Consider the following 70,649-nt stretch of genomic DNA (forward strand, 5'->3'; position numbering starts at 1 on the left):
AGACACCCTGTGAGGTAGGTGGGGCTGAGAGCTCTTTCGAGAACTGCCCTTGAGAGAACAGCTCTGAGAGCACTTGTGACTGACCCAAGGTCACACCAGCAGCTGCATGTGGAGGAGTGGGGAACCAAACTCGCTTTTCTGGATTGGAGTCCGCTGCTCTTAACCACTACACCAAACTGGGTTGTTTTATAACTACTCATCACACAGAGGATAAAATCCAAGATTTCTCCCCTGAACTCTTCAAAAAGAATCAAACCTAATGTCATGGAGTTGGCTGACAGCCATTCGGCACAAGCATTTTGCAGATCCCAGTATTGTGTGCATATGGTATTGTGTAGTGGTCAGAGCATTTGACTAGGGTGTGGAAGACCCAGGTTCTAATCCCCGCCCTGCCATGGAACCTCGCTGGGTGACCTTGGGCTAGTCACAGACTCTCTCAGTCTAACCCACCTCACAGGGTTGTTGTGAGGATAAAACGGAAAAGAGGAAAACAATGTCAGCTCCTTTGGGTCCCCACTGGGGAGAAAGACAAAGTACAAATGAAGTAAATATATATCATGAAAATAAAAATACCTATACAATTAAAACTGCCTTGTCTGGAATAGTGTTTTTATAGCCTAATTTTTTAAAATGTGACAAGGGGGGGTATTCGATGATAATGTTGCATACTTTAGTGGGAAGCTGTAGATGAAAAGTTAAAGAACCCTGATTCAAGTCAGTTTTAAAGGTGTTATTCAATTTCAGTTGTATGGACGTTTACACAATGAATACACCAGCAACAGAGAATTATCCTTCTAACCCTGCCTGTTTAGAACTTCACCTGTATCCCCCCCCCCCAATCAATGCTCCCTCTAAGCTGTGGAATCTTGTGAGCAAAAATTCTACTTTGTGAGCTGCTGGCATGAAAGTTGTGAGCCAGCGATTTGGCTGCTGCATAAATTAGTTTGCTCTGGACCCATCCTTCCTGAGCTAAGACAAAAATGTGTGAGCTGGAGGCTAAAAAACTGTGAGCCACAGAATGAAGTCCAGTTGTGCAGTTGGATCTGGAGATAACTGCATAACTGTGGCATGCACCGTTTCTGTTGAGATCTGGATTATTCTGTTGAGATCTGGATTATTCTTTACTTCTGGACTACTTTACCCCTTTAGCCACGGGGCATTTGCACGACAGCTGTTTGAGCTCTGTACAAGGAAAGATACTTTCCCCTCTCTCCTCTTCTTAGGTTCTGTATTTCCGAAAACGGGACGAAATTACTTTCTGCAGCTTAACAGCAGGAGAGAGGTAAAGGCGAGGCTTCCAGCTACAGGAATTTTGTGTCTTGTTTAAAGGGGGGGGGTGTTAAGACGGGGAGCGAATGGTAGAAAGTGCCATCAAATCTCCGCCAAATTATGGCAAACCCATCATGGGGTTTGCAAGGCAAGAGGCGTTCAGAGGTGGTTGGCCATCGCCTGCTTCTGTAGAAGGACCCTGGACTGGCCTTGGTGGTCTCCCGTCCAAATACAAACCAAGGCCAACACTGCTTAGCTCCTGAGATGTGACAAGATCGGGGTAGCCTGGGCCTTCCGGGGCAGGCCCTGTGCCTTTAAAAGTGACAACTCCGGCAGCCATTCAACAGGAGCAGTGGGGGCAAAACAGCAGACACGCAAAACCTTCATTGCCTTTCTAAAGGGGTATGTGACTCCCTCCTAGCTTTTGAGCTGTAAAGTGACTTTTCCTCCTTCCCATTTTAAAAAAAGAGAAGGGCACCTCCTGTTTGAACACAAGTCATCTCTTACGTTTAAAAAAAGTAGCAAAAACACATCCTTCCTCTTGGGAACTCAGGGTAAATCAACCTTCACGTTGTTCTCACAACGACCCTGCAAGGTAGGTCAGGAGGTGTGGCTAGCTCAAGATAACAAGGCGTCTGGAGAAGTGTGCCTGCACACAAAAGCTTGTAACCAGAATAAAACTTTGCGGGTCTTAAAGGTGCCCACTGGACTAAAACTCTGTTCTTCAAGATAACCAAGTGAACTTCATGCCATGTGGCCCAGAGGAAATCTGAATCCGGTTCTCTCCCGTCACAAACACTAAATAATCCACTTTCAAGCCACTTCCAGTGCCCTTCCCACCTGGATTTTGCCAGCTCACAACACCCAAACCCAGTTGGAAAACGCACTGAAAGCAAATTATGCTGCCCTCCTCCTAGCCAAGAAGAGCCACGGGGCGACTCCTCCAGCCCCCGGGGCGCGCCCGACACGCATTCCCAGGACCGCCTTCCCCGGCGCTCACCCGATCACGTAGGCCAGGATGGCCAGCTGGACCAGCCGGTTCATGAGCCCCACTTTGCGGCTCTTGATGAGCACGATCCGCGGCGTGTCGTACTCGAAGAGGAAACTGTACAGGGCCGCGCAGCAGCCCCCGGCCGCGGCCATGGTTGCCCCCGACGGCGGCGGTGGTGCTGGCGGTGCCCCGAAGGCTCCCTCCTCCTCCTCGCCCGACGGGAAGACGAGGCTGGAGTCAGCGCCAGCCAGCGAGACACATCCTCCGCTTCCTGCTCCCGTCCCACATGGCCCGCGAGGGGAGCTTTATTAGAGGGGGCGGGTCCGGAGCCTGCAGCGCCGCTTCCCCGCAAGCGCCTCCTGCCCTCCAGGAAGCCGCTGCGCCCGGGGATGGGAGAGAGCGAGAGAGGCACGCCTCCCGGCCAGTTTCTCCGGCTTTCCCTTTCTCTGGCTGCCGTCATTGCAATGGCGAAGAGTTTTAAGGAGAGAGCTTTGAGTTCGAGTCCCGGGGCACCACAGAGTTTCATTCGGGGTATCAGCTTCCGACGCCCACGATAAAACTTATTTTACTTTAAAGCAAGAGGATCGATGGCCACCTGTCAGCGCTGCTGATTCTGTGCACTTAGACAGGCAAGGCCGCTGCCGGCGGAGCGGGGAGGAGGCGCGGGAACTTGGGGTTGGCGGCGGTGGGAGAGCGCCGGGCGCCACCGGGCATTTCTCTTTAATTGTAGTCTCCCGGGCCCCGGCCACTGGGAGACGAGGCTCCAGGAGCATCTTTGGCCCTCAAGAACTTAGGGACAGCCGGCGGAGGGACATGTGATGAGCCAAGGATGTTATGTGGTTTTGCAAAAGAACACAAATGCTTCAGGCTTCATGGTCAATGTCTGCAATAATCTTGCATGCGAATGCTAAAAGAAATGACCAAGGAAAAATGATCCCCCCCCCCTACTCTGTGGAAAACTATATGTCGGCTCAAACCTGCATTCCGAGTACATGCCCTGTTTTGAAAGTGCCCAGAGAGGTGCATTTGGCTGTACCGCAGGCTTAATAAACAACTGTTGATTCTCCTTGCTGACTCCCTGGTGGTCTGTCTCTCAGACCTCCCGCTACACCTGCTCTGCCTTTACAGGGTTGTTGTCAGCAGGGGTCATTTCTTGCAGGAGCGCACAGGAGTAAAGATCTCAGGGGGCGGGCACATGCAACAAACCCCACCCCCTGCTCCCAACAGCCCTGTCAGAGCAAGAAGCAGCCAGGTAAGTTGCAGAGGCCCCCCACCCACCCCCCCACCCACCCCTGGTCCAAAACAGTCTAGTGGCACCTTTAAGACCGAGTTTTATTCAGGTACCAGCTCTCCCTCCTCTGCTAAGACAGATCTGCACACACACACACACACCAATAGCTAACAATCCAAAACAGTCCAGTGGAGCCTGAGCGGTGGGTGTTGCCTTCTGACACACTTCCGGTGATGTCAGTTATGCAAATAAGTTATGCCGGTGATATGCAAATAAGTTATGCTGATGAGCTCCTGCAACTCTTTTTCTACAAAATGACCCCTGGTTGTCAGGATAGGATAACTCTGAGTTCACCAAAGGGAGCTCACCTGGAAGAAGGAATACAGCCCCGTCTTCTTCTTTTGCAGCCTCAAAGGTCTTGTGGGACCTTTCCAATGTCATGACCAGTTCAGATCGGTCCATACCCGCAGATGCAATTATTTCCTCTTTTCACTGGCCCTTTGTAATCATATGTTAGGATCTGGCCAGAGCCAGTGGTGTAGTGGATAGAATAGCGGATCAGGACCCTTGGATGACCCGAATTCGAATCCCCACTTCTACCATGGAAGCTCACTGGGTAATCTTGGGCCTGGTGCAGCCTGGCCTACCTCCCAGGGCTGTTGTGGGGAAATGGAGGCGAAGAGATCAATGTGCGAAAAGCCGCTTAGTAACCAAACTGGGGAGAAAAGGATGCAAATACATCTGGGAGACCCAGGTTTGAATCCCCACTCTGTCATGGAAGCTCATTGGTTGGTGACCTTGGGCCAGTCACTCTCTCTCTCTCTCAGACTAACCTACCTCACAGGATTGTGGTGAGGATAAAATGGAGAGGAGAACAATATAAGCTAGTCTGGGGCTCTCTTGGGGAGAAAGGCAAAATATAAACAAAGTTTGGTGTAGTGGTGAAGTGCGAAGACTCTCATCTGGGAGATTCCCCACTTCTCCACTCGCACCTGCTGGATGACCTTGGGCAAGCCATAGTTCTGATAAGAGCTGTCCTTGAAAAAGAGCAGTTTCTGTCAGAGCTCTCTCAGCCCCACCTCCCTCACAGGGTGTCTGTTGTGGGGAGGGGAAGGGAAAGGAGTTTGTAAGACGCTCTGAGACTCTTTTGGGTAGTGAAGGGTGGGGTATAAATCCAATCTCCTTCTTCTTTTACCTCACAGGGTATCTGTTGTTGGGAGGTGGAGGGAAAGGAGTTTGTAAGCTGCTCTGAGACTCCCTTGGGTAGTGAAGGGCGGGGTATAAATCCAATCTCCTCCTCCTCTTCTTCTCAGAGAAGAAGTTTTTTGCTTGAGGCTGGAATTCCTTCACATGCAGCAGTTTTTGACAACCCAACAGACTGGGAAAAATAAGTCACAAACAAGCAGTTTGCAAGCACAGGATTTGCATGTCGTTACTATGCAGCCAACAACCATGTGCATCCAACACAACTCACTGAGGCGGTAAACCTGAGCAGGAAGTCCACTGACATAACAGTTACATCCTCTGCATTCCTGTTCACACTCGCTTGGGAGCAATCCTCATTCCGCTGGATAATAATTACTTCTGACTCTGAGAGCCAGTCTGGTGTAGAGGTTAAGAGCGGCGGACTCTAATCTGGAGAACCAGGTTCGATTCCCTACTCCTCCACATGAAGCCAGCTGGGTAACCTTCAGCCAGTCACAGTTCTCTCAACCCAAAAAATAAACCTAGGTCGCCATAAAAAGAGCTAGAGTTTCAGGCTGCCAGACAACCTTCAGATCTCCTGGTTGTACACCCACTGCCATACAATAATTATAATCTCTCTTTATATATAATTGTGAAGTGACCCAGCAGCCGGCCAATGGCACACGAGTACTCTTGAGTAGCAGCTGATGGGCCAATGGCTGAGGGCAGGGCTATTTTGGGGCAGGAACGCACAGGAACGGAGTTCCGGCTGGCTCCCGAGTTGGCCACACCCAGCAGGAACTCATTAGCATAATAGGCCACACCCAACAGCAGGAACTCATTAGGATTGGCTATGTTAGGGGTGTGTGGCCTAACATGCAAAGGAGTTCCTGCTACAAAAAAAGGCCCTGGGTTTTGACAACAAACAAGGTAAACAGAATAAGAAGCAAAAGGTGGGTGTGGCTGGATGACCACACTTCTGGTAACATGGGGGTGCGGCCTAATGTGCTAATGAGCTGTGCTGTCGGGGTGTGGCCTAATATGCTAATTAGTTTCTGCTGTTGGGTGTGGCCTATTCTGCTAATGAGTTCCTGCTGGGCTTTTTCTACAAAAAGAGCCCTGGGAGGGAATGCATTGCACAGCCAGTGGGAGAGCTGGAAAGTGCCACCCCACTTCACAATTACATATAAGGAGAGATTAGGTAAAGGTAAAGGTTCCCTTGCTCGAAAGCCAGTCGAATCCGACTCTAGGGTTGCGGTGCTCATCTCCGTTTCAAAGCCGAAGAGCCAGCGCTGTCCGAAGACGTTTCCGTGGTCATGTGGCCGGCATGACTAAACACCAAGGCGCACGGAACACTGTTACCTTCCCACCGAAGTGGTACCTATTTATCTACTTGCAATTTCTTGCTTTCAAACTGCTAGGTTGGCAGGAGCTGGAACTAGAGACGGGAGCTCACTCCGTCTTGCGGCACCCGGGTCTCGAACTGCTGAACTACTGACCTTCCACAGCCTGCAGTTCAGCATCTTAACCAGTTGAGCCACCGCAGGAGAGATTACTTCTAAGCAAATGTTATAGAATTAGACTGTGTGTGTATTGAGGATGAATTTAATGAATTAAATTAAGCAAACTCCGGAGTATGACAGAAGACAGGAGGGCCTGGCTTGATGTAGTTCATGGGGTCGCGAAGAGTCGGACTCGACTGTGCAACTGAACAACAACAAAGTATTGAGGATGGGGGTTTGAGGCTTTATCGGGGCCTGTCTTGCATGGAGAGAAGGTTTAGACTGGGAGTCTTTACAAAGCAGGACACTGTACAGATACAAGGAAAGCACTGCAGCTAACTTGTGGCAACCCTGCAGGGTTTTCAAGACAAGAGATGAGCAGGGGTGGTTGGCCATTGCCTGCCTCTGCCTGGTGACCCTGGACTTCCTGGGTGGTCTCTCGCCTAAGTACTAACGAGGGCTGAGCCGGCTTAGTTTCCGAGATCTGATGAGACCAGGCTAGCCTCGACCATCTAGGATACATCAGCAGATTTTTAAAAAGCAGAAATGCAAAATACATGGATTAATCACGCACACAGTGTGTTCTACAAAACCTTTATTTTCATATGAACCCACAGAGGCAGTAAATTAACAAAAAATGTATATAAAAACTGAAAATTAAAATGCAACAGTGGGAGGGCCTCTAATGTCCTGGCCCCACTGGTGGACCTCCTGATGGCACCTGGTATTTTTGGCCACTGTGACACAAAGTGTTGGACTGGATGGGCCTTTGGCCTGACCCAACATTGGCTTCTCTTGTGTTCTTATAAGAGGGAATTGGATGAACATATGGAGCAGAGGTCCATTGGTGGCTCTTAGCCAGAAGGTATAGATAGGAACTCTCAGGCTGGCACCAGATGCTCTGTATTTTTGGTGCTTGGGGGGGGGGGCAACAGTGGGAGGGCTTCTAGTGTCCTGGCCCTGCTGTTGGACCTCCTGATGGCCCCTGGTATTTTTGGCCACTGTGTGACACAGTGTTGGACTGGATGGGCCATTGGCCTGATCCAACATTGGCGTCCCTTGTGTTCTTAACATGCCCCAGTGGTTCCCCAAATGACTAAGCATTGTTCACATCAGTGCAGAAACCTTAGCTCGGGAATGTAATAAGCCACCCGGCTACTAGTTTATGTTCTGCGACCAGGCAAAGATCCGTGAAATGGAAGATAGTTCCCCCCCCCATACAATCAATGGACCACAGTGATTAACACAGACACGTGCAAGCAGGCCATCTAGCCAGTAAAACTCACTGAGGACTAGTACCTTTTGAAGCTTTGACAGTAATGCAATAAAATAAGGTCTTAGTGGGGCTAGTGGACATGTTACAGTGACTGTCACACCAACTGTCACACGGAGTCCATTTCAAATCGTTCCATGTGGCAGCGACGCACAGGAAGCTATGTGCAGAGTAATCAGGCTGCCAGATCCAGGTTGAGAAACCGCTGGAGATTTGGGGGTGGAGCCGGGGGAGGACAGGGACATCAGTGGGGCACAGTGCCATAGAGTCCACCCCTCCAAAGCAGCCATTTTCTCCAGGGGAACTCATCTCTGTTCTGCAGAGGTGAGCTATAATTCCAGGGGATCCCCGGGTCCCACCTGGAAACAGGGCAGCGGCATCCTACCATGCAGAATGGGTAACCCACTGCAAGCGTTCTAACAATAAGTATAAGGTAAAGGTAAAGGTCTCCCTTGCTTGAAAGCCAGTTGAATCCGACTCTAGGGATGCGGTGCTCATCTCCGTTTCCAAGAAGAGCCAGCGCTGTTCGAAGACGTTTCTGTGGTCATGTGGCCGGTGTGACTAGACACCGAGGTGCACGGAACGCTGTTCCCTTCCCACCGAACCAGTACCTCTTTATCTACTTGCAATTTCTTGCTTTCGAACTGCTAGGTTGGGCAGGAGCTGGGGCCAGAGACGGGAGCTCACTCCGTCATGCGGCACTCGGGTCACGAACTGCTGAACTACTGACCTTCCGGTCTGCAGCTCAGTGTCTTAACCTCAGAGCCACCACGGCCCCTAACAGTAAGTGACCTACTATGAAATGCAAAACTACCTAACCGAGGTCTAAAACAGAGGACCAGACCAATGGCTGTCTAGTCCAGCATCCTGTTTGACACAGTGATCACTAGATGACCTCAGACGTGGTGCGAGCAAAGAGGCCAAAACTTCTCCATTATTGCCCTACCGGCACTGGTATTCCTAAGGTTACTGCCTCTGAACATGAAGGTTCTACTTGGCGATTGTGGTCAACAGCCTCTGATTGACCCCTCCTCCCTGAATTTGCCAAATCCTCATTTAAAGTCAACTAAAACTCATTGCCATCGCTACATCATGTGGCAGTGAGTTCCATAAGCTCTGTGACGTATTTCCTTCTCTCTGTCCTTGTCTGTGCTGAAGGCTGCCATCATTATGCCTCATGTCATGTGGCAGTGAGTTCCATGCGCTCGCTTTGAGTGAAGTGATCGCCTTTTCTCTGTCCTTGTCTATGCTGAGGACTGCCGTCGTGATAACAAAGGGATCGGCAACTGTCAGGGCCTTAGCTCAATGCCCAGAGACGCCAAAGGCTGTATTGAGCCTTTGGGTGCCAGCCATTTAGAGGAAGGGGATTTAGACCCTTCCTGCTCTGCCCACCCCATCAAAGTGGCCTTGTAGTGAAACTAGCTGCCGAGAAGGGATATGTGGACTCCGTGGTCTGTGTAACCTTCCGTTTAGTCCATACCAAATAAAGCTGCACAAACATAAGTCAGTTAAAAATGCATTACAGAACAGTCGCTGGAAGCGCGATAGATGAGCCTGCCGCGAAGAACCGATGCCAGAAATGAAGCGGCAATCAACCTGGTGCCTGCAGCTGACATCGTCTTTTCTTTCCCCCCTCCCAGAGAAACAAAAACAGCAGAGCCATTGGGCCAGAACAACCCAAACCGCTTAAAACAAGACACAAAAAGATGGATGGCTCCCCGGAGGAACCAGACAGCCAGGATGCCTGCGATTAGCAAGACTTTCTCCTAAGCGTTGTTCCCTTTTTGAATAGACTTTTTAAAAAAAGAGCCCTATGCAGGATCTAACTATTTTGTTGCTTTAACAGATAAACCAAGGTGGTGTTTCTCCCAGTTCCTTTCTGTCATTTGCTGGAAGCCTCAGAGGTGAGCCTGCCCATCACTGACTGGCACTGCCGTTTATGACTCAGGAGTGAAGCTGACCCAAGAAGAAGAAGAAGAGATTGGATTTATACCCCGCCCTTCACTTGGAGTCTCAGAGCGGCTTACAAACTCCTTTCCCTTCCCCTCCCCACAACAGACACCCTGTGAGGTGGGCGGGGCTGAGAGATCTCGGACAGAAACTGCTCTTTTTCAAGGACAGCTGTGCCAGAGCTTGTGACTGACCCAAGGTCACATCAGCAGGTGCAAGTGGAGGAGTGGGGAATCAAACCCGGTTCTCCCAGATTAGAGTCCGCACCCTTAATCACGACACCAAACTGGAAGAGGAGACTGGATTTATACCCCGCCCTTCACTACCCAAAGGTGTCTCAGAGCGGCTGACAAACTCCTTTCCCTCCCCCTCCCCACCACAGACACCCTGGGAGGCAGGTGGGGCTGAGAGAGTTCTGACAGAAACTGCTCTTTTTTCAAGAACAGCTCTTATCAGAACTTCGGCTTGCCCAAGGTCATCCAGCCAGGTGCAAGTGGAGGAGTGGGGAATCAAACCCGGTTCTCCCAGATTACAGTTTGCGCACTTCACCACTACACCAAACTGGCTCAAATTTTTGCTCACAAGACTCCACAGCTTAGCGGGAGCATTGGAGGGGACCCCCAAATCTACTGAGAAGATTTTGTGAACGAGCCAAAAGAAAACTTTGAAAAGACAGCCCGAGTATGCTCCAGGAGTCCGGGAGGCATGGAATGTTGAGAGCAAGGCGAAGGGAAGGGAGGGAGGGAGCACAGGGTTGCCAAGTCTGGGTTAGGGAATTCCTGGAGATTTGGGGGACAGACCCTGGGGAAGGTGCGGTTTGGGGAGGCAAGAGAGTTCGTCAGGGATGATGCTCCCTCTAAGCTGCGGAGTCCTGTGAGCAAAAATTCTACTTTGTGAGCTACTGGCATTAAAATTGTGAGCCAGCGATTTGGCTGCTGCATGAATTAGCTTGCTCTGGAGCCATCCCTTCCCGAGCTAAGGCAAAAAAGTGTGGACTGGAGGCTAGAAAACTGTGAGCTAGCTTGCACTGACTCAGCTTAGAGGGAACACTGGGCTGTGATACTAGAAGTAAAGGTAAAGGTCTCCCTTGCTCGAAAACCAGTCGAATCCGACTCTAGGGTTGCGGTGCTCATCTCCGTTTCCAAGCCGAAGAGCCAGCGCTGTCCAAAGACGTTTCCGTGGTCATGTGGCCGGCATGACTAAACACCAAGGCGCACGGAACGCTGTTACCTTCCCACCGAAGTGGTACCTATTTATCTATCTGCAATTTCTTGCTTTCAAACTGCTAGGTTGCCGCATGACGGAGTGAGCTCCCGTCTCTAGTTCCAGCTCCTGCTAACCTAGCAGTGATACTAGAGAGACCACCCTAAAAAGCAGCCATGTTCTCTGCAGTCTGGAGAGAAGCTGTAATTCCGGGGGATCCCCAGATCCTACCTGGAGCCTGGCATCCCTACGTGCTGAGTATGCTGCAGGAGGTGTGGAACTGTGTTCCCTCAAAGCTGAGCTAGCTCACGGTTTTTCAGCCACCGGCTCACACATTAGCTTGCTCTCAGCTCAGGAAGGACGGCTCCAGAGCAAACAAATTTATGCGGGAGCCAAATCGCTCGCTCACAACTTTAATGCCAGGAGCTCACAAAATTGATTTTTTCGCTCACAAGACTCCACAGCTTAGAGGGGGCATTGGTGTGGGATGCTAAGAGCGAGGCAAAGGGGTGGGGGGGAGAGGATAGGGTGTTGCCACCAGTGTATTTCACAAAGTATTCACAATGCAAGAACTCGTGGGCACTACATGAAATTGCTGAGCGGTCGGGTTAGAACGGATAAAAGGAAGTACTTCTTCACCCAAAGAGTGATTAACACTTGGAATTCACTGCCACAGGAAGTGGTGGGGGCTACAAGCATGGACGGCTTCAAAAGGGAATTAGATAAGCATATGGAGCAGAGGTCCATCAGTGGCTATTAGCCACAAGGTATAGATAGGGACTCTGGGGCAGGTGATGCTCTGTCATCTTGGTGCTTGGCGGGGTCAACAGTGGGAGGGCTTCTAATGTCCTGGCCCCACTGGTGGACCTCCTGGTGGCACCTGGTATTTCTGGCCACTGTGTGATACAGAGTGTTGGACTGGATGGGCCTTTGGCCTGATCCAACATTGGCGTCTCTTATGTTCTTATGTGTTCCCTCTAAGCTGAGTCAGTGTGAGCTAGCTCACAGGTTTTTAGCCTCCAGCTCACAGATTATTTAGTGTCTCAGCTCCGGAAGGAGGGCTCAGGAGCAAACTGATTTAGGCAGTAGCCTAATCGCTGGCTCACAACTATAATGCCAGTTGCTCACAAAGGAGAATTTGTGCTCACAAGACTCCACAGCTTAGAGGGAACAATGGTTGCTACTTCTGGGTTGGGGAATTCCTGGATATTTGGGGGGAGTGGAGCCTGGAGAGGGTGCAGTTTGGGGTGGGGAAGGCACTCAGCAGGATTGTGATGCTACAGAGTCCACCCTCCAAAGCAGCCATTTTCTCCAGGGGAATTGATCTCTGTAGTCTGGGGTTCAGTTGTAATTCCGGGAGATCTCCTGGCTCCGCCTGGAGGCTGGCATCCCTACACAGTGTTTACAGACTCCTGGCAGTGAGAGATGTTGGCGGTGGGTGGGGATTTCTAAATTTCCCCCCCCCCCACGTTTCCTCGCAGGTCCCCGATGCACCGATTTCATCCCGGCGTGCGCCAAGGCCATGCTACGAAGGCTCTCCGCACGCAGAGTTATTTCTTCTTCCTGAAGCCAGTGTACTGGCCGTCCTCGCTGGGAAAGGCCTCTCTGATGCTCCACCGGCAGCAGTTCGGGAGGACGGCCCGTTTGCCTAGGTTGCCGTCGTCTCCGAAGCGCCAGCGGATGTACTGCTTGTACGCAGCGTGCCGGAGCTGCTTGTTAAGCGTCTCTGCCTTGAGGTCCAACAAGGGGTCTTCGTAGAGGAGGATGAACTCCAATGCCGGTCTGGACAGGACGAGCTGCTGAAACAGGGCCGAGGTGGTGACGCAGGCCCCGTCTTTCCTCCGGCAGCAGAGCTGCTCCCAGTAGGGCTCCGCTGGGCGGCATTTGTTGCAGCAGCACCAGGAAGGACGCTGGTGGTGGGGAGCGGCACCCTCTTTCTTTTGAAGGGGCTGCAGCTCTGGGGCTTTTCCAAGAGCTTCGGCTTCGTCCGGATGTCGCGGTGGGAGTTTGGCAAAACGCGTGAAATCGCCCAAGCGTCTCTGCAGTTGAAAGACATATGGTGTATACGTTCAGAAATGGCTAGGCCAGGGCTCCCCAACCTTTTTGAGCCTGTGTACGCCTTCGGAATTCTAACAGCAACCAAAGAGGAACACACGGAGGAATTTCACATTACTCTTTTTAACCCGTTTTGAAGCTATTTTTGATCCATCATGAGTAAACCAGTATAGGGCTGCCATTTCACACATGGCTTTCCCCTTCCGGTAAAGAGCTGGATCTGAAGCGGTTTGCCATTTCAGACTGCACCGCTTTTTCCCCACTGTTTTTCGCCCACGCCGGTGATCTCCGGCTTATTTTTTTTTAACGTTCGCTTTATAGCGCTATAGCACTATAAAAACACTCCAGGCATTCCAATGGCATTGATATATTGCTGTTCCATTATAGCGTTATACCGCTATAAAGCAAACTTAAAAAAAAAACTGGAGATCGCCCGCTCAGGCGAAAAACGGCGGGAAAAGGCGCATTGGAACCGGGAGAGGAAACTGAAGACTACTTGGAAGCGGTTAACAGGTAAAACGCTTCAGCCCCGTTTCCTAAATGGGACAGAAGCGTTTGTATGTGAACGTACAAATATATTCCGGTAGGGAACCGGTTCTAAAACGGTTCTGTCTGAAATGACAGACCAGAAACTGTTTGGGAACCGTTCCGGATTATATCGTCTGTCTGAAATTCCTCACAGTGTAGGTACACAAGGGAATAGTAATCTCTGTGAAAAAGATGCTAACACGGGTTCAATAAAGGCCAAAGCACTGATACAATTACAATCATATAAGCAGAATCAAGTCCAATCTTAACGTAGAAAAGTTTCCTCTTGAGATGAAGACGTATGAAGAATGATGAACGAAGAATCCAGATATTAAGAACTCCGTTTCGAAGAACTTCCTCAGTGACTGAAACAATATATCTTCAAATAGGTTATATGCACTCTTGTGAGTTACAGCAACACTTCTCATAAATGGGCAGTTACTGACAGCACATCTCAGAAAAAGGTCAAGCTCTCAAGGCAGTGATTATGGAAGGAAGTGTGATGTAAAGCCTTGAGCTTTTTCTGAGATGTGCTGTCAATATCTGCCCATTTATGAGAAGTGTTGCTGTGTGAAATGACAAAAACTCCCTTGCAGACAATCTCTTTGGTGTGAAACTCTTTGGTGTGAAATGACAAAAACTCCCTTGCAGACAATCATGAAAGCACATTGCATGTCGATTGAAAGTGCATTATTCAGCGTGTGTGGAAGTGCCCAATATGTTATTTTAATCTGAATAGTCAATCAGTTCTTCAATGGTAAATCAGAAGCCCGACTGGCCGAGAGCGCCACCCGGCCCCACCCACTTTGGAGGAAGGAGGAGGAGGAGGAGATTGGATTTATACCCTGCCCTTCACTCGGAGTCTCAGAGCAGTTTACAATCTCCTTCCCCTTCCCCTCCCCACAACAGACACCCTGTGAGGCAGGTGGGGCTGAGAGAACTCTGACACAAACGGCTCTTTTTCAAGGACAGCTCTTGTCAGAACTATGGCTTGCCCAAGGTCATCCAGCAGCTGCAAGTGGAGGACTGGGGAATGAAACCCAGTTCTCCCGGATTAGAGTCTACACACTTAACCACTGCACCAGACTGGGTGCACTACACTTGGCGGGTGCTAAGAAAGGCGTTGTAAACATCAACCACAGCACTGATCAGAGTGGGATTTAAACCTGTGGCTAAGGGAGGCAGCAACTGTGCTCCAAAGCCAAACTTCAAGAGCAGCAGCAAGGAAAGGGTAGAAGAAGTAAAGGAGGCAACGGGGCAGAGTCCCCTCAGAGATGAGCCAGTGAGAGACATCATCCCCTGAAGCACGTCGGTCCCAGCAATGGGGTGAGCCCCACTGCTCCAAAGAAATAAGCAGGGTGGGGTGCTCGGAAGGGTAATGCTTGGAGGGGGGGCAAGGCTGTTCCTTCTGAGGTGACCCTTCACCCATTGCTGCACACATTCAGTTTTTCTGTCCCTTCGCACCCTCTGGTCAGTCATATATACCACACACCAGTGGTCCTCAACCTTCCTGAGCCTGTGGGCACCTTTGTCATTCTCAAAATGGCTGCCACAGGACGCGGAGTCAGGCACAAAATGGCTGCCCACCTTACCTTCAGTAACACCGTGAAGCTCCTTGTGCTGTGGGGGCAGCAGCTGCTGCCAAAGCAACATTTTGAAAAATCCGCACAGGCACAGCCAATCAAATCTCCAAAGGCCAATCAGAAGTGCTGCTGGGCAAAAGCTCCACATGGCCACTCCTGCTTTCTAAGAACACTAGGCGTTGGTGGGTGTTATGGGACCCCTGGGCACCACGCTGAGGACCTCTGCCGTAAACTATTATTAAAACTAGAGCCTTATGGTGTAGTGGTTAAGTGTGCGGACTCTAATCTGGGAGAACCGGGTTTGATTCCCCACTCCTCCACTTGCACCTGCTGGTGTGACCTTGGGTCAGTCACAAGCTCTGGCACAGCTGTCCTTGAAAAAGAGCCGTTTGTGTCAGAGCTCTCTCAGCCCCACCCACCTCACAGGGTGTCTGTTGTGGGGAGGGGAAGGGAGAGGAGTTTGTAAGCCGCTCTGAGACTCCAAGTGAAGGGCGGGGTATAGATCCAATCTCCTCCTCTCCTCTAAGAACTAACAAACTTTACTCCAGCATTTTGTCAGAAAGAGCTCAGCACATCCACCTGCATGTACAAGAAAGATCCCAACTCACGTGGATAATTTCGCCTTTAATTTTCTGTAAGCTTGTCTGCAGCACTTTGTCAATCATAGTAACATGCGGCTCATCGACGTACGCCACGTACAATAGGGTCTGTCCAGCAAAAGAGACAAAGAAACGTGCAGCCTGAGCATCCAGGAATGTACATAGTATATCATATATAAATAGTAGTAGAAGATATAGCATCAAGACTCCCAGTACCTTAAATGTTGTTGCTATGAATGTTTAGGACCTTTCAGAACAATAATTTAATTGAGCAATAAGTTACCAAGTTATTGTCAGGATTCAAAACCTTTTCTCCAACTGCATTTTGCGCCCACTGTAACTTTGAAACACTCTTCCTTATATTAGCTTTATATTACATATAACACTCTTCTTTATATTAGCTTTTAATTTTCTGGAATGCATTATCTGTAATATATACAGATAATATATATCTGTAAGTATATCTGGTCTAAGGACTGTAATAAAACCTAAACTAAGAAACACTCTTCAAAGGCAGCCCCACTTAAAACACACTGCGGTAGTCTAGCCCAAATATGATCAGGGAATGGATATCTTTGGTACTTACCCATCTGGGCCCTGGCACTGACTCACACTTCTTCCTGTAATAATATTCCTTCACCGGGTTTGATTTGAAGCAAGGAAATGTGTACGAAGTGATGAGGAAATCAACAAATAATTGAGCCTGGGAATAAACACCAGAAGAGGTTGGCAATGCAGCTCTTTGGAATGAGTTTTCTCTCCAGAAATCATCCCTTCCCACCTTGAGAGCCACATCATAAAAAACTCTCTCTTACCAGGCCAAAATAGGAGAGGGCTGAACCTATGTAGACCAGCAGCTCAAAGAAGTTAAATTGTCCTCCCTTTGGGAAATGCAAAAGAGAAATTAACTTTAAAGCGAGAGTAAGAGAAGAGAAAGATACCGTCATTTCTGTTTCATGAATGGAGCCCTGCCAAGTGCCAGAAATATGGTGGTGAGGAAATGCACATATTACCATCTACACAGGTCGGGTCTCAGGTCGGTTCCCAATTCTGGTCTTCATTTAGATGTGAATTGCAGGTTCTCAGTAATTCTCACACATGCTGTGCCCAGTGCCCCCTCTAAGCTGTGGAGTCTTGTGAGCAAAAATTCTACTTTGTGAGCTCCTGGCATTAAAGTTGTGAGCGAGCGATTTGGCTACTGCATAAATTAGTTTGCTCTGGAGCCATCCTTCCTGAGCAAAGACAATAAATAATCTGTGAGCTGGAGGCTAAAAAAGTGTGAGCTAGCGCACATTAACTCAGCTTAGAGGCAGGGGTCATTTCCTGCAGGAGCGCACAGAAGCAGAGCTCCAGAAGTAAAGAGTCCAGGGAGCGGGCACATGCAACAAGCCCCACCCCCTGCTCCCAACAGCCCTGGGGCCACGAGGAGCAAGAAGCAGATAGGTAAGTTGCAGTGGGTGTGGCCTTCTGACACACTTCCGGTGATGTCATGGGGTGTGGCATGTGCAAATAAGTTATGCTAATGAGTTTGCACCTCTTTTTCTACGGAATGACCCATGCTTAGAGGGAACACTGGCTGTGTCCAATTCAGACTGCAACCGTGATGAGAAGGAGTCACAATCTCCCCTCCCCTCACAGGCTATTTTCCAGACCCACAACTCACATCTGGCAAAGTCACAGCAGGGAATCCAGACACAACCTGTGTGGATCATAATGTGTGAATGGCCTTCAGGAGGGGTGGTGAGTGACTGCAAACGGGCAGAAATCATATTCAATATAAAGTTTAATCAGAAATTAAGCAAGTACCAGATGCTTGACCGCCACCACATTGCCTCTCTGTGCATTAGCCACAGAACACTGGAAAGAGGAACAATCGGGCAGGATACAAGCTGTGTGTGTGTTTTCTCATATCTCTGTTAGGAAACAGGCACATACAGTTTGGACTGAAGATTGGGGAGAGGGGGTGGAACATCTGAGACCTCCTGCAGCGCTACAGCCCTGGATGGAGCTATATAAACTTGGGGTGGGGTGGGATATTACATGGTGCTTGGGGGGGGGGGTCCAAGAGTTATAGCCCCACTGGTGGACCCCCTGACGGCACTTGGGTTTTGGCCACTGGGTGACACAGAGTGTTGGACTGGGTGGGCCACAGGCCTGATCCAACATGGCTTCTCTTATGTTCTTATGTCTGGGCCAGTGATGCTCTGTATTCTTGGTGCTTGGGGGGGGGCAACAGGGGGAGGGCTTCTGGAGTTCTGACCCTGCTGGTGGACCTCCTGACGGCACTTGGGTTTTGGCCACTGGGTGACACAGAGTGTTGGACTGGGTGAGCCCAACATGGCTTCTTTTATGTTCTTATGACTGGGGCAAGTGATGGTCTGTATTCTTGGTGCTTGGGGGGGGCAACAGGGGGAGGGCTTCTGGAGTTCAGACCCTGCTGGTGGACTTCCTGACGGCACTTGGGTTTTGGCCAATGGGTGACACGGACTGGGTGGGCCGTTGGCCTGATACAGCATGGCTTCTCTTATGTTCTTATGTCTGGGCAGTGATGCTCTGTGTTCTTGGTGCTTGGGGGGGCAATAGGGGGATGGGCCATTGGCCTGATCCAACATGGTTTCTCTTATGTTCTTATAGCCAAGATGCTCAGAAAAATAACAGAAATTTGATTCATGCCACAATTGCTAGGAAGTCCAATCATTCCTTCCAACTTTCATTTTCCTCTGGTGGCTACTGTTTTTATACTCCAGTTTCTCAGTCTGAAATTTCTGGCCATGAAGGAAAACGAGGCTGCCATTACCATGCCGAAGACCAGGATGTCAAAGCGGATGCCATAAGCTTTGATCAGAGTCCTCTCCTCCTTTCCGTTGGCCTGCTTGTAGTATTTGGCAAATCTGTAATGACCAAAAAAACTCCTGGGGCTTAACGAGGGAACACAACATTCAGTGTCTTCATGACTTAGGGTTGCCAGATCCAGGCTGAGAAATACCTGGATATTTTGGGGGTGGAGTCTGAGGAGGGCGGGGTTTGGGGAGGGGAGGGACTTCTGTGCGCTATAATGCCACTGAGTCCACCTTCCAAAGTGGCCATTTCCTCCAGGTGAACTGATCTCTGTCGCCTGGAGATCAATTGTAATCCCAGGAGATCTCCAGCCACCACCTGGAGGTTGACAACCCTAGATTCCTGCTAGATGGATGCTCTCGTCCTTTCTCACAATCCATGTACACAAAGCGTGCGGTGCCTGTTAGGCCTGGGTTAGACATGTGGGACAACAAGCCACCAAAACCCTGAGCTTGAACTGTACCACTTGAGACTTCAGGAGGGGCGGGGAGTAGAATTCCAGCTTTAAATATTTCTCCATATATTTTTTTAAAGAATTCCATGCAGGTAGAGAACTAGCAGAGCAGACCTCTTCTCTTTGCTTGGTAGGTTCAGAAGGAAATACAACAAACAAGCAAACACTGTGATATGAATGACTAGGACATTTAGTAAAGATCATATTATTATCTCTCTATATTATAAAGCTAATTTGGGGGGCCCACGCTCAATGCGCCCCCTCAGCCATAGGCTGAGGCGGCCGCCACTCACGTCGGGGACGCTGGCCACTGGCCGCGGTCTCTGCCCCTGCCCACAGAGGCGGCGCCGGAGTGAACGTGCCCTGCGATTCGAAGAGAGAGCTGCTTTGGCGTGGCCATGCTCGATGCGCTCCCTCAGCCGTAGCCTGAGCCAGCGACCACTCATGCCAGGGACGCTGGCCACTGGCCGCGGTCTCTGACACCCGTCCACAGATGCGGCGCCAGGGCAAACGCGCCACACAATTCGAAGACACCGTGGTGGAGTCTCGCCCCGCTAGGGCTACCAAATCGGGCCGGGGGGCGGGGAAAACCCCGCTTTGGAGGGGGGGCAACAGGGGGAGGGCTTCTGGAGTTCAGACCCTGCTGGTGGACTTCCTGACGGCACTTGGGTTTTGGCCAATGGGTGACACGGACTGGGTGGGCCGTTGGCCTGATACAGCATGGCTTCTCTTATGTTCTTATGTCTGGGCAGTGATGCTCTGTGTTCTTGGTGCTTGGGGGGGCAATAGGGGGATGGGCCATTGGCCTGATCCAACATGGTTTCTCTTATGTTCTTATAGCCAAGATGCTCAGAAAAATAACAGAAATTTGATTCATGCCACAATTGCTAGGAAGTCCAATCATTCCTTCCAACTTTCATTTTCCTCTGGTGGCTACTGTTTTTATACTCCAGTTTCTCAGTCTGAAATTTCTGGCCATGAAGGAAAACGAGGCTGCCATTACCATGCCGAAGACCAGGATGTCAAAGCGGATGCCATAAGCTTTGATCAGAGTCCTCTCCTCCTTTCCGTTGGCCTGCTTGTAGTATTTGGCAAATCTGTAATGACCAAAAAAACTCCTGGGGCTTAACGAGGGAACACAACATTCAGTGTCTTCATGACTTAGGGTTGCCAGATCCAGGCTGAGAAATACCTGGATATTTTGGGGGTGGAGTCTGAGGAGGGCGGGGTTTGGGGAGGGGAGGGACTTCTGTGCGCTATAATGCCACTGAGTCCACCTTCCAAAGTGGCCATTTCCTCCAGGTGAACTGATCTCTGTCGCCTGGAGATCAATTGTAATCCCAGGAGATCTCCAGCCACCACCTGGAGGTTGACAACCCTAGATTCCTGCTAGATGGATGCTCTCGTCCTTTCTCACAATCCATGTACACAAAGCGTGCGGTGCCTGTTAGGCCTGGGTTAGACATGTGGGACAACAAGCCACCAAAACCCTGAGCTTGAACTGTACCACTTGAGACTTCAGGAGGGGCGGGGAGTAGAATTCCAGCTTTAAATATTTCTCCATATATTTTTTTAAAGAATTCCATGCAGGTAGAGAACTAGCAGAGCAGACCTCTTCTCTTTGCTTGGTAGGTTCAGAAGGAAATACAACAAACAAGCAAACACTGTGACAGGGGGGCCGTGGCCCAAGCCTGCCGCGGCCACCCAGCCTCCGTGCGATCTGACGACGGGCGGCCCAGCCGCTCCAGCGGGGGGGAGGGCTGTGGGTTTGCCCCGATCCTGCTGCCGCCACCCGAGCCTGGCTACAGGCTCCCGGCTGCCCTGCGCCTGAATGACGGCAACACCACCCACTCCAGCGCGTGGGGGCTGCCTCTGGCCACGCCCGATCCTGCTGCCGCCACTGACTACATGCAGCTGGCTAGCCTCTCACTGGGTGGGGGTGGTGCGCCGCCGGCCCGAGGTTGCTGGAGGTCACCCAGCCACTCCTTTGCCCCCCCCCCGACTCCGGGGGATCGCACAGGGGGAGAAATCAGGAGACTGGGGGTGCCTCCATCACGCCATGCTAGGGCTCATTGTATTCCTCCACAACGATCTTTGCTCCTAGTATTATATATAAAACTTTACAATGTTACAAGGAAAAGTCCATCATTCTCAATTTCATCCCAATCTTCCTCAGGAGTAATCCTCTCGATACAGCTCAGTGTTATGTTAGGAGGAAACCAATGCTTAACTTCTTTTTTATTTTCTTCAAAGTATCTTCTGGTTCCATTTCAAGTGTTTGTATTAGGAGCAAGCCAGTCTTGTTTAACTTTTTTAACTAGGTGCAAAAGCCTTCTGTATTATGCTGGCTTAAATGCTCTCCATGAACACTGTATTAATAGTTATAGCAGTAGCAACAGTCCTCTTTTCTACCCGGCTGGAAGCCTTCATTTTTAAATCTGGCTGGCAAAATGCTTTCTACAACAAGATGGAACCCAGACTCTATAAAGAAAACTATTCTAATTAATTTGGGGGGAGGGTATGAGCTTTTTTTGGGGGGGTCAAAGCTCCCTTCGTCAGTTGCCAACTCTTGGCTGAGAAATTCCTGGAGACTTTGGTGGTGGAGCCCTGGAGCAGGTGGAGGATTGGGGAAGGGAGGGACCCTCTGCAAGGTATAATGCCATAAACTTCCCCCCTCAAAGCAAACTCTTTTCTCCAGGGGAACTGATCTCTGTAGTCTGAGGAATCAGCTGTAATTTCAGGAGATCTCCAGGCCCCACGTGAAGCGGGGCAACCCCATTGTCACCTCATTTCCCTGCATGCATAAGCTGGGCTTTTATCCTAAACGTGGGACTCTTTTTGTATTTTTTTATATGTGCGTGCGTGTGCGCACACCTGGAAGTCATGGCGACCTCTGGTGACTGACCTCTACTGGGGGCCTGGAGGATATTCAGAGAGGTGGCTTGCTATTGCCTGCTTCTGCGCCCCGGCCCTGGTATTCTTTGGAGGTCTCCCATCCAAATACTTGCCAGAGTCGACCCTGCTTAGCTTCTGAGGTCTGACGAGGTTGGACTTGCCTGGGCTATCCAGGTCAGGACAACGGAAGACATTTTTGACTATTCTAAAAGGTAAAGGTTCCCTTGCTCGAAAGCCAGTCAAATCCAACTCTAGGGTTGTGGTGCTCATCTCCATTTCAAAGCCGAAGAGCCAGCGCTGTCTGAAGACGTTTCCGTGGTCATGTGGCCGGCATGACTAAACACCAAGGCGCACGGAACGCTGTTACCTTCCCACCTAAGTGGTACCTATTTATCTACTTGCAATTTCTTGCTTTCGAACTGCTAGGTTGGCAGGAGCTGGAACCATAGATGGGAGCTCACTCCATCATGCGGCACCCAGGTCTCGAACTGCTGAACTACCGACCTTCCACAGCCTGCAGTTCAGCGTCTTAAGCACTTGAGCCACCACAGCTCCTTTGACTATTCTAGTGGAAATTAAACAAAGCCAAAAAGCAGCCATAACAAAATTAAGTGATGGTCTAAAACCAAGACAAAATTTTAAAATATTTTACAGGGCCGTAGCCAGGATCTTGTAATTCAGGGAGGCCCTTAAATAAGTCGAGGGGGCACTGACGTCACAAAATTAAAAAATAAAATAAAAAACAAAATTAGTTGTGGTTAGTTGAAGACGACGACGGCGGCGAGCATTGACTCGGTGTGGACGGCGTGGCAGCGTGGCATTGCGGCAGCAGGCGGGTGCAATTGGAGGAGCGTGGTCGAGCGATCCCTGGTGGCCGAGGGAGAATACATCGAGTGCTGCCGTTAAGAAAAAAAGGTGGCGTGCGACGACGCTGAGCACCGGCTCAAGCGGAGCCGAAAAGGACGTTGCTGGGCCGGAAGCAGGCGGAGCCGCGCGCCTTAGAATGAAGACCTCCACTACCGAAACGCTGGGAAAAGAAGAACGCCCGCCAGTCCAGAGACCTGACCCGAGCCGAGCTGACGAAAAAGCAACAACTACAACAACTACCACCATAGGGGTGCAGGTAGGGTGTCCCATCCCCATATATATACTGTGGCCCTAGTTAGGGAAGAATGGTGATTAGCACCAAAAATCTGTAAGCCGCTCAGAGACCCCTAGACAAGGGGTTCGAGCGGGATATCAAGTTGAATGTATAAATAAAAATAAATAAATAAGGATGAAAACATTAAATGATATTCCCTGTCTAATTCATGTAAAGAATTCCATCTATATTAAAGTCCATATAAATGCATGTATTCCATTCAGTCATCTATAGTATCAAAAATTCCAAATAACATTCCAAGGAACACTTTACAATTCGTGAATTACGTTCAAATCCAGGTTATAAAACCAAGAAAGTGCATAGTGCCATGAAGAAAGAACAGCAATGCTTGTTAAGCCTTATTACAGAGAACAGCTCTGAAATAACTTGTAACTGACCCAAAGCCACACCAGCAGCTGCACGTGGAGGGGTGGGGAATCAAACCCGGTTCTCCCAGATTAGAGTCCGCACTCCTAACCACTACACCAAGGCGTATATTTGCACTGAGTGACAGCTACCTGGAGCCTGTCCTGCCTAATTGTGGAAGCCTGATGACCGCTTTTGCCATACAGTTAGATTAGAAGAGATCAGCCAAAAGCATTGCCACAGCCGGTTGGGACCAGTGTTCCCTCTAAGCTGAGTCAGTGTGAGCTAGCTCACAGTGTTTTAGCCTCTGGCTCGCACATTTTCGTCTTCGCTCAGGAAGGAGGGCTCCAGAGCAAACTATTTTATGCAGCAGCCAAATCGCTTGCACACAGCTTTAACGCCAGTAGCTCGCAAAGTAGAATCTTTGCTCCCAAGACTCCACAGCTTAGAGGGAGCATTGGTTGGGAGTGACTGAGGATGTCTTCAACTGCTACAGCATCATGGTCCTCGATGACAGAAATCGGCAAATGCTTCTAGTTTCACTGTTTTTCAAGATTACCAAAATGATGCAGTTTTCTGAGCATATCCAAGCTGTAATGATCAAAAGCCCATAAAACTCTGTGGCCGATTGGTGACCTGAACTAATTATGCAAATAGGGCAAATGTGCATGTATTTCAGATCGATGCTAGACTTGTATTTATTGCAGGATGAACTCTGGGGAGGGGCCACGTGCCCTTGCTGGAAAAGACCGCAATTCAGTGTAGCCCAGTATTCAGTGGCCAGCCAAATGCCAAAAGTTCACGAGCACAATACAATGGCAAGAGTTATCCTGCTCAGTTTGACCCAGCTTCTGGAACACAGCGGTACATTGTCTCCATACACAGAAGTTCTGTTTATTTATGTATTTATTAAATCACGTATTCCCTGCCTTTCCTTGTGGTTCAAGGCAACTTACAAGGCAGCTTACAGTAATATTTCACAGTCAAACTGTTCATGGGTCTATATGGTTCATGCACTTTGTGTAAAACATCACCCGTAGCTACAGTGGGGCATTTCGGGGCCTGGCCCCCTGACTTCCTGCCAAGGCCCCCTGACTTCTGTGCAGTGCCAAGGTCCCCCAATTCTCTGGGCCACCTGGAGGACTCTCCACCACCACCCCTTCCCCAAGCGCAGCTTGCTTCCCTGCATAGACAAGCAGACCGTGACCGCTGCAAAAGTGAGTTTTAAAAATTTTGTTTTTTATTTTATTTTTTTATTTTGTGACGTCACTGCCCCCCCCCCAACTTATTTAAGGGCCTCCCTGAATTACAAGATCCTGGCTATGGCCCTGTAAAATATTTTAAAATTTTGTCTTGGTTTTAGACCATCACTGTTCCTTTTGGCAGCGAGCCCCATAATTATGAATTGTGTCAAGTAGTACTTTTTTTTCTACGATGGAACAGACTGAGGGGGGATTTTGTGCAAGGGGGTAGACTTTCCAATTTTCGGGGGGGGGGGGCTGGGGCTGGGCTCCCTTTCACTTCCCCCTGCTTCTAAACGGGGTGTGGGGAAAACAAGGAAAGCCCTGCAAGGGTTTCCCACCTTTTAAAGCCAGCAGCTGGCAGGTCCATCCTTTTCAGAGTGCCTTTTCACCCGGGGGAGGCTGAGTCCTCCCTGGGAAAATTTTTGGAAGGGCCAGACCCCGACACCCCCCCCCCCCCGCCGCACCCCCATCAGTCTCGGGCGATTTACAGAAGTAAACTATAAGCAGCCATAGCTAAAGCACCTCATACTGTGAGCTTTCCCCCCCCCCCAGACTTTCCCCAGTGATTTATAACAGGAAGTACTGATTCACACAATTGACTTGTGGAACTCACCACTACAAGATGTGCTGATGGCCACTGGCTTGGATGTATTCAAAAGCGGTTGGACAAATGTATGGAAGTCTATCACTGACTATTAGCCATGATGGTCGAATGAGACGTCCAGGGTCAGGGATGGAATGCCTCTGACTGGCAGATATTAGGAGCAAATAGGTAACTATGGGCTTCCCTGGGGTATATGACTGACCACAGTTGGAAACAAGACGCTGGACTAGATGGGCATTGGTTTGATCCAACATGGCTGCTGTTATGTTCTTATGCTACATGTTATCATTAAATCCAGAACAGTAGAAAAGAGCAAGAGTCCAGTAGCACCTTAAAGACAAACTAAATTTGTGGCAGGGTGTGAGCTTTTGTGAGTCACCGCTCACTTCTTCGGATACAGCTAGAATGTGAGTCCATCTGTCCTTCTATCTTGGAGAGTGCAGTGATTTCAGACAGACTCACTTTCTAGCTGTACCTGAAGAAGTGAGTAGTGACTCACGGAAGCTCGTCCCCTGCCACAAAGGTTGTTAGTCTTGAAGGCGCTCCTGGACTCTTGCTCTTTTCTACTGCTACCAAAAAAATTAACACGGCAACCAGGGCTATTTTTGGGCGGGGACACACAGGAACAGAGTTCCGGCTGGCTCCCGAGTTGGCCACGCCCAGCAGGAACTCATTAGCATAACAGGCCACACTCAACAGCAGAAACTCATTAGGATTGGCTTCATTAGGGGTGTGTGGCCTAACATGCAAAGGAGTTCTTGCTACAAAAAAGCCCTGTGTTTTGACAACAAACAAGGTAAACAGAAGAAGCAGCAAAAGGTGGGTGTGGCTGGATGACCACACTTCTGGTAACATAGGGGTGCGGCCTAATGTGCTAATGAGCTGTGCTGTTAGGGGTGTGGTCTAATATGCTGATGAGTTCTGCTGTTGGGTGTGGCCTATTATGCTAATGAGTTCCTGCTGGGCTTTTTCTACAAAAAGAGCCTTGCGGCAACCCATCTTGATCTAATTCAGAACAGACTGTGTTGCATTGCCATAGTCTCCTGAGCAGACTTTTCCAAACTCTGTTGCACACTGGAGGGAAAAATTAATAAAGCTACACACAGCGGGTGCATCCATTTCCTCCTGTCCCGGATTTGTAATTGTGGTGTGTCTGCCATATGGGTAAGTAGACGTTCCCGGTGGCAGGAGGTTCAATGACATCCCTACCTGAAGTTGTAGCCAGGGTATAAGGCCTCACTGGCTTTTTTGTCATCCAGACGCCGGAAGCCATACTTGGGGCTACAGCGATGGAGCCATCGGTCCAGGTTGCAATCCCAGTTGATCTCGATACCCACAATGCCTCCCTTGAATGAGACAGCAAGAGGTACAATTGCTTAAAAAAAGGGGGGAGTGGGGTTTCACCAACAAGATGTGAGAGCTGGCACACTGACATTGATACCAATTGGTCCGTTCTGTATGAATTTCCCAGTAGAAGAATGATGAGATGAGATTAGATTTATACCCCGCCCCTCACTCGGAGTCTCAGAGTGGGTTACAAACTCCTTTCCCTTCCCCTCCCCACAACAAACACCCTGTGAGGTAGGTGGGGCTGAGAGAGCTCTTTCTAGAACTGTCCTTGAGAGAACAGCTCTGATAGAACTATGGGTTGCCCAAGGTCATCCAGCAGCTGCAAGTGGAGGCGTGGGGAATCAAACCCGGTTCTCCTAGATTAGAGTCCGTGCACTTAACCACTACACCAAACTGGCAGAGACACAGCTGGCCCGTGGTCGGTCAGCCAGCCTTCCCACACCCTCCCCGTCCCGGTCGCTGCCTCTCTCACTCACTCATCCGCCACCGGCTCCCCTTGGCTGCTTCTGCATCCTGCCGGCGAGCCTCCGCCCGGCAGAGGTGGCCCAAGACCTGGCCAGCCCGGAACAGCTGCAGAGCGCCACGGCGGATGGTGACCCTCGGCTGCCTCCCATCAACGGCCGGGCCCAGCCAAACGCAGCAGCGCCGCCGCCCACGCATCCGGCACCTCCATCTGCAGCTCAAGGCCAGGCGCGGGGAGAGGGCTCTCTGGAGGGCCCCCAGGAGGGAGGGGAGCAGCGAGAGAGCGGCCAACGAGCCTGGGGGAGAAGGCTGAGGTCAGGAAGGAGAGGGCTGGAAACTCCCCCCCCCAGCGGCCCTGCAGATCTCCGGAGCCTGCGGGGGCTGCTGTCCTGGTGGGGAAAGGATGCCGTGGAACCGGGAAGAGGAGGCTGAGCGGGTTGGCCGGAGGAGGTGGCAGCGGAGAGGACTCCATCGAGCAGCTCCCTAGGCAGAGCCCAGACGGAGGGCGTGGAGGACAAGGGGGGAGGTGCAGTTCAGCACCCCATGCAGGGCTCGGGCACGGGGGACGCGGGGCTGGCTGGCTGGGGACGCGGCTGCTTTGGCAGCAGAGCAGGGTGGAGGCAAACTTTGGCGGCGCACTTAGGCAGCGTGCAGGCTTTTGGAGGGGGGAGGCAAACTTCGGCGCCCCATCCAGTGCCTGCCACCCGCCCCATCCAGGGCCCGGCGCCCAAGGCGAATGCCTAGTTCACCTAGCGGGTGAGCCAGCCCTGCCGCTCCTGGTTGGGAAATACCTGCAGATTTGGCAGGGTGGAGCCTGAGGAATAGGGTTGCCAGGTCCAGGTTGGAAAAGACCTGGAGACTTTGGGGGTGGATCCAGGAGAGGGCGGGGTTTGTGGTGGGGAGGGGCCTCGGCATAGTACAAGGCCATAACCATTCAAAGCAGCCATTTTCTCCAGGGGAGCTGATCTCTGCCAGCGGGAGATCTCCAGGCCCCACCTGGAGGCTGGCAACCCTGATGAGGAAGGCAGGGTTTGCAGAGGGGGGAAATTCAGTGGGATATAATGCCATAGAGACCACCTTCCAAAGTGGCCATTTTCTTCAGGTGAACTGATATGCGTCAGCAGGAGATCAATTGTAATCCCAGGAGATATCCAGCCGCCACCTGGAGGATGGCAACCTTATGAAGCACCTCCAAGACTAACAGCGTTTTATTCTAGTGTAAGCTTCTGTGGACTACAATCCACGGAACATCTGACAAAGTAGCCTCTAGACTAAAAATGCTTATGCTAAAATAAAGACGGGCTTATCTTCAAGATGCTACAGAACTCCTGCCTGGAAAACCAGTAAGTAGTCAAATACCTTTTTGAGAGAAACAAGTTACATTCACATTTTAGAATTCAGCTGCTAGGAACCACAGAGCACTCACGAGTATTGTGTTTTGTTTTTTTTTAAGGAGAAATGTCACCTACCTGAATGGCCACCTCTGAAAAAATTTCTCCTGCTTCTTGGAGAATATCTCCCAGGCGGAAGATGGGGCAATACGGAGCAGAGATTTTGTTGTACGTGCAGGAGATATTGAATTCTGGTGAAATGTTTCTTCTGCAGGGACACCCCCCCCCAAAAAAAAAAGTTTTTAATTCAACAAGTAATACAAAACTAAATTGTATAAAATGTTATATTTTCTTGAAGCAAATTGTTTTTTAAAAAAACAAACACTCCATATTTCCTTTTTCTATCTCTATGGATTCCTTCAGCATTTCAAAAAAAATTAAAAACAACTGGAAAACCATCTCTTAATTTTGTTTCTGCACTCAGTTACTAGACACTCCTAGAGGATTACTGTTTTTGCATAAGCTGGTGGGCAATAAAAGTCAAAGCCTTTAAAGGGGGGAACTGTCTCTCCCCTCTTTGGAATATCATGCCAAATAAAGAAGAAGAACAGATTGAATTTATATCCCACTCTACACTATTAAGGAGCTGCGGTGGCTCAAGTGGTTAAGACGCTGAACTGCAGGCTGTGGAAAGTCAGTAGTTCAGCAGTTCAAGACCCGGGTGCCGCAAGACGGGGTGAGCTCCTGTCTCTAGTTCCAGCTCCTGCCAACCTAGCAGTTCGAAAGCAAGAAATTGCAAGTAGATAAATAGGGACCACTTCAGTGGGAAGGTAACAGCGTTCCGTGCACCTTGGTGTTTAGTCATGCCGGCCACATGACCACGGAAACGTCTTTGGACAGCACTGGCTCTTCGGCTTTGAAACGGAGATGAGCACCGCAACCCTAGAGTCGGATTCGACTGGCTTTCGAGCAAGGGAACCTTTACCTTTACCTTTTTACACTATCCGAAGGTGTCTCAGCTTACAGTCTCCTTTCCCTTCCCCTCCCCACAACAGACACCCTGTGAGATAGGTGGGGCTGAGGGAGCTTTTTCGAGAACTGCTCTTTCCAGAACAGCTCTGAGAGAACTTGTGACTGACCCAAGGTCACACCAGCAGCGGCATGTGGAGGAGTGGGGAATCCGGTTCTCCCAGATTAGAGTCTGCACTCCTAACCACTTGGGGGAAAGCAGAGACATCTTCAAGTTGTTTGAATTTCAATAGACAGTGCCAGAGATCTTTCTTGGAATCTGGCTCAGGATCAGCAGTTTACAGGGCTATTTTTGGGCAGGAACGCACAGGAACGGAGTTCCGGCTGGCTCCCAAGTTGGCCACGCCCAGCAGGAACTCATTAGTATAATAGGCCATACCCAACAGCAGAAACTCATTAGGATTGGCTACAATTCGGGGTGTGTGGCCTAACATGCAAAAAGCCATGGGTTTTGACCACAAACAAGGTAAAGAGAATAAGAAGCAAAAGGTGGGTGTGGCTGGATGACCACACTTCTGGTAACATGGGGGTGTGGCCTAATAACCAAATGAGCTGTGCTGTCAGGGTGTGGCCTAATATGCTAATGAGTTCCTGCTGTTGGGTATGGCCTATTATGCTAATGAGTTCCTGCTGGGCTTTTTCTACAAAAAAAAGCCCTGAGCAGTTGTATTACCTGTTTAGGCTCCTAAAGCAAGCCGCTGCTCATTTGTGTGGGCGTGTGGGTGTGAAGGGTCCTCAAGTCGCTTCCAACTCATGGAGTCCCTATGAATGAATGGCCTCCAAAATGTCCTATTGTGAACAGCCTTGCTCAGGCCTTGCAAACGGAGGGTCGTGGCTTCCTGTATCGAGTCAACCTGTCTCATGTTGGGGGTCTTCCTCTGCTGCCTCCAACTTTACCTAGCATTATTGTCTTTTCTAGTGACTCTTGTCATGTGACCAAAGTATGATAGCTTCAATTTAGTCATTTTAGCTTTTAGGGAGAGTTCAGGCTTGGTCTGATCAAGAACTCATTTATTTGTCTTTTTGGCTTGTCACAGGATCCGTAAAACTTTCCTCCACCACCACATTTCAAATGACTCAACTTCCTGTCCGCTTTCTTCATTGTCCAACATTCACACCCGTACCGAGTAATGGGGAATATCATGACATGAATTAACTATAAACAGACTGTAAAGAAACCACAAGTCTCTAGGTATTCCAGAGATAAACAAACAGGTTTTACCCCAAAAATGTCGGAACTTGATAAACTGCTGACTGGCCCTGAAAGTAAACTGATTCGAAAAATATACTCTCTTTTGTTAGATTATAAGATGTAAGATGAGACTGTAAAAGTACCGATGATAGCATGGGCCAGGAATATAGGACACTCTATGGAACTGAATAAGTGTGGGAGAAGGTCTGGTTAAATATGAAAGATTTGAAAATTAGGGTTGCCAAGTCCCCGCTGTTTGTTCCGGGAGTGCGCGCAAAGTGCACGTGCCGCAACCACGTCACCCGGAACCACGTCGGGCACGCCGGGGGCGGGGCCACAATCATCCGAGGGAAAACCATAGATTTCCCTCGGATGACCACAGCCCCGCCCCCAACGTGACTGCGTCACTTCCGGGTGACGTGCTGACACCGGGCACGTCGCGTGCTTTGGGGGTAGGGTTCCCCCTGGGGCCAGATCCGCCGGCGGTGGGTAACGGGCCTCTTGGGCGGGGATTTCCCAGCCCCCCAGGGGGACTTGGCAAGCCTAAAGAAAATGTATTCAAAATGTTTCATCGTTGGTATTTAACACCTGACAGACTGGCACGAATTTACCCCTCTTTTTCTAAAATATGTTGGAAATGTAAGTTTAAAGTGGGCTCCTTCTACCATGCTTGGTGGACATGTACTGAAACTAAAAAATATTGGAAGCCGATCCATATGATAATATCCCAAATAACCAATTTACAGATTCCCTTGGATCCTCAAATTTTCCTACTTAATATTCTACCTGATAATTTGCAGAAATCTCAAAAATATTTGGTGTTACACTTACTAACTGCAGCAAGGATCTTATTGGCAAAATTCTGGAAAAGAGAAGAACTTCCTTGCAGGTGAGACTTTATATCTAAAATTATGGATGTAGCTGAGAATATATGAACCATCTTGATTGGAATTCAAGTTGTAATAGGAGAAGGATCCCTGTTTTGTTTGTTTTGTTTGGATTTGTTTGTTCTGTTGAACTGGAAAATAATAAAGATATATTAAAAAAGAAAGAAAGAAACCACAAGTCTCCGATGCTTTCTCTCGTTACAAAGAAGTCAGCCCCATGCAAGGGCTGTCTACGGAACGTCAAGCCACTGGCGTGAGTGGAATGGCCAGGGGCACCCTTTTTTGTCACAATATTATTGTACCCTTTTTTTAAAAAAAAACACCAGTCCTGTTTCAAAGTTCCAGAACGTTTTGTACTTACGTTGTATAATTAAATCTGGGGAAGTGGATGTTGTTTTTGATGAGGACGGTGAAATTTTCAGCACTCCTCAGAATAGCAGGCCTAGAAGGAGAAGGATTTCAGACAAGTTCCTTCTTGTTTAAGGTTGCAACGGCACATCACAAAATTCAAGGGTTAGCTGGAAAGGCTGTGCCCTCCAACATTTCACAGGTGGAAACAGGGACGTGCTTGTTGTTAAGTCGGCTACTTAACAAAGAGTCAGAGAATGATTTCAGCTTTTAATGAGCAACGCTTAACACAACTTGAAACAGAACTACCAGAACAATATTTGCATAGTAGCTGGGCTTCTCTTAAACTATCCCGGGCTACTGTAGCCACACCCTACTGTACATTGAAACCAATAGGATTGTAAAGATATAGTCCAATCACTGACGTTCCCTATCCGGGAACTGGATGTTAGGTGATTGGTCGGCTCTACCTGGGCTACCAATAGGAATTGAGGAATTAGGATCCTTGCCCAGGACGATGCTTTGCATGGTGTCCCAATGAGTGAATTCACGGTCAGTTTATATTGAATTGAATACACCACACTTGTAACACACCTAATCCCACACCAAGGATCAGGAGCCCTTTCCCCTCCACTCCACATTACTGAAGTGTCTTCCCCACCTGCTGTGCGCTGCATACGTCATGTGCATTCCATAATGGTTTTTCCACCACTGTTTTAAAAGCCCAGGGTCTGACGGTTCTTGGACTAATGATACACCAGTAAAAGCATAATGTTCCTGCAAAGCATTTTCGACCACTGAAGACACGCCCCAGCATTTCCAGTGCGAAATGGCAGGCGGTGAACCGCGCTGGTGCCGTTAAGTGTTCTGGTGCATGCATCTACTTGCATCGGCACTCGAGTCCAGATGGATTCACCGGCATGCTTTCTTGAGCAGGGGTCCCCAACATTGTTGAGCCTGAGGGCACTTTTGGAATTTAGAGAAAGGCTAGACGGTGCCACCACAAAACGGCTGCTATGGGGGGAGTGTGTGTGTGGAGAGAACTGGCTCTTTGCTCTGGGGAGGAAGAACACTGTCGGGTTTCTGTTTCCAAAGAAAGGGGACAGTTGGCTTTCTGCACAGTCTCGGGGATAAAGCTGCCAATCCCAAATACATAAACAAGTCTGTGTCTGTGTCCGAGCCAAAGGCATAAAGCTGTAATACGCCTGCCTGGAATTAATTCCGTGCTTTGCTAGGCCATCAGCTGGGAAGCAGTGACCTGAAGCTCCTCAGCTTTTTGCTGCATTAGAGAACCGTTGGATTTGCTCCCCCATGCCAATTTCTAGAAGCAAGTGGGCACCAGGAGACAGAATGGTGGGCAGCAGTCACAAAGGGCTGTGGGAGACTGCTGTTCTAGAGGCTTTGATGCTGGAAACTGAACCCTCGAGAACTACAACTAGGCTTGCCAACTACAGGTTGGGAAATCCCTGGAGATTTGGGGGTGGAGCCTATGGAGGGTGGGGTTTAGGGAGGGGAAGGACAGGAGCTCAGAGGGGTATAATGCCATAAAATCCACCCTCCAAAGCAGCCAGTTTGTCCCTTGTTTGTTTTGTATTTCATTTATTTGTATCCTGCCTTTCTCCCCAAAGGGGGACCCAAAGCGATTTACATCGCTCTCCTTCCTTCCGTTTTATCCTCACAACAACCCTGGGAGGTAGGTTAGGCTGAGAGTGTGTGACTGGCCCAAGGTCACCCAGCAAGCGTCCATGGCAGAGTGGGGATTTGAACCTGGGTTTCCCAGACCCTAGGCTGACACTTTAACCACTACACCACGCTGGCTCCTGGAGAACTAATCTCTGTAGTCTGGATATCCATTATAATTCCAGGAGATTTCCAGGGTCCACCTGGAGGTCGGCAACCGTGATTTCAATGCTAATACTAAAGACATTAACAAAGCATCTCCCAAAGGGGACAAAGTTGATACCATGATTTTCCAGGAACAGAGTTCTGGGTCTGGCCAAGGATACACTTCACTGAAAGCTGGATGCGCAGTCCAAAAGCAAGCCGAGAAACAGAGACGAGGGTCAGAATGCCAGGAAATCAGTCTGAGTTTTCGGGAGCAAGGAACGGAGGCTGGCAGCCGGGACAAGGTCCGAGATCGCACGGTTGCATCCGCACTGAGGCAGGTGAGCGTGGTTGCTTATGACGGAGCCTCCCTTCCCTGGGAGGGAATCTGCAAAGACTCAAAGCCCCTCAGGTTGCCTTTGCAGCAGCAGGAGTCTGGCACTCCTCCTTCTCTCTTGCACATTCAGACGCTGGCGTGCCCTGCACCTGGGACATTCGGGTGAGCCAGGTGGGGACTCTGGCCTCGAGGTGTCTCCCACTGGGTGTGCTGGGCCAGGCTCTGGACCGGGCTCTCCCTCCGACTGCACCTCAGGCTCTTCGCCTTGCTACCCCTCCTGCGCAGATGCTGGGGCCTCTTCTCCCTCAGGTGCTGGTAAAGGTTCCTCTTCTGAGCTGACTCCAGAGGAGGCTGGGTTGCTCCGTGCCTCTTCCCCATCTGAGGAATAGTCAGCCTCAGCGGAGCCAGGACCCGTGACAAACAGGTTCCAGAAAATAGGGACCGACAGAGCATTGGAAAAGCCATGACATGTATAACTCTGACCCTTTCTGCACGGACCGCTTGCTCCAGAGAATCCGAGGAGTCAAGCCTTAAGGGTTGATTCTGCAGTCACACACATTCCCTCTGCACTGGTTCCCCCTCACCCATTTTATTTATTTGTGTATTCTCTATGCACTCTGCGTCTACAAGCAAAACCCACTTTTTTTGGCCTAATTAATATGGAAACCTCACGTGATGTTGTGTGGGTGGCATCCACAGGTTTTTAAAATTATTTACACAATTGTCTTGCCACAATTAAAACTTTTAACTGCAGACCCCAACTCCTCCCTCCCTCCCTCGCTCTGTGATTCTGCAAAAAGAAAGGGAAGGAAATCCAGGCACACACCATCTAAAGCTGACACATTTGGAAGCAGGGAATGGGTTGTTCCCAGGAACTGTTGATGGGATTTGCAGCTATTACTGGAGATCTAGTGACATCCAGGGGTCATTTCCTGCAGGAGTGCACAGGAGCGGAGCTCCGGCAGTAAAGAGCCCAGGGGGCGGGCACATGCAACAAGCCCCACCCCCTGCTCCCAGCAGCCCTCAGTCAGAGCAAGAAGCAGCCAGGTAAGTTGCAGAGCCCCCCTGGTCCAAAATAGTCCAGTGGCACCTTTAAGACCAAGGTTTATTCAGGTACAAGCTCTCCCTCCTCTGCGAGGGCAGATCTATATGTTCCTTCCCCCCCTCCCCAAGAGCTACCAATCTAATACTGTCCAGTGGATCCTGAGTGGTGGGTGTTGCCTTCTGACACAGTTCCGGTGATGTCAGGGGGCGTGGCATATGCAAATAAGTTATGCTAATGAGTTGTGCTAATGAGCTCCTGCACCTCTTTTTCTACGAGATGACCCCTGGTAACATCCGATAGGCCTCCTGTTCTCACCAGGCCTGGGACAGTGTGAGTGATCAACATGTAGAGTATTAAAAAAAGAACAGTGAGTGATAGTTCGTTTATGAAAAGTAAACAAAAAGGCCTTACTTTGGAGTGCTTTTGATGGACTCTACCGGACACCAGGCCGTGACCTCGCACGTCTTAACGGTGGCATTATACTTCACACATCTGCCTGTCTGAATTCCTGTAAGGAGGAGAACACAGCTTTTATTCAAGGGACACGGTCTTGGGGTTTGTCTGGTTTATTCCCACTAGAAGAAGCAGAAATTTCATTACCCTATAGGCTGGATAAGATCGACTGCCTGGCCAGTGGCCACCCCATTCTTTCAGTAAACTATCACACACGAACCTTATGCCAGAGCCAAATTCTGTTAATCCTTAAAATGTCCCAAGATTCCCCACTTGCTAATAGGCAATATATCTGTAAAAGTCAATTCCATGACCAAGAGAATAATGGAGCTTTCACTCAGTATATTAATTTAGCATATTTTTAATCTCAGTTTTCCTCCAAGGAGCCCAGTTATTCAAGAGGGCTTTTCTACACAGGCAATAGACGCTGAACTGCAGGCTGTGGAAGGTCAGTAGTTCAGCAGTTCGAGACCTGGGTGCCGCATGATGGAGTGATCTCCCATCTCTAGTTCCAGCTCCTGCCAACCTAGCAGTTCGAAAGCAAGAAATTGCAAGTAGATAAAGAGGTACCACTTCGGTGGGAAGGGGACAGCGTTCCGTGCGCCTTGGTGTTTAGTCATGCCAGCCACATGACCACGGAAACGTCTTCGGACAGTGCTGGCTCTTCGGCTTGGAAACGGAGATGAGCACCGCAACCCTAGAGTCGGATTCGACTGGCTTTCGAGCAAGGGAACCTTTAATTTTACTTTAATAGACTTGCACTGCACTAAATGATTCACAAGCTTATTTAGAAAAATTATTAGGGACTGTGGTCGTTGAAACTGGGATCCCACTATGGAATGTTGGATCATTTAATGTGTCATACTGATACTTACACTTTGCTTCGGTTCTTTCTCTTAGACTTCTGGTTGGTTGTAAAACCCTAATCGTACTGCACTGTTCACTGAATGTGCCATCCGTTGATTGTATTGACTCACTCTGTATAATCTACCTTGAGTCCAAGTGAGAAAGGTGGACTATGAATAATGTAAGTAAATGGTTTTCTCCTCCTTTGCTTTACCCTCACGGTGACCCTGTGTGGTAGGGCCAGGCTGAAAGAAACTGACTGGCCCAAGATCACTTTGTGAGCATCGTGGCTGGGGCCGGTCTCCAGTGTTCCCTCTAAGCTGAGTTCGTGTGAGCTAGCTCACAGTTCTTTAGCCTCCAGCTCACACAATTTTTGCTTTAGCTCAGGAAGGGATGGCTCCAGAGCAAACTAATTTATGCAGTGGCCAAATCGCTCGCTCACAACTTTAATGCCGGTAGCTCACAAAGGAGAATTTTTGCTCACAAGACTCCACAGTTTAGAGGGAGCACTGCCTGTCTCACCCCGGTCCTAGTCCACCGCACCCCATTACCTCTACTAGTGTAATGGCATCTTCACTGTTAAATGGAGCTTCAATGTACCAGAGAAGTATATGTTTGAATACTAGATGCTGGGGGGAAATACCATGGGAGGGCTCTTCTAGGGCTCAGGCTCTGTTCATTTGGGGGCACTGCTCAAGTCTGTTCGCCTCACTTTCCCCTGTGGCTGAAGACTGCGGGTGGAAGATCATGCATGGTGGGCAGTTTGCTTTGTCACTCAGAGATGCAATAGAAGAGGAAACTCCTTCAAAGCATTTACAACATTGATTCCCAAAGTGCGCAATACCGCCCCCTGGGGGGCGCTGGAACGATCCAGGTGGACGGTAGGGGCCTTGGGTGCAATTGGGGGGCGTTGAATAAAAATAAGGGGGTGGTGAAAGCATAAAGAAAGAAGAGTCCAGAACCTATCTAAAGCAGCTTTTTCCTGCTTTCTCCCGGTCTTCCCTGGGATCAGGGAGGGAGGTGGTGGTGGAGAGGGGTGCCCACAGCCAATCACAGCCATGCATTTACAAATTGCAAATGCATGTGCACCCTTGTAAGGCTGGTGTTGCTGCTGGGCTATTTTGTGGTGGCTGCTGCTGGCCTCTGGCTTCAGGCCTTCAGCTGCTGCTGCTGCTGCTCTGGGCCTGTCTTGGCCTGCCTGGCTGCGTGGATCGTGGTGGACGCTACAAGTGGATTGTGGTGGACTCACTGCACAGCCAGTGGGAGAGCTGGAAATGGCCAATACATCAAGAGAATTATATATATAAGATAGGTAATACCTGTTCATTCCCACAGGTGGAGATGAATGTTTATCCACCATTATAAATATCTATGGCGTTTTACATGGTATTTTTCCGTGTGGGCTTTTATGTGTATGAGCTTTTTTCCATGTGGGCTTATTTCCATGTGGGCATTTTTCCACGTGGGCTTTTTTCCTGTGAGCATTTATGACTGTGGGGTTTTCTCTGTGGGCTTTTTTCCTGTGGGCTTTTTTCTGTTCAACCTTTTTGTCCACTTCTTGAAGGTAGATTTCCAGGGGGGGATGAGTAATTTTTTTTCTGAAAAGGGGGTGGTAGGCCAAATAAGTTTGGGAACCTCTGATTTACAAGATAAAATCCACTTACCGTTACTCTGGGGGTCCATACGGCCTTTTGCACAGCTCCTGTCGGTAGAGCAAACCGCTTTGGCGATGGGAAACTAAGCAGAAGAGAGGGACGGGAAGGTCAGTCTACTAACATACGCATGAATATCGAGCTTTGGAAGATGTTTTAGTTCAGGCTTCCATCTCCCCTCACCTACCTTCCAGTGGGCCAAGACCAGGAGAGGACAGGAAAGTGAAAACGGCCCTTGAGTGGGCCCCTGTGGAGCTACAAGACCGTGCTGCTCAGCAGTATGGGGCCAGTCATGGGCATTAGCTCACCCAGGGGTCATTTCGTAGAAAAGAGGTGCAGGAGCTCATTAGCATAACTTATTTGCATATGCCACACCCCCTGACATCGCCGGAAGTGTGTAAAAAGGCAACACCCACCGCTCAGGCTCCACTGGACTGTTTTGGATTGCTAGCTACGGGGGGGACGCGCAGATCTGCCCCCAAAGAGGAGGGAGAGCTTGTACATGAAGGCTGGGGGGGGGGGGGCTCTGCAACTTACCTGGCTGCTTCTTGCTCCTCGTGGGCCAACTGAGGGCTGCTGGGAGCAGGGGACGGGGCTTGTTGCATGTGCCTGCCTCCTGGGCTCCTTATTGCCGGAGCTCCACTCCAGTGTGCTCCCGCAGGAAATGATCTCTGAGCTCACCTACTGCCTTCTCCAACTAACTGGCCCCTGCACTTGAGGAAACAATTTGTGGACTGACACCAAGTGTTGTGGTGAAAAGGTCTCAGACAAGTAGTCCCCAAGTCATTGGCAGAGCAGGTAGGGCTTGGCTCTGCTGGCTTGAGGCCACCAGCCGCCTGCTACAGTGGCAACCCACTGGGAAATTTCTCTCTAACTTAGATGGCCAGTCCACCCTGGCCAAGTATGGAGAATATTGGGGGGTTGGGGGAGTCGTATTTGGGTGTGTGTGTCTGTATGTGCTTGCGAGCCTGAAAGCCATGTTGACTTCTGGCAACCCCCAGTGGGGCTACAATGTTTTCAGAGGTGGCTTCCTATTGCCTGCCTCTGCATCCTGAGCCCTGGTATTCCTTGGAGGTCTCCCTTCCAAGTACTTGCCAGGGTTGGCCCGTCTTAGCTTCTGAGATATGACGAGATCGGGCTTGTCTGGGCTATCCAGGTCAGGGTGTACGGAGAATACTGCTGACACATTGCCGTGGAAGGAACAAGGTGGATGATTGACTGAAGCACATTAAAGGGAGGACAAGATGCTTCACTTTCTTGTGTAAGCAGAGCGCTGAATGGACAAGGGAGAGGGGCCTTGGATCTGATCCAGCAAGGCAGTCCTCATGTTCCTGTACTCTTTGAAAGGACAGACATTGGGGACAGGTGGTCTGTTCAGCCAAGGGAGAAGGCAAAGAAGGGTGCAAAATAGGAGGTCTTTCTCATCCCAGTTTCTGACATTCCAGAAGATGCCACCTATTAAATACTGGGTTCCAGGGGTCATTTCCTGCAGGAGCGCACAGGAGCGGAGCTCCGGCAGTAAAGAGCCCAGGGGGCGGGCACATGCAACAAGGCCCGCCCCCTGCTCCCAGCAGCCCTCAGTCAGAGCAAGAAGCAGCCAGGTAAGCTGCAGAGCCCCCTCCCCCGCCCCCCCGGTCCAAAACAGTCCAGTGGCACCTTTAAGATCAAGTTTTATTCAGGTACAAGCTCTCCCTCCTCTGTGAGGATAGATCTGCACGTTCCTCCCCCCAATAGCTAGCAATCCAAAACAGTTCAGTGGAGCCTGAGTGGTGGGTGTTGCTTTCTGACATTCTTCCGGTGATGTTAGGGGGTGTGGCATACACAAATAAGTTATGCTAATGAGTTATGCTAATTAGCTCCTGCACCTCTTTTTCCACGAAATGACCCCTGCTGGGTTCTAGATGCATTGCAGTGATCAGCCCTAGTTTATTCAGTGATTTCAGCAAACTACATGACAAAACTAGCAGGGCTGGAGCCCTGCTTATAAGCATGCAAAACGCCACACCCAACACACACACACTCCCAGTGAATGGCTATTTACATTACACTGCTTATCTATCGGTTAGTTCCTGGATCCAGGCGAGCTATTGTTCTGGAGAAGCAAGCTCAGCCCGTTCTAGGCACAGCTAGAGGAAAGGCTTAGGCTCAGTACATAACACCACCCCATGTTGTCTCGGACCGGATACCACATAAAAATTTAGAACCTTGATTTATTTAAAAAAATAAAAGGAAAGTAGGGATTCTATAGCTACTGAAGCCTACACCAATCACTAGATGGACAGTTTTGTTCCACAAGCATGCAGACGTGTGGAATTAGGCACGGCACTGGATGCATCTCACCAGTCGCCAGAGCCAGAAGATTCAAGATGAACAAAGGCTGCAGGGAAAGATGGCTGCACAAGTCCTTACTTGTCCACATTTTACCCAGTTACATAAAGAAACTGGGAAAAGATGACTCAAGGTTCACTTGCGTAGAATCCCCACAGTGATAAGACACTAATTAAAAATCTTCTGCTGATGAGGACTGTTTCCAAAGAGTTAGTTTGTCTTTACACAAAGGATAAGATGGCTTGCAAAAATGCAGTTACCTCAGGGCAAAGTCCCTGGATTTGGTTTTCGGTCATGATGATGTTCGTTACCACAAAGAAGGAATCTATTCCCTACATGGGTGGATGGGGAGGAGAGACAAAAGACAGAGCGGGAAGAGAATGAGTTTAATACAGTTAATACCCTAGAACAGGGGTGTCGAACTTATTTGTTATGAGGATCTGACATAAATGAGGCCTTGTTGGCTGGGTCATGTGTGTCATAAAATGTAATGCCAGGTAGCGGAGATATAAACTTTATAAAGGACACAAACACAGAGATTTTTTTTACTTAAAATAAAAAACATTAGCTCTGTAAGCTGCAAACCTACTTTTGATTTATTGACATTCACCACAGAAATCTCATGAGTCCAGGACCCAGGTCAAAACATGAAATGGCTGAGTGATTGAGAGAGTCTGGCGAAGCAAACTATGATGCTGCAGCAGCAGCAGCAGAACTGGAAGCAGGAGATGGCCGGTTCCACTGTGGGCCTGATGGAAGCCCTCCGGGGGCCTGATCCAGCCCCCGGGCTGCATGTTTGACACCCCTGCCGTGGAAGATCATTTCTTCAAATCGTGGAAGGTAGAGTTCAAACTTATAGACAGAGGCTGAACAGCAATTTAACAGGCAACATGATGAAGATGTTTTAAGCTGTTTTATTTGAAAAAGCGTGCCTGGCACACGAAAGCTTGAATAAACCTTTGTTGGTCTTAAAGGTGCCTGACTGGACTCTAAATTTGTTCTACTGCTCCTGACCAACACAGCTGACCTCCTGGACCTTGCTTAATTTCAACATTTGACCTTTTTTTTTTTTTTTTGCTTTGCTGGATAACTCTGTTGATAAGCTGCTTTGTGGATCCAGATGGGTCCAACAGTATACAGCTGAAAGGCACAGAGACCCTGCTGAAGCTAAGTAGCTCTGATCAATACCTGCACAGGAGATGCTGTGGGAACCCTTCTGGGCATACCCCCTTGAAGCCCATAACGGAAGAAAGGAAGCAGAGACACTCTAAACAAGACAGTAAAAAGTGGCTACTTGTGACGCGGCAGGAAAAAGAGACTCACCTGCATGGGGACAGTGTATTCTGCTGTGTCGTAGATTCTCTGTTCGGTCTGGGCCACCCCTTTCACTTTTGTATGCACCGAACTGATGACAGCATCCCTCTTTTGATAGCGTTTGTCGGCAATCAGTACGACGCTTGAAGAGATGACAGGAAGGGGGAGGATGTAAGTTGCCAACCTCATTCTTCATGATAATGTTTGGTAGGTTCTTTTAATTCCCCTTTTGCAGACAGGGAACTGAGACTTAGAGTGGCTCCCCCCTTCTGACCATCTACTGAGTACATGCTAACTGCCCAGAGAAGGAAAACAAGAATGGCCAGATCCCTGTAGACTTTTGCAACTGGTCCCCTTAGTTCTCTCAGACAGATGGAGATTTTAAAATGAAATGCTTATAGTCGAATCCGACTCTAGGGATGCGGTGCTCATCTCCGTTTCCAAGCCGAAGAGCCAGCCCTGTCCGAAGACGTTTCCGTGGTCAGGTGGCTGGTATGACTAGATGCCGAGGTGCACGGAACGCTGTTACCTTCCCACCACAGCGGTACCTATTTATCTACTTGCAATTTCTTGCTTTTGAACTGCTAGGTTGGCAGGAGCTGGGGCCAGAGACAGGAGCTCGCTCCGTCACGCGGCACTCGGGTCTCGAACTGCTGACCTACAGACCTTCCAGTCTGCAGCTCAGTGTCTTAAGCTCTGAGCCAACACGGCTCCTAATATATATATAATATATATTTAATTTTTGTTAATCTGTTTTGTGACAGATTAAGGAAGGATACATTTCCCCTTCCTTAATGTGGCAAGCATCCCTTTAAGGATGGAAAGTTACATCACAAGACCCTTCACGCGTGGGTAGAAATGTCAAGTGTCAAGCGGACAATGCTGAACTTGTCTGGAAGACACTTCTCCTGTTAACCAAATGCCAAATGATACACGTCAGAGATAAATCTGCATTTCAGAGGACTGGACCAATTAATACACTACGAGAATGGCACCATGTGGACCACTATCACCAATTCCTTTGCAGTTGCCGCCAACAGACAGCTTGGATTCTATTGGCTGACAGAAATGTCTGGATTGGGCAGGTGGAGAACACCTGGTGAACCTTTGGTCTGTTATTGGCCACAAGGTCACCACAAGAGGTGGTTTATTCCTTTTGGTCACGCAGGAGGAGACCTCGGGCGGATTAACATAACCCCTCCCCAGGGAAATGGAATGTGGTGTGAAAATGGCTACAGTCCACAAGGACAGCATGTATCATCAATAGCAATGCACGTCTATGTTTGCAATCAGTACATGAATGAAAACAGACTGTTTGTTGGGTCCGCTGGTTGCTGCATCGGCATCAGGCCTCAAGCCTGGCCCGAGTGCACTTATGGCCACTTAGTGCACTTATAGCTAAAATTGCACTGAATGCACTTATAGCTAAAACGGGATCAAAGCAGCTGGTAAGACCTGTGAATAGCGGCAAATCAGCATACAGATAATAAGAGAGTTAACAAACAGATGCGAGAACTAAGTTTGAGTCCAGTGGCACCTTTAATTCTGGGTATAGCATGTGTAGTGAAATAATATTTTGCTGCTATTCGCAGGTCTTACCAACTGCTTTAATTCAGTCTTAGCTATTCTTATTGCTCGGTTACTTATGCACATTGGGGCCGATTTCTCACTTGGCACTTAACCCTACTCTCTCTCTCTCCCCCTAGATGTAAAGGTTGAGGAAGTCTTGTTTCAGTGTATCTGAAGAAGTGTGTGACTGCACACGAAAGCTTATAACCAGAATTAAACTTGGTTGGTTCTTAAAGGCACCACTGGATGCAAACTTTGTCCTGCTGCTTCAGACCAACGTAGCTACCCACCTGAATTTATCACACACAAGTATCTCATGAGCAGTGTTCCCTCTAAGCTGAGTTAGTGTGACCTAGCTCACAGTTGTTTCTCCTCCGGATCACACATTTTTGTCCTAGCTTAGGAAGGAGGGCTCCAGAGCAAACTAAGTTATGCAGTAGCTAAATGGCTCGCTCACCGCTTGAATGCCAGCAGCTCACAAAGTAGAATTTTTGCTCACAAGACTGCACAACTTAGAGGGAGCATTGCTCACGAGTTGTCAGTACGCTGGAGAGGTTAACACACTGAGCTTCAACCAGAGAGCCCCAGACACAAGGTTTGTTGGCTGATCTTGAGCAAAGGGCTCTCCCAACCCGCCTCACAGCCTCGTTCTTTGGACTAAAGACAGCGACACAGTGGGTTCAAATAAACACAATAATGACTTAACTTTAAGGCAATACATCCACTTAAACTTCTGCAGCAGTCGTGCTGTGAGCCCAGAGCAAAAAGAACCCATGGCGCCTTAACAGTTATTATTGTTCAGTTTGGAATGAAAGCTCAAGGCTCGTATTTCAATCAGTCTTTGAGGAGCCATAGGACTCCCTTTTGTTTACTTCAATTTACTTTACCAGATGGCTTATGCTGATACTTTGGGTACTATTTCAGAGTTCTGGTCAATGAGGACTTCTGACAATCTGGCCGCAGCATGTTCAGAGACGCAAATCCCATTGATTCTGGCAGGCGTTACGTGGAACGATTGCAACCCACACCAGCTTCCCCGGTCTGCTCAAACCTTTGGCCTATTTTCAACGGTCAACTTTGTTCTTTTCAACTTACCAGACATACAAGAAGACGACAGAGTGGATAGCCCACTTGATGCTCCCGTAGTAAACACTCTGAATGCGCACCACTTTGGAAGTCTCGTATTCACACACATTCTTCAAACTGCAGCACGCAGGCATGGTGGGAACTCTCTTACGGAAGACACCCTTCTCTTTGCGCTGCAGCTGCTTGGTTTTCTGGCTTCCCAGGCACACATGCACGGCCCACGCAAAGCCAAACCACACCACTTAAAGGCACAGCGAGGCAGGCAAAGAGGAAAGGAAAGATGAACCAGACAGATCAGAAGACCTATCACTCAGTGACTATCTCTGTTTTTAAAAAGAAGAAAGCGTGCTGCACAGAATAAAAAGGGTGGGGGGGAATGTAACCCTATCTCTCTTTCTTTTGATTTTTTTTTAACCAGGAAGAATTGTTATATTAGATCAGCCGTATGGTGGAATTTGGAAAGCAGGCACATAGAACATGGAAACCGGCTGCAGCCAGGTAACGTGCCACTGATATCGCTTATTTGTTTACTTAATTTATACCCCACCCTTCTCCCTGATGAGGACTCAGTGCAGACTACATTGTTCTCCTCCTCTCCATTCTACCCTCACAACAGTCCTGTGAGGTAGGTTAAGCTGAGAGCGTGTGACTGGCCCAAAGTCACCCAGCAAACTTCCATGGCAAAATGGGAATCTGAACCCGGGTTTCCTAGATCCTAGTCTGACACTCTAACCACTAAGCCACACAGCTCTGGTGCAGAGATCTCGTGGTGATAATAAACAGCTTTAAAAGGGGATTAGATAGATTCATGGAGGATAGGTCTGTCAGTGGCCATTAGCCGTGGTGACTGAGGGGAACCTCCCCATCGAGAGGCACTAAACCTCTGAATCCCAGAGTCAGGAGGCAACCTCCGGGGAAGGTCTTGGCCTCATTACCCTGTTGTTGGACCTCCAGAGGAACTGGCTGGCCACTCACTGTGTGATAATATAATAACAATTGATTGGCACAGTAATGAGATAATACGGAGAACAAGAAAAACTGTGAGAAAGTGACGCTTCATATATGTCTCTAAAGAATCATAGAAAAGTGAACAAAAATAATATACATAATCATAGAAAAATATATATTGATGGTGATCTCCGGAATGTCTTGCTGTTTCGAAGGAAGATCTTCTTCTGAACAAAGAGGTGGGACAAAAACTGTCTCTCAATAGTTCATATCCTCTGGTGACGTCTCACAATTATCAAAGAAGATTTTCAGCTGGTATGATTATTGAAAATCTTCTTTGATAACTATTGTTATCAAACTATTTGAACTATTGAGAGACAGTTTTTGTCCCACATCTTTGTTCAGAAGAAGATCTTCCTTCGAAACGGCAAGACATTCCGGAGATCACCGTCAATATATATTTTTTTATGATTATGTATATTATTTTTGTTCACTTTTCTATGCTTCTTTAAAGACACTCACTGTGTGAGACAGGATGCTGGACTAGAGGGACTATTGGTCTGATCCAGCAGGGCTCTTCTCTGGCCCATAGCTACAGTGGAACTATTTGGGGCTCTGCCCCCTTCCTTAAAGGGCCCCACTTGTTAAAGGCCCCCCATTTCTTCTCAAAAGCATTCAAAGGAACCCCTTAAATGCTTTTGAGAAGAACTGGGGGCTGGTGTGCGCCCCTCTCCCTCCCCTCCTGCAAGATTTAATGGGCCCTGTAATGATTTCATGTTTTGATGTGTGTGTTTCTTTAAATGTTTAGTGTGACTGCAGTACTGTAAGAAGAGTGATAGAGGGAGATAAGTGTGATGTGATTGGCTGATGACGGAGAGTGTGGGAGGAGGGGTGTCTATGAGAGTGATTCTGTGTGTGAAGTTTGAAGAGAGAGCATAGTCTGTGTGACTATGGGAGATTTTGAGTCTATTCTGTATGAATAAGACAAACAGATTAGTCTGTATGAATATGAGTTTTGAGTCTATTCTGAGTGAAAGAAACAAAGTGTTCAGCCTGTGTGGCTATATAGATGAGAGAGAGAGAGATTAGACTGAGTGTCTAAGCCTGTCAGAGTGGAGTTTTGGGAGTTTGAGAGACTGTGACACCAAGCTTTGCCAGTTATATTTACAAGTTCCTTTCATCCGCAGCAGTAAAAATAACCAGAAACCTATTTTGTTCTTTATTAAATAAATCATTTTTTGTTTAAACTTATCCCAGAAATCATGCCCAGAGGTTAGTGCTTTCTGGACAAAAATATTACAAATTATAAAAAGAATATGTAAAGTTTCACTGACCATTAACTTCAATTTAATGCTAATGGGTATAATAGGAAACCCAGCAGTAAGTAAAGAGAACCAAGCTATGTTTAAAGTCATGATACTAGCAAGTAAAGCAGTGATAGCTCTAGGCTGGAAGGACAAGAGTAAGTGGACAGTAGAAACCTGGCATAATTATTTGTTTGATTTCATACAGTCGGATATAATTGAGAAATTGAATCGGAAGACCACATGGAATTAGGACGAAATGGAAGACCTACTTGGAATGGCTGCCAACAGAAGGAAGAAAAGACATTCAGTGCAAGATTTGGACCTTGTGCCCGTGGCTGGGAATAAAGGACTAACGCACTGGAATAGCAGAGGGGGGAGGGGGGAGGGTTAAAAATCAACACGAAATGTACAGGTAAAAAGACAATATGTAATATTTACTAAATTTCAAAAAAAATAAAAAAAAACTTATCCCAGAAATCAGAATAGTCCTTCCTCAGGGCCACATAGTCCTCTGAAGTGCCCAGACCCTAGGTCATTCTACCAAATGAGAGAGATTTGGAATTTTTAATTCCTGGTGGCAGCAGAAATCTACCAAGTTCTTGTACACAGAGTGTGTTTAAAGGTAAAACCGTCTCCCCAATAAGCGAGGACACCACAGGCCCTCTAGCTGATTGGCAGGCCACGTGCCCACTGCCAATCAGCTAAAGTAAAGGTAAAGGTTCCCTTGCTCGAAAGCCAGTCGAATCCGACTCTAGGGTTGTGGTGCTCATCTCCGTTTCAAAGCCGAAGAGCCAGCGCTGTCCGAAGACGTTTCCGTGGTCATGTGGCCGGCATGACTAAACACCAAGGCGCACGAAACGCTGTTACCTTCCCATCGAAGTGGTACCTATTTATCTACTTGCAATTTCTTGCTTTCGAACTGCTAGGTTTGCAGGAGCTGGAACTAGAGACAGGAGCTCACCCCGTCTTGCGGCACCCGGGTCTTGAACTGCTGAACTACTGACCTTCCACAGCCTGCAGTACAGCGTCTTAACCACTTGAGCCACCGCAGCTAAAGAGCCCTTTAAATCTTGCAGGAGGGGAGGGAGAGAGGCATGCACCACCACCCCTGCTTCATTATGGGACATAATGGCAGCCCCACCAGAAAAATGTTTGCCCCACAAGCCACAAAAATCCTGGCTCTTTTTATGTTCTTGTCATAGTTGTCATGTGTACATAGACTAAAAAACCAACTAAAAAGACCCAGGATACAGGTGTTTATCTACAACAGCCACAATTTGCCAAACAGCCGAAAGTCCCTGTGCAGCTTTGCCCAAGCTGAGGGTCTTATTACATTGTGTGGCAAAGTACTTACTTGGGCTTAGTTTGCATGCCAGAGATCCGTAACCCTTAAAGATATCGTTCTGGCACGTTACATGATGCAGCTGCTTTCCCTGGTGTGCAGAACCAAAAAAAAAAAAAAACACCACTAGGCAAAAACAACTTACAAGCAAATAAGCAAGTATATAATGATCAAATAAGCATAACAGCAAGTGTAATGTAAATCAAATAAGCATAACAACAAGTATGATATAAATCAATAGGCCAAAGTGCAAAGATAATAGAAACAGTCAGAGTCTTCTCTAGCATAGAGGCAATATCAAAGTCCAAATTGGAATGCCAATCATCAAATTTTCTGAGCCATCAAAAGCTTCTGAGCCATCAAAAGCCGACGCGTAATCCGGATGCCTGAAGCCGCGTTTCGAATTGTTCTTATTCAAGTATGGCTGTAATGGGACCCAGTCTCAAAAGCTGGCATGGGCTAAGCCAGAATGATCAGTCAAGGAGGATTAAGGGTCCCTTTACCAGGGGTCATCTCGTAGAAAAAGAGGTGCAGGAGCTCATTAACACAACTCATTAGCATAACTCATTTGCATGTGCCACACCCCCTGATGTCACTGGAAGTGTGTCAGAAGGCTCCACTGGACTGTTTTGGATTGCTAGCTATTGGGGGGGGGGAACGTGCAGATCTGTCCTCGCAGAGGAGGGAGAGCTTGTACCTGAATAAAACTTGGTCCTAAAGGTGCCAGTGGACTGTTTTGGACCGGGGGGGGCTCTGCAACTTACCTGGCTGCTTCTTGCTCTGACTGAGGGCTGCTGGGAGCAGGAGGTGGGGCTTGTTGCATGTGCCCGCCCCCTGGGCTCTTTACTGCCGGAGCTCTGCTCCTGTGCGCTCCTGCAGGAAATGACCCCTGCCCTTTACTCATGTGCAAAGTCTGAGTCCAGTGGAACCTTTAAGACAAACAAGGTATAAGCTTTCGTGTGCACGCACACTTCTTCAGATACAATGAAATGGAAATTACCAGTCCATACATATAGGTACATATAGGTAGAGGGTGAGCAGTACTGCTCACTTTGTTGGTCTTAAAGGTACCACCGGCCTCAAACTTTGTTCTGCTGCTTCAGACCAACAAACAAAGAATAAAAAAAGCAGCCGAGGTACACTACAAAATATAGATATATTCATACAATTATTCACTGTACAAAACAATCCAAGTAAGTATTATGAATGGAATCCTTAATAAAAAGTCTAATGAAGGCGTTTAATCGTAAAGGCGTGGAATCGTTGACGAAATTCCCCGGAGTACACTTCCGTTTCGTGAAAACTTCTTCTGAACACCGTGAGATAAACAAAAATGTGTCTTCCACTCATTAATTCATCTTAGAATGCAAACATTCAAGGGAGTAATCAAAGTTTTCTGAATCCATTATACACAGTATCTTTCAAAGACGGGCATACTAATGAATGGAATTTTTGCATTCTACGATGGATTAATGAATGGAAGACACGTTTTTGTTTATTTCACGGTGTGTTCAGAATAAGTTTTCACGAAACGGAAGTGTACTCCGGGGAATGACGTCAAGGATTCCATGCCTTTACGATTCAACGCCTTCGTTAGACTTTTTATTAAGGATTCCATTCATAATACTTACTTGGATTGTTTTGTACAGTTAATAATTGTATGAATATATCTATATTTTGTAGTGTACCTCGGCTGCTTTTTTTATTCTTTGTTTGTTGGTCTGAAGCAGCAGAACAAAGTTTTATATATATATATATAGTAGCACACCTCAGCAGCTTTTTTTATTCTTTCTTTGTAGTTATCCGTAACTGTGAGCTTCAGACCAACAAGGCTACCCACCTGAATCTATCTACTCATGTGGTGAGAGCATCAAACCAGCAGGTGGCAATAAAGCACAACTTTTAAACTGGGGTTGTCTGGCAAACTGAAGTACAAGAGTACCCCCCCCCCAACTGTTACCCGAAGGTGATTTTTCCCCCCATTTTTTCTGCTGTTTTAAAACTTCTATTGCTGCTTTAAGTTCAACTAACCTAAAAGATTTTATTGTATATTTTTAAACTATGACATAAGCATTTTTGAATGTTTGGAAAAGAGGGGTAATAAATACAGGGGGGTCGCTGTGTCACTCTGAAGCAGCAGAACAAAAAGTCCAGGGGCACCTTTAAGACCAACAAAGTTTTATTTTGGGTATCAGCTTTGGTGTGCATGCACCCTTCTTACATTAAAACAAAAGTCACTTCTATTTCACTGTATCTGAAGAAGGGTGCATGTACAGGAAAGCTTGTACCCAGAATAAAACTTTGTTGGGTCTTAAAGGTACCACTGGACTCAAACTTTGTTCTGATAATGAATACGTTTAATAATAAACGGAAAGCAATTTTTACCCAGAATTTCGGCTATTTCAGGGAGACTGGCTTTTGATAAAGACATTTACAGCACCTGAAAGCTTTACACTGCTATTTAGCAAATGTTTTTACATTATAAAAGTATGAAAGATTTTTCTGTCCCCTTTGGCATTCAGAGATAGACTGCTACTGTTCATGGAAGTTCCATTTGGCTAATAGATGATGACAGACCTCTGCTGGCATTCACTGAGTTGAATTTTATGGCACTTTTATCTTGTGATTTGATGTCGCTCTTCTGTTTAATCGTCTTTCTTGTATTTTGAGGGTTTGGGGGATTTTTTGATCTTGTTGTCTGAAGCTGCCTTCAGAGCATAAACTGGGGCAGTTAATAAAAACTCTTCATAAATGTGTCTTGTCGTCATAAGGACATTTACAGTAACAGCAGGTGACATTCCACCAGCACCTTTTTACAGCTGATACAGGAATTTATTTACTATCCCAGCTACAAGAAGGCTCCTAATTCCAGCTGCAATTGCGCGGGGGAAAAAACCCTAAAAGTTTCCCTCACGTTCCTGTCAGCGGCCCCTCCCCGCCGCCGCCGCCCTCCCTGAGCGAGAGCGAAACGAGACACATCCCGCCTCTTTCGCCTCACGCCACACCCGGCGCATGCGCAACGGTAGACTCACGTCAGCAACGCCTACTGCCACCAGGGGGTGGTGCTACTGCCGGCTTGGAAATCGCGCGCCTCCTTTTCCGTCGCGCGCCGCCATCTCGGTCACGTGAGCCGCCGTGCCCTAACAACCGTTACCAAGGGCCTGGCGCCTCAGCGGGAAGAGACCCTGGGAGCGGGGGAGGGGGCGGTTTAGATGGGCGTTTCGAGGGAAATCTGAGGTAATGAAGGAAGCGGGGGTGGGGGATAATGTAGTTGGGGGGGGGGGGGCAATTTAGGCGATGGCGAAACGTTGTCTTTGGCCTCTTGTGGAGCAACCAAACTTTGGCAAAGGGGGGCATTTGGGGGAACCAGCCCCCTCCCCCTGGCACTTGGAAGGGTCGTTCTGTTAATGGGGGGGCACCTTCCTGAGGAAGAAGGGGCCCCTCTTGAAACAGGAGAGCCTGTAGGAGTGTCTTTCGTTGAAGCTTAGGGGGAATTGTTAAGGTTGCCAACTGCCCCTTGGGAAATGCCTGGAGATTTGGGGGGTGGAGCCTGGAGAGTGTGGGGTTTGCAGGGGGGGGAGTGGGGCATAGTGCCACATGGAGTCCCCCTTCCAAAGCAGTCATTTTCACCACGGGGATGGAGATCTCTTGTCTGGAGGTCGGCTGTAGTCCTGGGAGCTCTCCAGACCCCACCTGGAGGTTGGCAACCATAGGTATAGTGGGGGGTGCTTGTTGCTAACCTGTTATATTTCAGTCTCACGTTTGGATGCCTGGCTTCCAAAGTGGCATCCTTGTCCATTAATAATACAGTGCCATCGATGTGCATGATGTTTTACAGGCTACTGTAAGTAAAATGAAATGTTTCTGCTGCGAGGAACCTGTAAGCTAACTTTTAACACAGGGCAACAAAGACAGACAGGAAAGGAAAAGGTCAAGGTAACAAGAAATGTGTACGTGCCAGGGTTCTGTAGATAAAGCAAGAAATCACCATTTTGTTTCTCTGTTTGCAGTCAAGAGGTATTCTTACTGTAAATCTAGGCAAGGTGGTCTAGTATTATTTGTTTTAATTTATAGTTTTCCTTTCTCACTGGGACTGGAGGTGTATTACAAGCACAAGTTGTATGGCTACAACAGATAAAAGTTTAAACTGTCAGACCTACAAAAGAATCTGAAGTATACAGTCTTCATTGGGCTCTTATTTTGCAGCCTCTTTGATTCTCCGTGTGGGCCATTTTTATAAGAGCATTTATTATTTTCACAGAGAGCACAGATACCTTTGCATTGTTCCATAAATCTGCTTTTGTTCTCTTGTAGGATCACTTTCAGGGGTGTCAAGATGAGCGACCAACTTAAATTCATCGTTGAGAAGCTCAATAAGGAACCCTTTAAGAAGAACTTCAATCTAATCACCTTTGACTCTTTGGAGTCTATGCAGCTGTTGCAATTACTCAGTGATGTTCTGGGCGAGATTGACCCAAAGGTAAGGGTGGACTTTAAGATGATGAAATGTGGGTGTTCAGAAGCTGGCAACTTAGCAGTCTCAGCTAGCTGGCAGAGGATTCCAGGGTTCTAAGACTGTACTTTTAAGAACACTTATTAAGGAGTGAGTCCCATTGAAAGCAGGATTTATTTCCAAGTATAAGGGCCATAAAGAAGGTTAACAAAAGGTGCATAGACTTAGTAGACTGTGTTGGAGTTCTGGCCTCTGATTTGCTCTCTCCAGGTCCCTCATTCAAATCTTATGATGAAGATAGGCATAATATAAAAAGATGCTGGCTGTGGGTTATATCAATTGATTGTTCACAGTCAGCTGTGCTAAAGAGATATCCCAGTGTGTCCCTCAGCCTCAATGTGAACTCAGCTTCCCTTTGTACATCTTAAGACTGGCATGCATGTCAACAAATCAAACACTGGTTTGGTTATTAATCTGCTCCCATGTAGGTGGATACAACTTTTTATAAGCATTATTTGTTATAAGCATAATTGTTATGTGTTTGGCCCCTTCTGTTTGTAATGTTTTGGACCTTTTGTTAAAAGTAACTTGTGAGGAACCTGTATTTCAACAAAAAAATAAAAGACATTATTTGTTAATCACCTTGTCGTTCAGTCCCACAGTTGAGTCCGACTCTTCGCGCAACCCCATGGACCACATCACCTTACCTTGTTTTCAAAACAGAAAAATATTCTCAGCGTTAGGGTACAAAGCTTCTTGGTGACATTGTAGGGATGGAAGTCAATCAGTATTGTGCTTCTGCTCCAACTTTGTTAAATAGTGGGTTCCATGGATGAACAGACTCCCAGTCTAGTGATCAGCTCTACTTTATTCAGTAATTTCAGCAAGAACAAGACTGTAGACCAGAGCCTCAGCTCGGTTATATTGCCTGCAATGGCCACACTCCAACACACCCCACTTCCAATGATAGACTGTTTACAAAACTCTACATCTTAACTGGTTACTGCCAGAATCCTGTTGGTCTATTGTTATTTGGCTCCAAGCTCAACCTGTTTCTGGCAGAACAGTCCTGCAATGTTTCATTCCCAATAACAAACTTGAACCATTTTTTCAGATGTCAACCTGGGAGAAGAGAGTACATTTAGAATGAATGCTGCAAAGACACTTCCCAAGTAGCCCCAGTGTTCTGAAAATATTGCATGTTTTCTGACCCTTAAAGCATTAAAAAAAAACCCTGAATACCTAATATATTGGCAGCTCCTTCTTCTACTTTTGAAACCCTCGTCTGGCTCAAAGATTTATTCTGCCAACCAAGAAGTGGGCCTGCTGTCTTGTACTGACATCCTCTTGCATCACCAGATGTCCCAGAGAATCTGAAATCTGTCCTGTTGGAGTAGGTGGATTGCGTCTGCAGAGGAAAACACTGCCTGTTCAGCAAAAGCTTTCTGCCCTAGGAAGAGCTTTATGTAATTTGACAGCTTGATTTCCTATCGAATTTGATTTAATAAAAGCTGGGGGTAGGGAGCTTGTCAGGATCTCAGCAGTTGTAGGCTTGATTGTAGACTCTGTATAGCTCTCGGATCATTCCCTGGTGCTTATGTGGCTTGTCTGTAAAACTGTTCAGCCTCTGCCTTTTCCTTTTTTATTCCCCCATCATTATTCCTTCCTCCCTCTCTTCCAAAGAAAAAGTCCTTGAAAACCTAGAAACAGGGTAATACAGTGATTGTATGTGTGTTTACTCTGAAGTATTTCTGAGGGTCGTGGAAAGTACTTTGATGTAAATATGAATGTTATTAGGCTATAGGTAATGCATATTTATGTTGCAACTTCGGCCCATGCAACTTTTAATTTTTTTCCTTCCACAGTGTGTTCATAGTTCCTCCCCCCCCATGAATTTTTTTAAAAAAATCCTGCAATTTAACAGTACCCTTTCTCTCTCCAAGAATTACTTCTGCTTTTAGTATACTTTGTGTGTTGCTGTTGATGAACAGACTATTGAAATCAATATAAGTGGCTTAAATTAATGGCCAGGGAAGATAAAATCCAGATTAAGTTTGCCTAGTTGATATATAGCATCTTATAGGTCCTATAGCACCACAACAAGCAGCAAACTCATTAGTGTAGCCTTGTTTTATGTGTGCAACAAAGTTGCTGTATAAATTATACAGTGGTTATTTTTAAACTTTTCAGCACGTTGTTGATATTAGAGAAGAGTTGCCGGAGCAGACTGCTAAACGGATGTTGTGCCTTCTCGGTATTCTGAAATATAAGCCTCCAGGAGGTACTAGTGACTTGTGAGTATTTATGTTCTGTTGACGACAGTGAAATGTAGCCGGTACTAAAGTCATTTGAACCTGGAAAAATCATATCTGTGAAGTCTGTCAATTTTATCCCTTGTACAAGCATCCGGCTGTTAACGTTCATGTCATGCCTTATAGCAGTAACTGGTTTGCTAGTTTGCACTAAATTATTTCTCATTACCACCAGCTAATTGCTTGATGCATCTTTGCTTTGGGCTGAACTCGGGTTTCAGAGTATATCACTCCAGTTTTAATGTGGTGACCCTGAAAGCATGTTTTCTGTGGACTTCCACACCGCTGTGTTTCTTTGCATGTCTATCTATCCAGGGGGCTTCATTCCGAGTAAACATTACCCAGATTACCTTGTAATTTGTTCTTGTGGGACCATGGGGCAGTCTCTTGTTTCTTCATCCGCTCCCTGTGTGGCTTGCATTGGGCACTAGAGGGCGCTACTCTTTTAACTGTGGTTGAGTGCCAGTGGTCCTTCGCACTGTCATTTTTGCCACTCATTTGTCCCAATCGCTTTGCCCCCCCCTTTCCACATGTGTTTTGCTCCCTCTGGGACTACTAGAGAGAGCAAAACACATTGGGGGGGGGACCCCCTGAAGCAATAGGGACAGACGAGTGATAAAAATGACACTGTGGAAGTGGCCACTGTCTGGGACACTGTGGTGACTGACTCCTTAGGATAATCTCACTGCAAGGCAGCCATGGCCATAGATAATGTGGAAATATTGAATCTGAAGCATGTTGCCTTCTCTCTGCAACCCCCCTCACTTGCATACCGTTCTGGGGGCACGGGGGGGGGGGATTGGGTTCATTGTGCAGCACTTTGCTACAAACAGCCATTGCCAAAGCTTCCCATACCCATGGACAGAGCCGCTGTGCAGAGAGATAAGAATTAAGGGGACACTGTTAAGAGCTTGGTTGTAGCCACCCACAAAAGTGACCGAAGAAGGACAGGAGTGGAGAAAGGAGAAAGAAGTGGTGGCAAGAGGGACTGATTTGTGAAGGGCGTGTGTGTGCGTGCATGAGCGATAGCAATGGTGTATTTTGTAGGAGGCCTAGGGAGGCAAGCACCATCTTCTCTGCTGTACTCTATGATCAGTATAAGCTGTAAAGTAGTATAAGAATATGGATTGTTATTCTAGGCACTCAGGAGAGAAAGCGGTAAGAACTGCTGCTTAGCTTTCTTCCGTACCGCCTTCCTCTGATTCAAGATGCCCTCTTAGAGCTCAATGCTGTGCTTTCCTTTAGGAGCACGTTCCGCCAAGGTTTAGTTACTGGAAGCAAGCCCGTGATTCATCCCGTCTTGCACTGGCTCCTTCAGCGGACAAATGAACTCAAGAAAAGAGCCTATTTGGCACGCTTCCTCATCAGAGTGGATGTGCCAATGGAGTTCCTGCAGGATGATGCAGTGGCTGATACTAACAGACAGGTAGCGTCTTCACTGTATTTGTTACCCTGGCACTGTCACAAGTACTAATGTAAGTAAAGACAGTGAGAGTTCACCGCCACATCTCCTTGATGTGACAGGTACATACTACAGACCAGAAGAGTCATGCAAACAGTATATGAGATGATGCCTTTTTTTATTGAATTCCAAAAGATGTTCAGAACAAAGCGCAACCAGACTGACTACTTATATATACACATCTGAGCTTGTTAAATTATGGCACCCTCTGAGGCTTGGGAAGGTTGTATGTGTTGCGACATACCGACTGTCTATCCTACCTACGACTAATAATGATTATTATTGTATGGCAGTGTGTGTAGTATTGTCAGGAGATCCTAAGATTGTCTGGCAGCTCAAAGTTCTAGCTCTTTTAGTGTTATGTACCACTGTATTATTTGGAAGGGCAACCTCCAAGGAATACCAGGGGTGTGACCCAGAGGCAGGCAATGACAAACCACCTCTGAAACGTCTCTTGCCTAGATCATCTAGTCTAGCTGCCTACTGACAGTGCTGTACAGCAATAATCAGCATGCCATCCTGTCATTGTCTCCTTCCCAGATCCTTTTGTGGAGTTCCTTTATGTCTTGAATCATTACCCACAAGAGCTGTCCTTGGGGTTTGTTTGTTCAAAGATTTAACCCACCCTAAACTAGACCATGCGCAGTGGATAGGACTTGTGTAAAATGGCAGAAGTCCTCTTGCATGGCCCTGATAGCCTAAAATAAGGTCTGTTATCTTCACTAAGTTAGCATGTCAAAAAGTTTACAACACAGAAGCGTAGAGCTGAAAGGGACCTCAAGGGTCATCTAGTCCAGCTCCCTGCACAGTGCAGGAAATTCACAACTCCCCCCCACCCCACTGCCCCAGTGTTCCCATTTCCATGATGAGGATCAGTTAGGAGTTCTTTAAAGGCTAAAATTGGGTTGACAACCTCCAAATGGGGGGCTGGAGTTCTTCCAGAATTGCACCTGATCTCTGGACAACAGAGACCAGTTGCCTTGGAGAAAATGGCAGCTTTGGAGGGAAGACTTTGTGGCAACATCTCACCCTTGCTGGGCTCCCTCCTCTCCCCAAACACCCCCCCCCCCATCTCAAAGAATTTGAAATGCCAAGTTGGCAACTCTTAGCCACCTGGATGCTTGAATCAGAACGGGGCTGCAGCTTCGGGGGAGGGATGTTAATCTTTTCCCACTTGTGCTGTTTTCCTGATTTAAATCACCCCCTCAAAAGCTGCTACTTGCTGTCAGAATGGAAAGGATTTATGCTGGAAATGCAAAGGGGGGGTATTATGCCCCCTCCTCTGCCGCCTCAGCCCCAGTTGAGGAGCAAACCCCCACCCCCTGGCGGCTGCTTTTCTTAAAATAATTTTTGTAGTTTGGCCTCCTGGTGCAACTGAAAACCCTTGTTTTTTTGATTGATTCCTGATTCACAGAGTAGAATATGTTGATAATTCCATTTCTACAAATAAGTAAGTCTTGGTAATTGAACTGGGTTTTTTTAGATGTTGACTTTAAATTACCAGGCAGGGTTTTCAAAAACAAAATATAGTGCCAGCATCATTCATTAGAGTTTATGACATACTTTGTAGCTGTATATTAATTTTTGTGCCGTTTTTCTCACGGATCTAGTTACAGTCTTTCATGGAAGTCTTAATTTTGTCATGTTTATATTAATACTCAGTATTGTTGTAAGAATCTGGAGAGGTATACAGCAGCGTAGATGTTAAAAATGAGTATTTTCCCCCTGATGACAGTATCTAAATTTATAATTAAAATAACTAAACAGAAACCGTAGCTAGAGAAAGGAATGCAACTTGTATGTTTATTCAGTGTGTGCCACTCCTAATTTGTATAAAGATACAGCTCTGCATTTTCCGTTAGGTAAAATGCGCTCCAATAATCTACTGGCTTGCTCAAAATGGAAACTGTAACAATAAACCACCTTTAAGCAATGCCTGCTTGTTTCTATGTACAATATGACCAAATTTTTATGACCAAATCAATTATTTTGGTCATGGTTCACTGCAAATATTTATTTTGTACATTTTTGTCCGGTGTTCCTTATTTCAGAGAAGCCAGGCTCTGCAGCTTCTAGGCTCTGGCTTGCAGACCCAAGTAATTATGGGGTTGTTGTTCACCCCAGGGTTTGCTCACCAGCCAGGTCACTCTGAATGTAATCAATAAAGCAAAGCCAGGCTGAGAGGCTGTAGTCTGGCCAATATAAAGAGATTCTCTGCCTTTTTTACAGTATGAAGAGCTGATGGAAGCCTTCAAAAACCTACATAAAGAATGCGAGCAGCTCAAGACATCTGGCTTCTCAACTGCAGAAATACGAAGGGTAAATGAAGAGAAATGTCCAGGGTTCAGTGTTGTTTTGTGATGTGTTCATTTTTGGGTTTTTTAAGGGTATCAAAGTGGGTTAGGCCAGGAATGTGTGACTGGTCCATTGTCACCCAGCAAGCTTGCATGGCAGAGAGTAGATTCGAACACAGGTCACCAAGATCCTAGTCTCATGCTCTACCCAACTGCAGCATCTGGCTTCTCAACTGCAGAAATACGAAGGGTAAATAAAGAGAAATGTCCAGGGTTCAGTGTTGTTTTGTGATGTGTTCATTTTTGGTTTTTTAAGGGTATCAAAGTAGGTTAGGCCAGGAATGTGTGACTGGTCCATTGTCACCCAGCAAGCTTGCATAGCAGAGAGTAGATTCGAACTCAGGTCCCCAAGATCCTAGTCTCACGCTCTACCCAACTGCAGCACGCCAGCTATCAATACATTGATCTGATTACTGGGCTGAAGACAAGAGGTGGCATTAGCTGCAGTCTGTAACATAAAGTGATTAGATTACATGAATATTGAAGCACCAGACGGGGGAACCCACAAGAAGGGAGTCCATAGACGTAGACTAGAGAGTCCAGGTTTGTAGAAAAATAGCTGGGCCTGGCCCAGAACCTCTGAATTGTCATTATTGTGCTTTCTAGGATATCACCGCCATGGAGGAAGAGAAGGATCAACTGATCAAGAGAGTCGAGCGTCTTAAGAAGCGGGTAAATGAGAGAAGCAAAGCCGTAGCATATGGGTGTCATCATTCCTGGCCTGCACGTTTGTCTGGGGAATGCAAACAAGGATTAAGATTAGCATGCCGCACGTCTGGGGGAAGATTCAGATGGCTAACTGGAGGAAAGAGAATCTTCCCTGGGAAGCAGTCCAAAATGTTCAAAGACCTTCTGCCCAGTTCTCCGGTGTCAGCTCCGAGAAGGGTCACATTCGGGAAGGAAGCACGGTGTGAATCTGTGAGACACACAATCGCACCCATTTATTCCTCAGCTATGCGATGGGTAACTTGTACCGCTTATCCTTTTGCTGTAGGTGGAGACGGTGCAAAATCACCAGCGGATGCTTGAGACGGCGAGGCAGCTGCGAGTAGAGAAGGAGAGAGAAGAATCTCTCGCCCAGCAGAAGCAAGAACAGAAAAACCAGGTACCCCAGCAAAAGCACACCATCTAAAATCAAATAAAAAGATTTTGTGCTTTTTAAAGGAAGGATATAAACATTGCTTGCAGGGGAAGACCCCCCCCCCCCCCCCCCGGTTTGGTAACAGGATTCCTGTTTCGTTGAGGTATATTAGCTGTTTCCTATGAGGAAAGGTTGAAGGAGCTGGGTATGTTTAGCCTCACTTAAAGGGCTGGCATATAGAGGATGGTATGGAGTTGTTTTCTGAGGCCCCGGAAGGTCGGACCAGAACCAGCAGGTTGAAATTAAATCAAAGGAGTTTTCGGCTAAACATTAGGAAGAACTTCCTGACAGAGCAGTTCTGCAGTGAAACAGGCTTCCTTGGGAGGTGGTGGGCGCTTCTTCTTTGGAGGTTTTTAAGCAGAGGCTAGATGGCCATCTGACAGCAGTGCTGATTCTGTGAACTCAGGCAGATCACAAGAAGGGAGGGCAGGAAGGGTTGCATCAGTTTTTAGTTGTGGCCCTTTCTTACACGCCCACGGAAATGCCGACCACCACTTTGGAGCCAGGAAGGAATTGTTCTCCAGGCCAGTTTGGGCAGGGATCCGGGGGGGGGGGGGTTTGCCCTCTTCTGCGCATGGAACAGCAGTGACTGGGGGTGTGGGAGGAGGAGGTATTTGTGAATTTCCAGCATTGTGTAGGGGGGTTGGACTAGATTACCCTGGAGGTCCCTTCCAATTCTATGATTCTATATGAATTTTAATGTTAGGGTTCTGGTGTATCAAGGATGGATACTTTTCTATGCCAGATGTTGGGGGCAAAGTGGAGGAAGGAAGTCGGAAATGGTGATCACGGGAACTCCCAGAAACAGTGAGGCTCAGAGGTTGGCCCATTGTATTAATGGCAGCGTGCTCATCTGCAAAAAGATGAGACAGCTTTAAAAGGGGATTCGATAGATTCATGGAGGATAAGTCTATCAGTGGCTACTAGCCATGGTGACTGAGGGGAACCTCCACATTCAGAGGCAGTAAACCTCTGAGTCTCAGAGCCAGGAGGCAGCATCAGGGGAAGGCCTCTGTGCCCTTATGTTGGTCCTCCAGAGGAGCCGGTTGGCCACTGTGCGAGACAGGGTGCTGGACTCGATGGATGGACCAGTGGTCTGATCCAGCAGGGCTCTTCTGATGTTCTTATCTCTTGCCGTGGACTTGGCCCCTTGATTGTAATAGTTCTTGTTCTAAGGCATCTCGATGGTACAAAAGGTTGCAGTAGCTTCTTGTTAGAATGATTTCTTATTACTTCCGTTAAAGGCTGAAGAATGAGGGCATCATCCACTGAGGACTTGTGTACACTTTCAGTCCTTGTGGTAGATCCTACATCCAAGTTCCTTTTTCTTTTCTTTTTTTCTTTTTGCATTCTGGTCATTGCCGTTTGAGTGTGTGTTTCCCAAGACTAAGCTTATAAATAGATCCATGCATATTTTCTAAGCTTTTCCATGCAGAACAGAGACTGCAGAGAGTCCAGCTCCAGCTCAAGGATATGCGTCACGCAGCCATGGATTCCAAGCCAGAAAGTAAGTAGGAGTTTTGAAACGTGTTTGTGTTCCCCCCCCCTTCTTCTTCTCTACTGCCAAAAATCGTGGAAGGAATTTGAAAAAGAGGGGAAAATGGAAATGTATGCCCTTTAGAACTTAGATTTTCTTTTTACAGGTTCTGCTTGACACTTCTGAAATTCTGAGTGTATTTTTTTTTTTTAATCTGGATTCGAAAATATTCATGACCAATTGCTTTATTATTGTTAATAATTGATGCCAACCATTGGATCCTCCTTGCCAACTGAACTGAAGCCAGAATTCAGGAAACTGCATTTGTTTGCATTTCCCCCTTGTTACACTTGTGTCTTCTCTGGGCTGCATATCCATCTTTTTGCTAATTTTATGTGTGTCCTTTATTTATATCCTGCCTTTCTCCCCAGTGGGGGCTCCTCGTTCTCCTCTCCTCCGTTTTATCCCCTCAACAACCCTGTGAGGTAGGCTAGGCTTGAGGGACTGTGTGTGGCTGGCCCACGGTCACCCAGCAAGCTTCCATGGCAGAGTGGGGATTCGAACCTGGGTCTGCTAGATCCTGGTCCAGCATGGTAACCATGACACTCCACTGGCTCTCCAGTGTGTAGCTAATGTAACTCCATAAGGCACCTTGGGCATCGATAGCACCATACTGATGAAGATTATTACAACTTTGACTCCCACGTGGACTTCCGCACAGGGGTGTCAGTTGGTGCATCAGCTGGATAAAGAATTTCTGTTCTGTTTCAGATATTTCATCGTTTCAACTAGGGTTCCTCTTAAGATGATAAGAACCTCTCGAAAAGGAGGTTATCTAATTACCGGTACACAGTTTGTTCTCACTGTGTTTGGAATTGCTGTTTCATGTTCAGTCAGCTGCAGCGTAGTCTCTTCTGTGCTGATTTGCCTTTTTTTTTGTTCAGACTTCCTTTGCAATGATTGGACATAACATGCCGTACTGAATGCTGTTCAGCGTGGGCAGTTAAAAGTGCCACTGAGGTTTTTCAGAGCCGCTGTCCCTTTAGATTTCCCTTCTCTGCTGCTACTTCCAGCTTAGTTAATCAGTGAGCTAGCGTGGAATAGAGCTTAGCGAGAGACCCAGGCTTGCATCCCCACTCGTGCCGCGGAAGCTTGCTGGGTTACATTTGGCCAGTTACACACGGTGGTTGTCAGGATAAAACGAAGAGGGGGAGAACGCCATAAGCCGCTTTGAGTCCCCACTGGGGGGGTGGAACTGGGGGGAGACACAAATGAAGTAAATAAATAACTTCCCGTCCTGTGGACATTCGCAGTCACCCTTGTCAATCCATTCACACTTCCCAGCTGACTGTGGCACAGATAGAGGAAAATGACTGTCCCAGACCTGCGCCGTCGCCCCTCTGACTGCCTCTGGAGCCTCTGCTGGCAGTGGCAGAAGTGAGACGCGGGGGCAAACTCAAGGAATTCCACTGCTGCAAGTACCCTCCCTCCTTGGCTGGCCCTGCCAAGTTAGGGTGGCTGCAAACCCAAGGTTTCATGCAATATCTGAACTGAGCCACAATCATTGGGTAAAAGCCTGACCGAGGAAGGAGGCCAACAGCTGGGGCCAGAGAGACGTGTGCCATGAGCCCTGGCCACGTGAGCTCTTTTCAGTCACTTGCATCACACGCACTGCTTCTGCCCCAAAGCACTTAGGAAATGCTGGAGAGGATCCTGAGACTAAATAACAGGCAAAAAAGCTCCCTGCTTTCTATATTCTGTATTTCTGTCCTTCTGCTTTTCCCTGGAAGGATCCTCTGCCCCGAGGGCAGTGCAGGGGGCACTGTGCAGCTCTACAGGGCGCACAGGCATGGCAGGACCCCGGCTCGGCCCCCCCACTACACATCCTAGCAGCCAGAAGGGAACAAGTTGGCCTGAGTGTATTCAGCTGAATGGAACATTGTTAAACGGGGCTGGTCCCGCATTTGAGGACACCTTTAATCGACACCTTCTTTAGCCATCTGTGGCTGCCCACGTGAAGTAATCCACATGCATTTTCAGAGCCGAAGATGTAGTCTTTGTATCCTCAAGGAATCCTCACTTTCTCGGTCCCTACTGAATAACATTACTTTGGATGCAAGAGAAGTCCTTAACTTTTGGTCTCAAATAGGAACTTCGTATAAATTCCCAGGCAATAATAGATCAAGATGGGCAGCCGTGTTAATATGTCTGTAGCAGCAGAAAGGAGCCAGAGTCCAGGAGCACCTTCAAGACGAACAACATTTGTGGCAGGGCAGGAGCTTTCGTGAGTCACAGCTCGCTTCTTCAAATAAAACGTATGAGTTTTCATACCTGAAGAAGTGAGCAGTGACTCATGAAAGGTCCTCCCCTGCCACAAATTTTTTAGTCTTTAAGGTGCACCCGGACTCTTGCTCTTTTCTAGGCAATACTACTTTGATCATGTTCTGGCTATACTGTCGTAAACTAAGCTGGATTGGAGTCCAGTAGCACCTTAGAGACCAACAGGGTTTTGGGGGTATAAGGTTTCGAGAGGCAAGCTTTCAATCCCGAATTCGTGTACAGTTAAGAAAATAAGCCTTAAGCCCTGCCAGGAAATGCTGCAGTTAATAGCTATTAGTAGGTTTTAAACAAATGTGTCATATAAATCAGCTATAAAGCCATGTATTCCACTGTTCCAAAAGTGGAATTATTATTCCTGAGTGTTTCGAATGCTGTCCTGTCTCCTTGGGCTTCTTTCAGCACTTCATTCTGGTACGTGATTTACTCTTGTGCGGGTCACACTAAAGTAATTGGATCTTTCCTGCTAATAACTGATGAGAAAATAATCCCTTAAATTTGTTGGTTTACGATCCGTCCAGAGAGAAACATGTTCAGGCCTCGCTGATTTCATTAAGTGATGTTTTAATCAGTGAAAATGCTTCTATTTGGCTGCACAGTGCTTAGAATTCGGTAGTATTTTGGTTAAGATGCTGTTGGCAAGTATTCATGTTTACAACAAACTAGAATCCGTGATGAATCTTATCCCCCCCCCCCTTTTCCCAAAATCAAGTCTTCTGGCCAGGAATAGACTCTTAGGGGCTTGAACAGGCCAGTTTCTCTGTCTCTCCTCCACCCCCACCCCACCCAGCCTGAACTGAATTTTGACTGCTCTGAACATTCTGAGGGCATACTTAGTTTTCATTGGGGGGATTTTGGGAGCAAGTTTTAAAAACTTTTTTTAAAGTTTGCAAACAAATTTAAGTATTTACTAGCTTCCTTTATTATCTGCCTTTCTCACAGAGACTCAAGGCAGATTACAGGATTATACAAACATGGCAATAAAAGTGCCCCCAGAGGTTTTTTTTTTAACTGATTCATATTATTTATAGTCCACCTTTCTCCCAGGGGGATTACACAGAGTGAGTTGGTACAGTCAACAAGATGGGACATTCAATAGCCAGTGCATTGGGTGTTAGAAGTCTGGAACCACCAGAAAGAACTGAAGCACAGCATGAAGGAGTAGAAGAGGAGATTGGATTTATACCCTGCCCTTCACTACCCAAAAGAATCTCAGAGTGGCTTACAAACTCCTTCCCCTCCCCACAACAGACACCCTGTGAGGTAGGTGGGGGCTGAGAGAGTTCTGACAGAAACTGCTCTTTTTCAAGAACAGCTCTGACAGAACTGTGGCTTGCCCAAGGTCAACCAGCAGGTGCCAGTGGAGGAGTGGGGAATCAAACCCGATTCTCCCAGATTAAAGTATGCGCACTTAACCACTACACCAAACTGGCTCTCGAGCATTCACATGACACATTAAGCAGTACAGAAATGATGTGTAATAGGATCCTGCTTACAATAAGCTGTACACAGCAGTCTAGACCACATTCCCAATAACTTATCCAAGTAAGTTTGTTACCCATTGTGTACAGTGCAGCCCTATAACCTGTTCTCCCCTTTGTTCTCAGTGGGTGACCCTGTTTTGTTTTCTTCCATATACACATTTGGGGAAACAAAACGGGCTGTAAGGAATTCTGGAGACAAAAATGATCTGGAAATGACAGGACAACCCCCCCCCCCATCTCTCTGTCAAGAGTCTATCAGCTGCTGGGGGTTTGAGAAGCCAATATTCCTCCTCTGGGTTCCCCCCCCCTCCTGTTATCTGATTTCTCAGCTGCCCTCCATCTTGTGCCTCCTGTCGCATGCTCAGTTGCTACCAAGCTGGGTATTGTTATGTCTCAGAAGCTAAGCAGGGTCGGCCTTGGCTAGTATTTGGAAGGGCGGCCTCCGAGGAATACCAGGGCATGACACAGAGGTAGGCAGTGGCAAAACCACCTCTGAAACATCACTTGCCTTATAAACAAGTCTAACTTGCCACCTAGTGGTGCACAGTGCTAAAGAGCGCGACCTTCTGGCTGCCAGACAAGCTTGGGATCTCCTGGTTATACTACACACAATGCCATACGATGATAATTATTATTCCCCTCATTTTGGTGAACCAAGCCATATTTTCTGCATACCTGGGGTATCCAGAGTCTTGTTCTCTTCACCAGCACCCTGTTGCCAAAGAGAAGAGTTGGCTTGACAAACATTAGGCATATAAGTAAGGAACATGGCGGCTAGGTTCCAGTCTGTGATGCCAATTGGTGATTCATCCACTGCAGGGTTCGCTGTGGTCCTTGTAAGTCAAAGAAGCCATGCTGCATTTCAGGTCGTTGCCAGGCAGGAGCCGGCAAGTGCCAGTTTTCCAGAGGCAGGGAGATTTGGCCTGAGGGCACTTCCAAAGAAAGGAACTGCTTGTACCAGGTTGTGTGTTTCTTCCTGTCTGCTGCTTCCCCGACTCCCCTGCGTATCGGTGGTTGATATGCAGTAGCAAGCAGACTGTCTTGTGGCAGCTTAAAAGCTAATTGCTTTATTATAGCCTGCTGTTCTGTCGTCGAAAAGTGTCCTGTGTCTGGTGAAGCAAGGCTTTCGCCTCACAAGCCCACAACTCTCCCAGGCTGCATTCAGACATCACGATAAACCATGTTTTATAATCCCGCAAGGAAAGAGAGACATTTTAGGACGGAACCTGGTAACTAGTATATTATAGCAATAGATTGCTTTAACACTATAGTGAGGTGGCAATACCCAGTTTTTAAAAAACCAGCCCTCCAGTGTTGGGAGGGGAATGTTGCCTGGGGCAGGGAAAACAGAACTGCTGCGGGTGGGATGGGGAGCGATCTGCATTTTCTCCTCTACGCAACACCCATCCCAGCCTTGCTGCAGTCTTTCCAAAAAGATCAGAGCAAAGCAGCATTTGGAAAGAACAATAAAAGCAAGGGAACCTGGGAGGTGCACAAAAGCACCACGATGCTGAGGGGAACGGGGAAAAGAACCCACCTACCAACAACATCCACGCTGATGCAAGCAGCCTGTGTGAAAGACCTCCTCAATCCTGAGTTTCTTAAGTAATGCATGGAAAAAGAGGATGTTTTGTAGGAGAGAATTGTCAGCAGACTTTTTAAAGCTTCTTCCCTTCAGATCCCCCTCCCCCCCGTCCCTGGTTGGGCTTTTATCCAATTTTAGAGCCCAAATGGGGAAAGTCTTGTTAAAATATTCTGGAGAGAGGAGGCATTTGCATAAAGAGGAATAAGCAGGTGGGGGGAAATGAAACGCCACCAAGCCTGTCCAATGGTTTTCTGCCGCCTGTACCCCTTTCACTCGGGATTAAAGAACTAAACAATCTGGCATCATATAAACCTTCAGGTTAAAAAAAAATAGATGTCTTGAGGTGCAAACATGCTTGTTTTCAACATCAATGATATTTCTAATTCTCACTGTGGCCACAACAGACACTCTGTGAGGCAGGTAGGGCTGAGAGAGCTCTTTCAAGAACTGCTCTTTCAAGGACAGCTCTGACAGAACTATGGCTTGCCCAAGGTCATCCAGCTGGCTGCACGTGGAGGAGTGGGGAATCAAACCCAGTTCTCCCAGATTAGAGTCCGTGCACTTAACCACCACACCAAACTGGCTCTCGCCATTGAGGCAAGCTCCGGCACAGGGGACAGTCCATACAGGAGGCCGAGCTTGCTGGAGGCAACAGGAAGGTGGGCCTGCCGCAAAGGAGGAAGGGCTCAGAGACCCGGTAGCCCTCCCCTCTGGCCAGCCTGCCAGGTAGCGAGAAGGAGGTGGGAGAAGAAGAAGCGAAGGTCCCTGGCCTCTTAGACCCAGGATTCGCCAATGCACTATCCCGGAGGGGAACCTACCCGAGATTGGGTGCCACAGGGGGAGGGGCAGGCCTGTAGCTACAGTGGGGCATTTTAGGGCCTGGCCCCCCAACTTCCTGTTGAGGGCCCCCCGATTCCTTTCCGCCCAGCCCCCTCCCCCACTCTGGCAAGATGTGGTGGCCACTACAAACTCCCCCTGTGCTGCCAGGGCCACCGGCTCTCCTTGCCCTTCCCCCTTTCCGGTGATTTCTCTCCCCACTCCCCCCGCCGCCCCCCTCATCCTGGTAGCAACCTCCAGAGCATCTTTTCTGCATTGGGAAAAGGCAAGCGAGCAGGCCGGCAGCTGGGGTGGGTGGAGAGGAGCACCAGGGAGGAGGCACAAGATGTCAAAGCTCAAGGTAGGCAGAGCTGACGGCCAGGCAGAGGGCAGCGCCACCACACCTGAGAGCACCGGGAACAGTCATTAAATTACTTTTAATCAAATTAGCCAGTGGGCCCCCCACCCCGGAATTAAAATGCCCTGTGGCTTAGAAATTCCTGGCTACGGGCCTGGGGAGGGGTGGAGGCAGCAGAGGTTAAAATGGAGACCCCTGGTGGTGGTGGGGAAAGCAGGCTCAGCTGAAGGCTGTAGAAGAGAGGGGCAAGGCAGGGAGAAAGACGGCTTGCAGCAAGGCAGGGGAGAGGTGGCTGGGCGAGACTGGTCAAGGAGGCGTGGGATAGGACGGTCTGCATACGGGGAAAGGGAATCTCTGGCCCAGGAGAGCTTCGCAATGGCACGGCAGAGGGTAGCTTAGTTCCGGCTCGTCTGAGCAAGCCACAAACTGGCTCTTCCCGAGCCTTCCTGGTAACCATCCGGACGGAAAACATGATGAATAACTATTAATAGTGATTCGCATTTAAATATGCCATTGGCAAAAAGCAACTCAAATAAGCTTTGGGGCCGAGGCCAAGAATGCAGTGTAGCTTCTGGACGCAGGCATTCCATAAACCTTGAAAGGGAAACTTTAAAAAATGAGGATTGCGTAATGGGAAGCGCTCGAGCGTGCTGGGTCCTTTGCCCTCTGGCCTGAGAATCTGCGGAAAGCCAGAGTCTCTGAAGAAGTTCAATTAAGCCGCAAAAAGAAAAAAGAAAGTATTAGGTAACATCTTCCCCATGTGACCGATCCTGCGGAGGTTTGGAACATTTTTACTCTCTGTGAAACCTCTAAGTAGGCTAGCCTCCCATTTTTGTCTTTCCTCTCCCTTTGTGTCCACTGAATCAGTCCATTTTCATGTTTTAACTGGCTTCTCTGGCCTTCTGGCATCATCAGAAAGAGCTGGTGCGCTGGTCTCTCAGTATTTCTTTCAAAAGAGTTTTCTAATACTTTTTTTTTTTGTCTGTCCCAGCGATGCTCGCCTCTCTTGTCTTGAGGAGACCGGCGGCATCCGTATCTCAAGTCTTCCTTTCATTAACATCATGCACGCCTTGAATAGAACTTGTTTTTATTTTAATTTCTTCCTCAACTTGGCAAATTATACCTTCTCCCCCTGCTGCCCCCCCCCCCAATGACTGCTAAAGGAACCAGCTTTCTAAAGTGGGTACACTGGCAAAAGACAGCTAGATATTTTCTAAAGATCCAGAACATGCTCGTTTGATTGTCTCTGTTCCTCAGGAGTGCTTGGTGGCCACAGTGAGCCACTCTGGCATTGCAGATTAAGAGGATGAGACTTGGCCTCAGAAAACAGATGGTGCTTTTTATGTATCACGGGTAGCCACAGAGTAGAGAGCCTCTCTGTGCCACGTGTAATATATATTTGGAGTTTTTCCTCACTCCTAAAGATTGCGTTAAAGTTCATAGGGTCTTTGAGAGCCAGTTTGGTGTAGTGGTTAAGTGTGCGGACTCTAATCTGGGAGAACTGGGTTTGATTCCCCACTCCTCCACTTGCACATGGCTGGATGACCTTGGGCAAGCCATAGTTCTGATAAGAGCTGTTCTCTCAGGAGCAGTTTCTGTCAGAGCTCTCTCAGCCCCACCTACCTCGCAGGGTGTCTGCTGTGGGGAGGGGGAGGGAAAGGAGTTTGTAAGCCGCTCTGAGACACCTTTGGGTAGTGAAGGGCAGGGTATAAATCCAATCTCTTCTTCTTCTTTGAGTTTTTCATCTCCAGAAGGAGCTGCTTAGAATACCCATGCTAGAAAAGAAGCCAGGGCTGTATAGTGACTAGGTTGCTGGACTTGTGTGTGTGTGTGGGGGGGCTGTGTTCAGATTTCCACTGTACTATGAAACTCATTGGGTGGACCAGTCATTTTGCCGAGCCTGTCTTGCACGGTGGTTGTGAGGCTAAAATTTGTGAGGGACGATGCCTCCCTGGGCTTCTTGGAGAAAGGGTGGAATAAAAATGCTGTTAGAAAGAACCCTGAACAGATGTGGCCACAGTCCATTTGTGGGATCTGATGGAATTCAACAGGTGCAACGCAAGGGATAATTCATATCCAAAGTGGAGAATTTCTCCATTGCCTATTCAGAGAGAAAAAAGAACAAGGTGACCTCTGCACACATGGAGCTCCTTAAAAACTAATAAATCACCAGGCCCAGATGGCATACATCCGAGAGTTCTGAAAGAACTCAAATGTGAACTTGTGGGTCTCCTGACAAAAATATGTAATCTTTCCTTAAAATCTGCCTCCATTCCTGAGGACTGGAAGGTAGCTAATGTCACTCCCATCTTTAAAAAGGGTTCCAAAGGCGTTCCGGGAAATTACCAGTCAGTCTGATGTCGATACTGGGTAAATTGGTGGAAACCATTATTAAGGAAAGAATTAGTAGGCACATAGATGAACAAAACCTATTGAGGCAGACTCAGCATGGGTTCTGTAAGGGAAGATCTTGTCTCACTAACCTGTTAGTGTTCTTTGAGGGGGTGAACAAACATGTGGACAAGGGGGACCCAATAGTTGTTGTTTACCTTGACTTCCAGAAAGCTTTTGATGAAGTTCCTCATCAAAGGCTCCTAAGTAAGCTCAAAAATCATGGGATAAAAGGACAAGTCCTTTTGTGGATCAAAAACTGGCTAATTAATAGAAAACAGAGAGTGAGTATAAATGGGCAATTTTCTCAGTGGAGGGTGGTAAGCAGTGGGGTACCGCAGGGATCAGTACTTGGTCCACTGCTTTTTAACTTGTTCATTAATGATTTGGAGTTAGGAGTAAGCAGTGAAGTGGCTAAATTTGTGGATGATACAAAGTTGTTCAGGGTGGTGAAAACCAGGGAGGATTGTGAGGCACTCCAAAGGGATCTGTCAAGGATGGACAAGTGGGCGTCAACATGACAAATGGGGTTCAGTGTGGCCAAGTGCAAGGTGATGCACATTGGAGCCAAAAATCCTAAATATAAATACACATTGATGGGGTCTGAACTGGCAGAGACTGAGCAAGAGAGAGATCTTGGAGTTGTAGTGGATAACTCACTGAAAATGTCGAGACAGTGTGTGACTGCAATAAAGAAGGCCAATGCTATGCTGGGGATTATTAGGAAGGGTATTGAAAACAGATCAGCCAATATCATAATGCCCCTATATAAATCAATGGTGAGACCTCATTTGGAATACTGTGTGCAATTCTGGTCACCACACCTTAAAAAGGATATTATAGCTTTGGAAAAAGTGCAGAAAAGGGCAACTCGAATGATAAAAGGGTTGGAACACTTTCCCTATGAGGAAAGGTTAA

General features: G+C 47.9%; 3 protein-coding genes across 3 annotated transcripts in view; 1 reads left to right on the forward strand and 2 right to left on the reverse strand.

Annotated features, from left to right (window-relative positions):
- P2RX4 (purinergic receptor P2X, ligand gated ion channel, 4) overlaps nucleotides 1-2,526 on the reverse strand; it is a 28,119-nt gene extending 25,593 nt beyond the window's left edge. The window contains exon 1 of the mRNA XM_015417706.1: nucleotides 2,270-2,526. Within this exon, the coding sequence (XP_015273192.1) occupies nucleotides 2,270-2,412 (143 nt within the window). The 5' untranslated portion in view covers nucleotides 2,413-2,526. The remainder of the gene's footprint in view (nucleotides 1-2,269) is intronic.
- A 9,529-nt stretch (nucleotides 2,527-12,055) lies between these two features.
- Nucleotides 12,056-44,098, reverse strand: P2RX7 (purinergic receptor P2X, ligand gated ion channel, 7). The gene is made up of 13 exons (XM_015417670.1): nucleotides 43,974-44,098; nucleotides 41,319-41,451; nucleotides 40,256-40,327; nucleotides 37,680-37,752; nucleotides 35,128-35,224; nucleotides 31,524-31,604; nucleotides 28,193-28,322; nucleotides 26,121-26,257; nucleotides 19,665-19,758; nucleotides 16,185-16,250; nucleotides 15,956-16,072; nucleotides 15,379-15,477; nucleotides 12,056-12,643 (listed from the first exon to the last, which is right to left on the reverse strand). Exons 1-13 carry the CDS (start codon nucleotides 44,096-44,098, stop codon nucleotides 12,155-12,157), a joined length of 1,713 nt encoding a protein of 570 aa, XP_015273156.1. The 3' UTR covers nucleotides 12,056-12,154.
- A 7,799-nt stretch (nucleotides 44,099-51,897) lies between these two features.
- Nucleotides 51,898-70,649, forward strand: part of IFT81 (intraflagellar transport 81) — a 67,333-nt gene continuing 48,581 nt past the window's right edge. Inside the window, exons 1-7 of the mRNA XM_015417677.1 lie at nucleotides 51,898-52,041; nucleotides 54,205-54,308; nucleotides 55,572-55,752; nucleotides 58,018-58,107; nucleotides 58,749-58,814; nucleotides 59,137-59,247; nucleotides 60,706-60,790. Of these exons, the coding sequence (XP_015273163.1) occupies nucleotides 51,898-52,041; nucleotides 54,205-54,308; nucleotides 55,572-55,752; nucleotides 58,018-58,107; nucleotides 58,749-58,814; nucleotides 59,137-59,247; nucleotides 60,706-60,790 (781 nt within the window). The remainder of the gene's footprint in view (nucleotides 52,042-54,204; nucleotides 54,309-55,571; nucleotides 55,753-58,017; nucleotides 58,108-58,748; nucleotides 58,815-59,136; nucleotides 59,248-60,705; nucleotides 60,791-70,649) is intronic.

Source organism: Gekko japonicus, unplaced genomic scaffold (genome assembly GCF_001447785.1).
Source record: "Gekko japonicus isolate JY-2015 unplaced genomic scaffold, Gekko_japonicus_V1.1 scaffold64, whole genome shotgun sequence".
NCBI classification, from domain to species: Eukaryota; Metazoa; Chordata; class Lepidosauria; order Squamata; family Gekkonidae; genus Gekko; species Gekko japonicus.

Excerpts from the sequence above, each read along its gene's own strand:
- P2RX7 (XM_015417670.1), bottom strand. The coding sequence starts at position 44,098 with ATGCCTGCGTGCTGCAGTTTGAAGAATGTGTGTGAATACGAGACTTCC. Across the intron at positions 26,258-28,192 it reads TTTCAGAGGTGGCCATTCAG|GGAGGCATTGTGGGTATCGA; the intron begins GTAGGTGACATT and ends GTCTCATTCAAG. Across the intron at positions 16,073-16,184 it reads CCCTCTCCTATTTTGGCCTG|GCTCAATTATTTGTTGATTT; the intron begins GTAAGAGAGAGT and ends GTTTATTCCCAG.